Consider the following 72,089-nt stretch of genomic DNA (forward strand, 5'->3'; position numbering starts at 1 on the left):
TCCATGGACCTTACTATTTGTAGAACATCTACCGAGGACCTACTGGCCTTGAGAGTTTCCTTGGAGAAGTTAGGTTCAATTTTAATGGTCTGCCTTTATATGTTAGCTTTCTCTTTTCCTTCACTGCTCTTAATATTCATTCTTTAGGCTGTATGTTAGGTGTTTCGATTATTATGTGGCAAAGGAATTTTGTTTTGGTTCAGTCATTTTGGTTTCCGTATGTTTCTTGTACCTTCAAAGGCATGCCCTTCTTCAGATTGGGAAAGTTCTCTTCCATGATTTTGTTGAATACGTTTTCTGCAACTTTGATCTGGGCTTCCTCGCCTTCTCTTATGCCTATTATTCTTAGGTTTGGTCTTTGCACAGTGTCCCACATTACCTGGATGTTTTGTTTTAGGATTTGTTGGATTTAAGATTATCTTTGGTCAATGAATCTATTTACTCTAGTTTATCTTCAGCTCCTGAGATTCTCTCTTTGAACTCTTGTATTCTCTTGGTTATACTTATACCTGTAGTTTCTGATCCTTTGTCCAGTTTTTCTATTTCCAGCATTGTCTCACTTTGTGGTTTTTTTCCCCCCTCTATTTCAGTTTTCTGATCTTGAAATGTTTGAATTATTTCCTTCATGTGTTTGATTATTTTTTCTTGGCTTTCCTTACTTTCTTTAAGAAATTTATTCATTTCTTGCATATTTTACTTGGTCTTTTCCTCTATTTTTTCCATTTGTTTGTTTGCTTTTTCTTCTATCTGTAAGAGTATGGTTTTTCCGCCTGCTGCCCGGTCTTGTCCTGCTACCACGCCACCAGCCCCAAATAACACACAGAGACTCTGTATTTGATACAATACTGTTGGCCCGGTTACTTGTTACTTATCGGCTAGCTCTGCCTTTAATTATTAACCCATTTCTATGTATCTTCACATGGCCTTCTCTTACCGGGGAGGCGGCTGGCGTCCAGCTCTCTCCAGACTCTCCATCTTGACTCCTCCCTACTACTTCCTATTTCCTCCTTGTCTCCTAGTCCCTCCTATCTTCCTTTCCTATTGGCCAACAGTGCTTTATTATTAACCAGTATGAGAAACATATACAGAATGACATCTCCCATTATCTCCTCTTTTCTGTCTAAATAAAAAGAAGGGTTTTAACCTTAACATAGTAAAATATATTATACAACAGTTATCAAGTAAGAATCACAGTTAACAATATTTAGTCCATTAACATTTAGCAAGATTTGAAGAAAATATTTCATCATCTATTCTATCTTTGTGTGTCTAAAGTCTAAGTAACTTATCTTTAATCCTAACTAATGAAAACTATAACCATAACTATCTGTCTTCAACTCCTTCAAAGACCACAGAAGGATAATATATAAGCTCTAGAAATGACAGAGACAACTCACTGCCTGGTCACCCGAAGTTCTTTTGTAATCTTCCATCTTCAGCCCATAGGCCATAGTGTGTCTAGCAGACTCTTCAGCAACGCAGGAAACTTTAAACTGTCTTCTTGTATTGGCAGTTTATCAGTCACTTTTCTCTGTGTCCTGCATACTGTCTCACAGACTCTTCCATGAAGCAGGATCTCTGTAGCAATGTCCATCTTGAATCAGCAGTCACTTTTCTGTGGGTCCTGCATGTCCAGTTTATACATCACAAGTCAAACAGTCCAGACAAGAGCAGTATCTTGTCCACATGGCTAGTCTTGCCATATTGAAAGCAAACTCCATAACGAGTTTCTTCAATGTTCATCTTCCTTTCTGTTGCAGGTGGTATTGCCAAGAGCAATTATGTCTCACTGTCATGAAAACCCTAAACCATTTTAAATGCCATATTCTGTAGGCCTTTGAAATGTTTGAAGAATGCCTATTCATCTCAAATACATCTCTGTATATCTAGAAAACTTAACTAACTTAACTATATCTGACTATCATAGATACTGTCTATAATCTGTATTGAATTATACATTACATTTCTAAACAATACTTAAACAAGAGGAGAAATATATATATCACAAAATTGACCTTAAATTGTATCAATAAATGAAAATCCATTCCAAAACAAAGTATTCATATCTATACCATAATTCCCTTTTTACCTTTAAAAAGAACTGGCTGTGATCATTAACCATTTATAACCAAGTCCATTTAAATGAAAACAAACATTTATAAACAATATTTGGGAATTTGGGCGTCGTTTTTTTCATTCTGACACCAGATATTGTGGTAAATAAGGGTCAGGATAAACAAATAGGCCGAATAGATGTTTATTCAGGGAGAAATAACTTACAACCTAGACAGATGAACACCAGGAAATTCAACCCGATCCTCTCCTGTCCGAGTCACGCCAGAAAGAGAGCGCCTTCCTCGCCCCCTCCGACCTCCTTCCTCAGGTCACCTCCGCCCATCGCTCCACCCCCCAATGGGCGTGGTCAGTGCTACAGAAGGACTACCTCACTACATCTATCTCTTTAATTTATTTTCTCATATCGTCTTCGAGGGCCTCTATCATTTTTATGAAGTTAGTTTTCAACTCTTTCTCTTCTGTTTCATCTGCTTTGGTGTGCTTTGTTCTAGTTCGTGAAGAGTCTCTAGATTCTGATGGTGTCATGCTTGTCTTTGTATTGTTGGCTGTTTTCTTGTATTGCCTTCTTCCCATTGCTTCTTCCAGTGGGTGCTGCTGGAGTCTCTCTGTCTCTACCCTACTCTTCTAGTGAATGCATGTGGGTCCAGAATCCGATGTATGTAACTTTGGATGATCCAAGCTCTCTTGGGGGGGGGGTCTCTCCTCCAGCAGAGGTCCAGTGATGGGGTCCAAAGATTGGGTGTGTGCAGGCTCAGGGTTATCCTCTGGCAGTGGGACATTGATGGAGTGCACAGATGTGGTGGATGCAGCCTCAGTGTGGTCCTGTGTGGATAGGTGGGTCCAGTGTGCTCAGAGCAGACCTAGGAAGTTCTGCACAGTTGGACGTGTTGTTGGACCTGCAATCTGGCTCAATGCTCACGCAGATCCGAAAATGTGGTACCTTTACACAGTAGAATATTACTCATCTGTTAAAAATAATGGCATCATGAAATTTTCAGGCAAATGGATGGTACTAGAAAAAAATCAACCCGAGTGAGGTAACCAAGACCCAAAAGACAAACACAGTATGTACTCACTCATATGTGGATATTAGATGTGAAGCAAAGGATAACCAGGCTACATTCCATAGTCCCAGAGAAGTACATAACAAGGAGGACCTTAAAATGGATACACATTGATCACCCCAGGGATTGTTATGTTGGAGGAAGGTAGAGAAGGAGATCGAGGAAAGAGATATGTTGATAGAGGGGGCCAATCTGGGGTTAGGGACAAATATGTTGCTAGGTAAATTCCCAGGAATCCACAAGGATGACACCCACTAATGTTCCTAGCACCTGTGAAGAGGGTCCCTGAATTGGCCTTCTCCTGTAACAAGATTTGTGATTACCCTAATTGTCATATGAGAACCTTCATCCAGTAAGTGATGGAGGCAGATTCAGAGACCCACAGCCAAGTGCTGGGCTGAATTCCTGGAATTCAATTGAAGAGAAGATGAGAGATTATATGAGCATGAGGGTTCTAATTCATGAAGGGATACCCACTGATTCATCTAACTTGAGATAGTGGGAGCTCATGGACACTGGATTGACACTGGGGAAGCCTGCCTGGGACCAAACTAGTCCCTCTTCAAGTTAGTGACAGTTGTGTGGCTTGGACTTGCTGTGGGCCCATGGAAGTGTGACTAGGATTTGCCCATGGTTGCATGAACTGGTTTCCATTCTTTCACATGACTTCTAATCAGACGTAATAAAAAACCCAGAGTCAGATATTAGGGTAGGGGAAAGCTAAATGATCAGAGAAGTAGGAGCCAGACACAGGGAAACCTCTTACCTCTAATGAACCCTGAGACCATCAGGGTGATCTTGTTCACAGACTGTATCCTCAGAAAGCATCCTCTGACTGCAATCTCAGACTCACTGCTTCTTCTGACTGCTTTATATTGACTGCCTCAGATGTCACTGCAGCTCAGACTGCACCTATCTTCTGTCTTCTTCTGCTTTATATTCCTTTCTGCCCAGCCATACCACTCCTGTTTCTGCCTCCCCAGAGTTGGGATAAAAGTGTGTGTGATCCCATGTTCTAGGAACACCCTTGTGTGAGCTATTCCTCTTTATGTCTGGATCAATTTCATGTAGCCTACTATAGTGTCCTTGAACTGACAGAATTCTGTTTGTACCTGTCTACGGAGTGCTAGGATTAAAGGTGTATACAACCATTGCTTGGCCACGATGGCTAACTAGTATGGCTTCTATTGTTCTTTAGTTTAGGTACTATTTAGGTACTAACATACTAGCAGATGTATACTTGGTAAAGATCTTTTCTGTAGGCTCCCACTTCACCAATTATGGTGTACTTTCTTATACAGAAGATTTTCTGCTTCATGATGTCCCATTTATTAATTGTTAGTCTTAGTGCCTGTGCTAACTCTTCTGTGTTCATATAGATTCCTTTCCTGTTCCCACAAGTTCAAGTTTATTCCCAACTTTCCCTCACATCAGATTCATGGTACCTTGTCTTATGTTGAGACGTTTTCTCCGTTTTCATTGAGTTGTGTGCATGGTGACAAACATGGATCTCTGTGCACACTTAAACAGGCAGCTCTCCTGTGTGGACACAAATTTGTTCGAACATGTTGTCTCTTATCTAGTGTATATTTTTGGCTTATTGTGAAAATTTAGGTATCTATAGTACTTTGCTCTCCTGTCTGAGTTTTCAATTTGATTTCCTTGATCAATATGCCTATTTTCACAGCAATTCCATGCTGTTTTTTATTATAAAGCTGTATAGTACACCTTCACAGTTCGGATGTTAATTCCTTCAGCATTTATTTTATTATTAGGACATAGCTTTTGTTATAATGATCTTGTGGGTTTCCATTAGAAGCTGAAAATTATTTTTCAATATTTGTTAATTTGTTGAAATTTTGATGGTGATTGTATTGAATTTATAGATTCCCTTTGGTAAGATGAATATTTTCATAATACTAAAACCAACAATGTGTAATTTAAAAAATTACCACCCACTTATAAATCCTTGTATTGATTCTTTCCATTAGTCCTTTTGTGATTAACTGCACCACAGAAAATATAAATCACCTTGTTCAAACTTCCCTTTACTTCAGCTCTGGCTTAAACTTCAGTAGCTGTGTTCTATCTACTATTCTTTTTGCAGTTCAAGGATCATGGGGTGCTGTAGTGGGATAGTCCTTCTGTGGCACTGACCATGCCCATTGGGGGGTGGAACCATGGGTGGGGTGACCTGTGGAAGGAGGTCGGAGGGAGAGCGAGGAAAAGTTCTCTTGCTGGCGTGACCCGGACAGGAGAGGATCGGGTTGAATTTCCTGGTGTTCATCTGCCTAGGTTGTAAGTTATTTCTCCCTGAATAAACATCTATTCGGCCTATTTGTTTATCCTGATCCTTATTTAACCGTGTTAGGGTGCGACCATGTTTGACTCTTAAAATTGTATTATGTTCACTTGCAGCCACTTTAATCTGGCTTTCATTGGTAAGATGGCCTGGGTCATTCTATCTTTGCTTCTTTTTTGGTCCCAGCTAAAGATCAGTTTTTATGTTGCCATGTTACAGTGACGGACTCGATTAAGTTGACATAAGAACAAAGTGCAGCTAGAACATAATAATATCAGGGCCAAGTTGATATTCAAAATCCTTTCACTTACAGGGCATCACTGGTAGACTTGAGAAAAGTCTGTTTAGATGAAATCAGACTCTTAATACCAAACCATTATTTCATATCAATACATCCCTAATTCTGTTGTCTGGAGTTGAAAAAGCATAAATGGTTAGTGAATTACTTTGGTTTATGAGCCACACTGAAAATACAGATAATAATGTCCTAGTTTGCATTTCTGTAGCTGTGATAAACACAATGATCAAAACAGGGGAAGCTCATGGATCCCAGATTGGTGGAAACCAGGATAGGACTGATCCAGGCCCCCCCCCCAATGTGGGTGTCAGTTACATGGACTGGGCAATCTAATGGGGCCTCTGGTAATGGATCAGTATTTATCACTAGTATACGAATTGACATTGGGAGCCCATTACATATAGACCGATACTCCCTCAGCCTAGACACATGGGAGAGGGCCTTGGCCCTGCCCAAATGATATGACAGCCTTTGAAGATCACCCATGGAAGGCCTCACCCTTCCTGGGTAGCAGAAATTTAAAGGGGTGTGGGTGGGTGGGGGCAAAGGAGGAGGGGAAGGTGATGGAACTGGGATTAACATGTAATATAAGCTTGTTTCAAAATTAAATAAAAATCCTAGCATGGGGGTGTCCTGTCCCCATCAAGAGCACCCTTGGAGCTCTGATACACCCCCATCCATCCCCACCTCGAGCTTGCCCCTCCCTAATCTGTGCCCTACCCTGCCCACTGTCCCGCTCTGGTTGAGCACTGGGAAAAGGGTGGAGCCAAGAGTTCACACTACTTTGGGAGACTTCTTGGAGTGACTCTGAAACACAGGAGACCTGCCTATCCATGCGGGACCACCCGTAATTCCCACCTTGTTGGTCTCTGACCCCTATCTCCACTCCTCTGCTGCTTTCCCAGGCCACTCCCAGACATCTGCCTATCTCTGCAGGACCACTCTGAGTTCCCGCCGTTATCTTCTACTGGATCCTCATCCCTGACCCCATCCCATGCCCCCTGTGTGCAGAGAGTCCTCCTAGAGAGCTTGGACCACCCAGAAGTACAGATAATGAACCTCTGACCAACATAAGCCCACCGGGGAAGTACCATAGAGAGAGGGGGAGACCCCACCAACACCTATTGGAAGAAGCTATGGGAAGATGGCAATAGAAGAAAAAAACCTAACAAAGAAAGACAATCATAACAACACCAGAATCCAGGAAAACTACCCCAACTAGAACAGAACACAACAACAAAGCAGAGGAAGCAGAAGGGAACGACTTAAAAATTACCGCCATAAAAATGATAGAGGCTCTCAAAGAAGATGTGAGAAAATCCCTTTTTAAAAAAAATGGAAGAAAAAACAAACAAAAAAAAAAAGGAAGAAAAGAACAAATTCTTTAAGGAATGTAAAGAAAGTGCAGAAAGCCAAGAAAAAACAATTAGGCAGGAAAAGGAAACGCTTCAAGACTTGAAAACTGAAATAGAGAAAAACAAAGGCAACACAAACTGAAGGAATGCTGGAAATAGAAAAACTGGGCAAAAAATCGGCAACTACAGACACAAGCATAACCCAGAGAATTCAAATGATGGAAGAGAGAACCTCAGGCGCAGAAGATGAACTAGAAGAAATAGATTCATCGACCAAAGAAAATCGTAAATCCAACAAATCCTTAACACAAAACAGCCAGGAAATGTGGGACACCATGAAAAGGCCAAACCTAAGAATAATAGGCATAGAGGAAGGTGAGGAAGCCCAGCTCAAAGGTGGCGAAAACATATTCAACAAAATCATCGAGGAAAACTTTCCAAATCTGAAGAAGGACATGCCCATGAAAGTACAAGAAGCATAGCAAACACCATATAGGTTGGACATGGACCAAAGGAAAAAGACAACTCAACATATAATTATCAAAACACCTAGCATACAGAATAAAGAAAGAATATTAAGAGCATTGAAGGAAAAAGGACAGGTAACATATAAAGGCAGACCTATCAAAATTACACCTGACTTCTCCATGGAAACCCTCAAGGGCAGAAGGTCCTGGATAGATGTTCTAAAAGTATTAAGAGAACAAGGATGCCAGCACAGGCTACTATCCCCAGCAAACCTCTCAATCACAATAGATGGAGAAAAAAAGTTATTTAATTACAAAACCATATTTTCCCAATACATATCTACAAATCCATCCCTACAGAGAATATTGGAAGGACAACTGCAATGAAAGGGAGGTAACTACACCCAGAAAAATATAGGCAACAGATAATCCACCTACACCAGAAACCAAGGATAAAGCAGAACAAATATATTCTCAATACCAGTGTCGACAAACCTAAAACAAACAAGCATCAACAATCAATGGTCCTTACTCACCCTCAACTTTAATGATCTTAACTCACCTATAAAAAGACACAGGCTAACAGAATGGATATGAAGACAGAATCCATCCTTCTGCTGCATACAAGAAACACATCTGAGCTTCAAAGATAGACGTTACCTCAGGGTAAAGGGTTGGGAAAAGATCTTCCAATCAAATGGAACCAAGAAGCAAGCTGGTTTGGCTATACTAATATCTAACAAGTTAGAGTTCAAACCAAAATTACTCAAAAGCTTCCATGGAAATGCTATCATAAATGCCCTTCCCGGAGAGTGAGATCAACAACTAACTTCTCCATGGAGCCCTCAACTAATGCCTGTTGAAAATAGGAGCAAACACCCATACATAAACACTGAGTCGAACTAGAACCCAGAAGCAGAAGGAGAGGACAAGACCATGCAGCAGAAACACATAGAGACAGCTTACCTGAACAAGGAGGAGCTAATGGCCACTAGACTGATAGCTGGGAAGCCAGCATGGGACTGACTCAGGCCCCCCTAAATATGGGTCTCAGCCAGAAGGACTGAGCAGTCTAAGAGACCTCAGACAGTGGAGCCAGGATGTATCCCTGGTGCACAAAAGGACTTTGCGAACATATCCCTCATGGAGGGATAACTGCCTTAATCTAGAGACAGGAGAGAAGCCCTAGTCCCTACTTCACAGGACCTGTCAGATCTACATGGCCACAACTGGATGGCATTCCCCTACATATGGAATTGAGGTGGGGGATGGGAGGGGAGGTTGGTTAGAGTGCATGGGAGAGGCAGAGAGAGTAAAAGGGAGGGAAGGAGGGAGGTAGGAATGGGGGGATGGAGGGAGAGCGAACTGGGATGGACATGTAAAATAAGAAATTAAATTAAAAAAAATGCTTTGACTCCAAAATTTAAGTTCAAGGACAAGAAACTGGGGAAAAGGATTTCTATTTTTGTTTCCACAGAAAATGAAAAGATGTGGATTCCTTCCAGACTAATGTGGTTTGATCATGCCAGACCGCCTGAAACAGAGTACAAGCTGATCCTACATTCAAAACAGCTGGACAAAACAGCCTTACAGACTATAGCCAGGATATATGAATCTTCTTCGAATCCCCCATGACAGCGCCCCTTACCAGCAGGAAGCAGTTTGGAAAGAACGACGCCCAATTTCCCAAATATTGTGTATAAATGTTTGTTTTCATTTAATTGGACTTTGTTATATAAAATAAAATAAAATAAAAACAAAATTACTCAAAAGAGTACAGAAACAACCAGGCACAAGGTACTAATTAGAGGCATGTCTGGGTCCATGGACCTGTAGAGGACAGGGTTTGGGGGTGATTTCCGTGGTTTCATTTGTCACCAAGGGCCCTTCAAATGGCTGGGTTCCAGCCAGCCATCTCTGACCATGTTGATTCCTGGGAAACCATACTGCAAATAAATGCATGCTGATATGAGTGGCCTATGCTCTCACTATGGATACCACAGTGTTCAGGACAAAGCCATTTCTACAGACCACATCTGTGTCCATAGTCCTGATCCAGCTGGGATCTCTGGTGACATCCATGGCCTGTGTAAGGATGGGGGTCAATGGACGATGCTGTGCTGAGTCAGTCATGTTCTTCACAAACACAGGGATGACATTCCCTGGATATTGCAGCACACAAGTTGACCCTACCCTTCATGGGAGATCTTGCCACCACACTATGGAAAGATGGTGGAAAGCCTCACAGTACACATGCATCTCACCTGGGAAGCAACTAGAGCTGACACTGTGGTCAGGGACACAGGTGACCTTAGACTACAAGAGAACATGAGAGAAAACATATATACTGCTCTTCCCAAGTCAGCCATGGGGTGGCATGGATGAGTGAAGAGTTCCATCACACCCTCATCTATTATAACCTGTGGCAGGTGAGAGAGCTGGGCCTGAGGTCACAAGATGGGAGAGGTAGCCCTGACCCTCGGGCTTCGGTGAATGATAAAGTAGCCTCTGCTTCCAGTCTGGGCAACACACTAGAGCTCATCCTGTTGTTTGGTCCCAGGTGAACCAGCCCTGAGGGTTTGAAAGCAAAAGAGCTGACATTTGTGAAGAAATGATGTCCCACATCTGTCCTCTTTTACCTGTGACAGTGAAAGAGCTGGCCCCAGAGTCATGAGAGTGAGAGAGCTGGCTACTACTGCTCTATACCAGCTACAGCACTCAGGGAGAGTGGGCACTAGACCAGCTAGTGCGAATGGGAGATGGGGCACTATAACAGATACAGCACACAGGAGAGAGCGGCCCTATGCCAGCTCCACCACACAGGAGAGTGGGTCATGCAACTCACCTGGGAAGCACAGTAGAGCTGACCCTGTTATCAGGGTTTGTGGTGAGTCAGCCCTGAGGGATTAAGAGCAGGAGAGCTCTCCCTCCCTTCTTAGGAGAGAGAGCACTGCTCCCTTCCTGGGAATAACAGTAGAGATGGCCCTAGTGGTAAGAGTGAGGAGGAGCTGGATCTGAGGGCCCGAGAGCAGGAGAACTTGCCCTGCTCCTTGCTGTGGGTTGCATTGGGTGAGATAGCATAAGCAGTGCTGGAGAGCTCACCCAGGTAGTGACGATGAGGGAAAGCTCATGAGCTGAGCAACATACTACCATTAGGACCAGGACCAGGGCTATGAGTTAGTTCACCCCAACATCCACCAAATCTATGAAATGTTGGAGCATGTGAAGGGGACAAACCTACAGAACGAAAACAGCAGAATGTCCATGACACAGACAATAACTGAATACTCACGATGAGTTCCTTTATAGCCCATTATGGGTTCTGTTGTAGACATCAGAGGCCTCAAGAGAGATCATCTAATTGTGGCAATGAACACTTCCGAGGAAAGATGAATAAAGTGTAAACTGTATGTCTCAATGGGCCATGGAACAGATTCCACAAGATTTCTTCTTTCGTATTTCCTTTTCTATGTTTGCCTGTTTGTTTTTGTTATTGTTGTATTTTGTTTCTTCGTTTTGTTTGGTTATTGTTTTTTCTTGTGATTTGGTTTTATATGAGGAGGAGTTTACAAGTGCAGAGGGCATTTTAGAGGTGACAGGGAGATAAATGGGAGTTCAATGTGGAAACTCATTCAAAGAAAGGAGATCTTTAGATAGATAGGAGAGGAAGTAATTTAGATAGGCTCAGAGAATCAAGATGATGCTTTATTTAAAATGAGTTGATAATTACAAGATTTTTTTTTGTATGAGGAGGAAATTTCTACAAAACCTTCTGACAGATGCTGGAAATGAAGGAGTCCTCACTTCAGGCCTCTTGATTGGCCAATATGCAAGCACCCTTGATGTTCACCAGACTCTGTAGTTTCAGTGAGCTTATCTCAAAGAGAAAGAAGGTCACACCAAAGAGTGACGTGGTGGCTGTCAGAACCCCAACTGGGAACATACCAGTATAGTGCTTTTCTATCAAAGCTTCTTTTTTGACTGGAAAGTCAGGTGGAAAGTCGAGAGGCGTTTGGCCATAATGATCTGCAAAGTGGTTCCAGCTCACAGAAACTAATGTGAAGAGGCTGCTAACACACAGAGTGAAGGCAGAGATCTTGTAGCAATATATCTGCAGTTCCACAAATGGGTCTCTCATGCAGCTGATCTTAATAGCGATTACACAAAAAACCAGGACTACGAGCTTCATCAAAATGGCCCACATTATCAGGGTTTGTGCACACTGAAATTCAGGTGAAATGGTCCAGGTGGAATTGATAGGGGTATGCACCAGCATCTTAACTACAGTCCCTGACACATTAAACTCTTGAGGGTAATAAGCTTCCCACAGGCCAAAAAACACAAAGACATCATCGTGGAATTCCCACAGGCACCAGCATTGGCTGTTTGTGATGACTATTTCAAACACCAGTTCTGATATGCTGCTAAGGAGTTCGCTCAGCTTGTAGATGCACTCCATTTTGAGGGTAAATCTGAAGATGAGATTGAATAAAACTATTGTCAAATCAGGAACACAAGGGAAAATGGAACATCAAAATAAGTGTTTTACAGATCATTCAGCTCTCATACATTCTCTTTGCTATAACAGAGTTGTGTTTAGTAGTCTATCTATATATTAGGGTTTACCATACTACAGACAAGAATAGAATAAGACCTGAACTCCAAGAATAAAGGAGAAGTTCTCTCTAAAGAGGTTTTGGATACCAATTTCACTGTATTTTCCAAGAGGTAAAATGTATTTGTTAACTAAGAATGTTATTCTTAATTGGCATATTACTATTTCTTAAGTAATATATTAAACTAAAAATGAGTAAGTCCTCTGACATTTTCCATTCAGACATCTGGTGGACTTTGCTTCTAATTCAATATTTATAACTTCTTTCAACCAAGAATGAAGATTTAACCCAAATAACAAAATTGTTTTCATGTTGTTCATCTTCATATTTTAAGATGGACATGATAAGGTTTCAAAGGTGGCTTGACAGTTAAGAAAACTAGCTGCTCTTTCAGAGGTCCTGGGTTCAATTCCCAACACACCTATGGCTGCTCACAATTGTCTATAACTGTTGTCCCATGAGATCCAATGCTCTCTTCTGATGTGTACATACAGTCAAACTCCATATAAAATCAATCAATAATATCTTTTAAAAGGTCTTTTGAGATAGATGCAGTCAGCACAAGCCTTTAATCCCAGGATTTAGGTCGCAGAGCCAGACATATCTATGTGAACTTTAGTATAGCCTGGGCCACATTGAGTTCCAGAATAGCCAGAGTTACACAGATAAACCTTGTGTCAAAAAAAAAAAAATAAAAAAGTTCTATTTCATTTTTTTTCTTTTCCTTTTGATAGGCAGTTTGCTTATAATGCAGCATGTTAGTGGAAAGAAAATGCATATTATTTGAATTAATATTTTAATACAGTTGACTTAGATAGGCATTAACACAATTTATGATTTTTGAGTAATACTGAATCATATCCTTAAAAACAAATGTGCTCCCATTAGGAACATTTGCTAATGAATATGGATTATATGTGGATTTAGTGGGTATTGAAATATGAAGTCTAAGTTTATAGAAAAATGCAAGTTGTTAGAAGTCAAATGGGTCAGTGGATGAAGTCACCTACACTTCTTTCCGTCTGACAACTTGAGCTATATCCCTAGACCGACATGGTGGATGAAAAGGACCACATTACAAGATAAACTCTGACATCCATTACATGCTGTGGGACATGTACACAGTTATATACACAAAAAAATTTTAAATGTAGCATAATTTAAAAGCACTTTTAATGAGAATTTTCAGGGTGAGATTATTTCATAATCTCTTTGCATTTAGCCTTTCTTTGCTCTGGGGCAAACTGAACATAGATACTGCACTCAAACTGTCCTCTCATCAAAAGATGCCTTTTAATCATACCTGCTGAGAACCACAAAAGTCATCCATTTTACAAAATGCCAAGTAAATCCATATCTATTTTGCTAAGCATCCTCACTAAAGTGTATAAAGGGCCAGGAGAACTACTAAAAACTCATTCCAGAAAACAAAGCCTATGAGAATATGAGTATTTGCATTTTTCTTTAAATCTCTTGGTTAATAATCTGAACTGGATTAAGTATTAAACATTTTTCACTTAAAGCCGTGTAACCCTGTAGCTACCACTACACACATCTCTACCTAATCACAGGTGGAAATAGATTAAATAGATGAAATAGATTAAAGCCTTTTTTCCTTGTGGGAATTTGATACTGAAATCCAAATTAAATAAATTTGTCATTAATTTTGCATCAAGCCTTCAGCCACTAGTTCAAGAAAAATGAGAATCTGTAAGAGATAATAACAGTGAAGAAATAAATAAAGACCTATTTAGTTTCTCTCTTAACAGTCAAAGTTGAAAGATAACTAACAAAAAACTACCCAGGAAAACAATCAACAGTGTTTAGAACATAATCATACTTGAGTTCTGACTTTGATCGAATGAGTGAACTTTAAATGACATCAAGACATTTCCTTATATACTTGCTAAAATCTTCTCATCCATTTAATTACAACTCTTTATGAATTACAATGAAATTTTGAAATCCTTTACTGGTATCATTGCAGAAATTTCATTGTAAACAAGATAATCCAATATTTTAGTTGCAGCCAAAACTAGGAAATGACCTTTCGAATTGCAGAAATTGGATGTTTTGTTTAAATTAGAAGCAATCTTATTTTACATATCAATCCCAGTTCCCTCTCCCTTACATTTTCCCATGCCCCCAAATCGACTTTGGATTTTACAATTAATAATTAAGTATTTACTGTAACAGTTAAGGGAAAATACTCAGAACATTAAAAATAAAAATAAAAATATAACCCAGGTTTGAAGTAAAAGTTTTCTTGTGTCTAATTTTGTCACTAGATGCTATTTCTTCCTGGTGCTTGGGACTAAAGCCCTGTGTATTCTTAGATATTATTTATATTATGCATGCAGTGTTCTGTGTGTATGCCAGGAGAGGGCACCAGATCTCATTATAGATGGTTGTGACCACCATGTTTTTGCTGGGATTTGAAGACAGGACTTCTCAAAGATCAGCTTGTGCTTTCAACCTCTGATCTGTATCTCCAGCCTGCCCTAGAATTCTAAGGAGGAACAGCTTAACATTTGGCTATGCACATGCCCACAGAATCACCAAGGTAAGTAAGAGTCTGCATGCACTTAGCCAAATCATGAACACTAAACCACATTTGATGAATCAGCCTTCTACTGCATATTTAGAAATAGATTAATATTCAAATTGTTTAAATTCCCTACTCAAAATTCCTTCACCAGAAGCATTGGTGAGCAATAACAAAAGTTTGCAGGTATTGGAGAGAGACTTATTCCAGAAAAGAACTGCAAAAATAGTTGCTTACTCTGAACATATTTAAAGATTTTGAATCTTCAGAAGATTTATTTTCGTGTAAAAAGTTAAACTTACGAAGAAACTGCATCAGACTATGAAACAATTCCATCAAATCTTGGAACCATAGAAGAGACAATATTTTTGGAATTATGAGAATTCTTGAAAGAGTGGAAGTTCTTCCAAACTTTGGACATCTTTTGATCTGAACTTCATCAAGGCAGGGTGAAAAACTTTGAGTGTATAAATATTGTAGATGAAAAATAATATTTTGTAGTAACATGATATCTTTTAAAAATGTATGGCTATGGGTATTTCTAACTTTATTTTTATTTTATGTGCATTGGTATTTTGCCTGAATGTTTGTATGAGAATGTTGTATCCTCTGGGACTACAGTTACTAACAATTGTGAGCTACCAGGTGGTTGCTGGGAAATAAATCCAGGTCCTATGGAAGAAGTGTCAGTGCTTTCAACCACTGAGCCATCTCTCCAGCCCACAGTTGTTAGCTAAGAATTTTAATGCTTAGAATTAATAGTACCAAAATTGTTTACATATCATATTCAAAGTGATGCTTATTTCAATATAAGTTTGCAGTGCACAAAAATGATAAATATCTTATATAAGAGTTATAATCAAAGAATACCCACAATGATTTCATTTCTAAATTTTGGAATGAATAATGTAAATAAAGTAAACCAGCCTATATTGTCCATTGAAAGAACCAAGCACATTGGCAAATGTTTCACATGGTACACCCAGTGATATGATGTCAAAACTATATTATAATATATATGTATATATGGGTGTATATTTTTGTGCTTATGCATGAGCATGTATAATTAATGAAGATGTGTGAAAACCTGAGTCCTTTTTCTGTGGCCAAAATTAAATCTAAGTAGAAAACATGAGGACATATAGATATTTCTATCTTTTCTCATAACTTACTCAATTTTCCACTGCAGAAAATGTGCTTCACGTGGTTGAAATACATAAAGGATACTGCCATATAAAAAAGTATATGTTTTTCCCCAAATTAAAAGTCTGTATATACTGAATTACCAAACTTATTTAGATAACTTCTATTTCATATCTTTGGATAGAGACGTATGTTCGTGAACATCTATTTCCTGAGGGATACCATTGGATCCCTGAGCTGAAAAATAGAAGGCTAAGGAATGTCAACAATGACATTGGTACTGATAATGCCACTCCTTTCTAGGAAAACTTCCCTACCAACTACTCATTTCTCCATAGCTTCCTTGGAATGATCGTCCTAACTGGGAGAAGGAAGTAGCTGTTTTACTAGGAAAGTTACATCTGCAAAGTGGGTTTACAAGTGATGGTGGCTTGTAACATGCTACCCACATTCTCTTCCTTTTCAAGGCTGGGACTAGAGGGTCAGGAGAGAATGCTGCTGTGACAAAAAAAATTGAGCTAGCCTGTCAGGATCTGGTTCTGTCCTTGTCTGAATCCCATGGAGGAGACACATGTGTTTCAGAGAGATCCAGTTAAAAACCCTCCCAATAACTCAGTTTTGGTTTTTACCTTCTTATATCATGGTTGGTGAGGAGATCCATTTGACAGATGCCAAGATCATAAATATCTTCTAAATGACAGGAAGCATTGACCGGACAGGGAGTCACGTCAGAGGTGAACCACCTTCAGCAAAAGATGTTCTGTTAGAAAGATATTTCAGTACACAACAGTGTCTCAATGACCATCCCTGGTTCACACCTATACTTTATTGTCTTCTACTTTGTTTCATTGGAGCCTCACGTATACACTTCAGGGATATTATCCCATCTGGTGTTCCTGTACCTCCAATCATATTTACATAATCAATATCCTAATTTTAAGGAGAAGAAATCCACACAGAGAATCTAATTCACATACTCAACTTCAGGAAACTATACAGGTATGACAGTAAGTGCCGGCTCCAGATCCCTCACATACATACAGCAATTACAACACCATGAGGATTGTTTACTCAGATTTAAAATATTTCAAGAAATAGGGTACTCAAATGTCAGGGACCCGTTTGGCTCTTGAAATTGAAAGTGAATAATAAAAGTACAGGGAGATATAAAATACTTGCCTCTTTGTGTCTCTTATGGAGTCCAAATGCTAGTGTCTGCCAACAGTAACATAAATGATTCTAGAAGTTCTCATGTTTCCTTGGATACCAGAGGTCAATGGCACATTCTGAGCAATGAGCCACTGTCAGAACACGGGGTCTTAAAGGACCCTGTCATGTGTGAAAAGTTTTAAAGAAATAATTAATTTACATCAGTTTATAATTTGAAATGTTTCCTCATACATACTAATTTAAAAGAAGCAAATTCACCCCAGAGGAGTAGATGCCAGGAAATAATCAACTTGAGGGCTGAAATCAACAAGATAAAAGCCAGGAAAACAATACAAAAAAATCAATGCAACAAAGAGTTGGTTTTTTGAGAAAATCAACAAGATGATAAACCTTCATCCAAACTAACAAAAAAGCAGAAAGAGAACATGCAAATTAACAAAATCAGAAACGAAAAGGGGAACATAACAACGGACACAGAGGAAATCCAGACAATTTTTACGTCATACTTTGAAAACCTGTATTCCAAAAAAATTGAAAATTCAAAGGAAATGGACAAATTTCTGGATAACTATAACTTACCAAATTTAAATCAAGAACAGACAGAAAAACTTAAATAGACCTATAACCCACAAGGAAATAGAAGCACTCATCGAAAGCCTTCCAACCAAAGAAAGCCCATGGCCAGATGGCTTCAGTGCAGAATTCTACCAGACATTCAGGGAAGAACTAATACAAATACTCCTCTATTTTTCCACACAATAAAACAGAAGGTTCATTTCCAAACTCTTTTTATGAGGCCACAATCACCTTGGTACCCAAGCCGCACAAAGATACAACTAAGAAAGAAATCTAAAGGCCAATTTCCCTGATGAACATCAATACAAAAATACTCAATAAAATACTGGCAAACTGAATTCAAGAATACATCAGAGAAATCATCCACCATGACCAAGGAGGCTTCATTCCTGGATTGCAGAGATGGTTTAACATACGAAAATCTATCAACGTGATTCACCACATAAACAAACTGAAAAAGAAAAACCATATGATCATCTCCCTAGATGCTGAAAAAGCCTTCCACAAAATTCAACACCCGTTCATGATAAAGGTCTTGGAGAGATCAGAGATAAATGGAATATACTTAATATATAATAAGAGCAATAGACAACAAACCAACAGCCAACATCAAACGGAATGGATAGAAGCTTAAGGTGATTCCTCTAAAATTAGGAACAAGACAAGGCTGCTCTCTCTTTCCATGTCTCTTCAATATCATAATTGAAGGTCTAGCTAAAGCTATAAGACAACAAATGTAGATCAAAGGGATCCAAATTGGGAAGGAAGAAGTCAAACTCTCTCGATTTGCAGATGATATGATAGTTTACATAAACGACCTAATAAACTCTACCAGGGAACTCCTATAGCTGACAAACACCTTCAGCAAACTAGCAGGATACATGATCAGCTCAAAAAAATCATAAGCCCTATATTATTCAGACGACAAAGAGGCTGAAAAAGAAATCAGAGAAACATCACCCTTTACAATAGCAACAAACAACATAAAGTACCTTGGGGTAACACTTACCAAACAAGTGAAACACCTATATAAAAAGTATTTTGTGGCTCTAAAGAAAGAAATTAAAGAAGATACCAGAAAATGGAAAGATCTCCCATGTTCTTGGATAGGTAGGCTAAACATAGTAAAAATGGCAATCTTGCCAAAAGCAATCTACAGATTCAATGCAATCCCCATTATAATCCCACCACAATTCTTCACTGACCTTGAAAGGATAATGGTCAACTTTATAGGGAAAAACAAAAGACCTAGGATAGCCAAAATAACCCTGTACAATAAAAAAAAAAAAAAAAAAAAAAAAAAAAAAAAAAAACTTCAGGATGCATCACCATTCCTGACTTTAATCTCTACTACATAGCTATACTGGCACAAATATAGACAGGAAGAGCAATGAAATTGAATTGAATATCCTGATATTAACCCACAAAACTAAGAACACCTGATTTTTAACAAAACAGCTAAAAGAATACACGGGGGCAAGGGCAGCTTCTTCAACAAATTTTGCTGGTACAATTGGGTGAGGGTGTGTGGAAGACTGAACATAAACCCCTGTCTGGTGTTATGCATAAAACTCAAGTCCAAATGGTTCAAAGACCTCAACATCAATCAAGCCACACTCAACCTACTAGAAGAGAAAGTAGGAGGTACCCTTAAACAAACTGTTATAGGAGACCCCTTCCTGAACATAACTCCAGGGGCACAAACACTGAGAGCAATGATTTTTAAATGGGACCTCTTGAAACTTAGAAGCTTCTTTAAGGCAAAGGACACAGTGGACACGACCAAATGGCAGGCCACAGACTGCGAAAAGATTTTCACCAGTCCTATATCTGACAAAGGGATCATCTCCAAAATATACAAAGAACTCAAGAAACTAGTCAACAAAACACCAAATAACCCTATTACAAAATGGGGTACATAACTGAAGAAAGAATTCTCAATACAGGAAATCAAAAAGGCTGAAAGACATTTAAGAAAGTGCTCCACATCCTTAGCTATCAGGGAAATGCAAATCAAAACAACTTAGAGATACCATCTTCCTCCTGCCAGAATGGCTAAAATTAGAAACACCAATGACAACTCATGCTGGAGAGGATGTGGAAAAAGGGTAACATTATTTCTCTCTGCAGAGTAGTATTCCATTGTGTAGATGTTCCACATTTTCATTATCCATTCTTCAATTGAGGGACATCTAGGTTGCTTCTAGGTTCTTGCTAATACAAATAGTGCTGCTAAGAACATAGTTGAACAGATGTCTCTGTTGCATGGATGGGGATCAATTGGGTATATGCCTAAGAGGGGGATTGCAGGGTCCTGTGGTAAACTAATTCCCAATTTCCCGAGGAACCGCCATACTGATATCCAAAATGGCTGTATGAGTTTGCACTCCCACCAGCAGTGGAGGAGTGTTCCACTTTCTCCACATCCTCTCCAACATGAGTCATCACTGGTGTTTCTAATTTTAGCCATTCTGGCAGGGGTAAGATGGTATCTCAAAGTTGTTTTGATTAGCTTTTCCCTCATAGCTAAGGATGTGGAGCATTTTCTTAAGTGTCTTTCAGACTTTTTGATTTCCTCCATTGAGAATTCTTTCCTCAGTTCTGTACCCCATTTTTTAATAGGGTTATTTGGTGTTTTGTTGACTAGTTTCTTGAGTTCTTTGTGTATTTTGGAGATCAGCTCTTTGTCAGATATAGGGTTGGTGAAGATCTTTTCCCAGTCTATGTGCTGCCCTTTGGTATTGTCGACTGTGTCCTTTGCCTTATAGAAGCTTCTAAGTTTGAAAAGGTCCCATTTATTAATTGTTTCTTTCAGTGTCTGAGCCCCTAGAGTTATGTTCAAGAAGCGGTCTCCTATACCAATTTGTTCAAGGGTACCTCCTACTTTCTCTTCTAAGAGCGTCAATGTGGCTGGATTGATGTTAAGGTCTTTGATCCATTTGGACTTGAGTTTTGTGCATGGCGAAAGACATGGGTCTATCTGCAGTCTTCTACACACCCTCATCCAATTGTGTGAGCACAATTTGTTGAAGATGCTGTCCTTGCCCCATTGTATAATTTTAGCTGTTTTGTCAAAAATCAGGTGTTCATAGGTACATGGATTAATATCAGTATTTTCAAATCGATTCCATTGGTCTACCTGTCTATTTTTATGCCAATACCAGGCTGTTTTCAGAACTATAGCTCTGTAGTAGAGCTTAAATCAGGAATGGTGATGCCTCCTGAAGTTCTTTTATTGTATAGGGTGGTATTGGATATCCTGGGTCTTTTGTTTTTCCATATAAAGTTGATTATAATCCTTTCAAATTCGGTGAAGAATTGTGGTTGGATTTTAATGCGGATAGCATTGAATCTGTAGATTGCTTTTGGTAAGATTGCCATTTTTACTATGTTAATCCTACCTAACCAAGAGCATGGGATTTCTTTCCATTTTCTGGTATCTTCTTTAATTTCTTTCTTTAGAGTCACAAATTTCTTATTATATAGGTCTTTTACTTGTTTGGTAAGCTTTACACCAAGATACTTTATGTTGCTTGTGGCTATTGTAAAGGGTGATGTTTCTCTGATTTCTTTCTCTGCCTCTTTGTCGTCTGAAAAAAAGTAGGGCTACTGATTTTTTTGAGTTTATCTTGTATCCTGCTAGTTTGCTGAAGGTGTTTATCAGCTGTATGAGTTCCCTGGTAGAGTTTATTGAGTCGCTCATGTAATCTATCATATCATCTGCAAATAGAGACAGTTTGACTTCTTCCTTTCCAATTTGAATCCCCTTGATCTACTTTTGTTGTCTTATAGTATTAGCTAGAACTTCTGGTACGATATTGAAGAGATATGGAGAAAGAGGACAGCCTTGTCTTGTTCCTGATTTTAGAGGAATTGGCTTAAGTTTCTCTCCATTCAGTTTGATGTTGGCAGTTGGTTTGCTGTATATTGCTCTTATTATGTTTAGGTATGTTCCTGTTATCCCTGACCTCTCCAATACCTTTATCATGAAAGGGGGTTGAATTTTGTTGAAGGCTTTTTCCGCATTTAGGGAGATAATCATATGGATTTTCTTTTTCTGTTTGTTTATATGGTGGATCACGTTGATATATTTTCATATGTTAAACCATCCCTGCATTCCAGGTATGAAGCCTACTTGGTCATGGTGGATGATTTCTCTGATGTATTCTTAAATTCGTTTTGCCAGGATTTTATTGAGTATTTTTGCATCAATGTTCATCAGGGATATTGGTATGTAGTTTTCTTTCTTAGGTGTGTCTTTGTGAGACTTGGGGACCAAGGTTATTGTAGCCTCATAAAAAGAGTTTGGCAATGAACATACTGTTTCTATACCATGGAACAGTTTGAGGAGTAGTGGAGTTAGTTCTTCTTGAATGTCTGGTAGAATTCTGCACTGAATCCATCAGGCCCTGAACTTTTTTTCGTTGGAAGGCTTTCGATGAGTGCTTCTATTTCATTGCGGGTTATAGGTCTATTTAAGTTGTTTGTCTGTTCTTGATTTAATTTTGGTAAGTTATAGTTATCCAGAAACTTGTCCATTTCCTTTGAATTTTCAATTTTTGTGGAATACAGATTTTCAAAGTATGATCTGAAAATTGTCTGGATTTCCTCTGTGTCTGTTGTTATGTTCCCCATTTCGTTTCTGATTTTGTTAATTTGCATGTTCTGTCTCTGCTTTTTCGTTAATTTGGATAAAGGTTTGTCTATCTTGTTGATTTTCTCAAAAAACCAACTCTTTGTTGCATTGATTTTTTTTGTATTGTTTTCCTGGTTTCTATTTTGTTGATTTCAGCCCTCAAGTTGATTATTTCCTGGCGTCTACTCCTGCGGGGTGAATTCGCTTCTCTCTGTTCTAAGGTTTTCAGTTGGGCTGTTAATTCTTTTATGTGACTATCCTCTGTTTTCTTCATATGGGCACTTAGTGCAATGAACTTCCCTCGTAGCACTGCTTTCAAGGTGTCCCATAAGTTCGGGTATGTTGTATCCTCATTCTCATTGAATATTAGAAAGTCTTCAATTTCTTTCTTTATTTCTTCTTTGACCCAGGAGTGGTGCAATTGCACATTGTTCAGTTTCCATGAGTTTACAGGTTTTCTGCTATTTGTGTTGTTGTTGAATTCCAATTTTAAAGCATGGTGGTCCGATGAGATACAGGGGACTATTCCTATTCTCTTGTATCTGTTGAGGTTTGTAATGTCACCTAGTATGTGGTCGATTTTAGAGAAGGTTCCATGTGGAGCAGAGAAGAAGGTATATTCTTTTGTCTTTGGATGGAATATTCTATAGATGTCTGTTAGCCCCAATTGAGACATAACTTCTGTTAATTCTTTTGTTTCTTTGTTGAGTTTCTGATTTGTGGTCCTGTCTAGTGTTGAGAGTGGTGTATTGTAGTCTCCCACTATAAGTGTGTGAGGTTTTATATGAGCTTTGAGTTTTAGTAGTGTTTCTTTTACAAATGTGAGTGCCTTTGTATTAGGGGCATAGATGTTCAGAACTGAGACTTTGTGTTGATGGATTTCTCCTGAGATGAATATGAAATGACCATCTTCATCTCTTTTGACTAATTTTGGTTTGAAGTCTAACTTGTTGGATATTAGGATAGCTACGCCTGCTTGCTCCTTGTTTCCATTTGATTGGAAAATCTTTTCACAACCCTTTACCCTGAGGTAATGTCTATCTTTGAAGCATAGATGTGTTTCTTGTATGCAGCAGAAGTATGGATTCTGTCTTCGTATCCATTCTGTTAGCCTGTGTCTTTTTATAGGTGAGTTAAGACCATTAATGTTGAGGGTGAGTAAGGACCATTGATTGTTGATGCTTGTTTGATTTAGGTTTGTTGTTGGCAGTGGTATTGTGAATATACTTGTTCTGCTTCACCCTTGGTTTCTGGTGTAGTTGGATTATCTGTTGCCTACATTTTTGTGGGCATAGTTACCTTCCTTGGGTTGCAGTTTTCCTTCCAATACTTTCTGTAGGGCTGGATTTGTAGATAAATATTTGGAAAGTCTGGTTTTGTCATTAAATATCTTGTTCTCTCCATCTATATTAATTGAGAGTTTTGCTGGATATAGCAGCCTAGGCTGGCATCCTTGTTCTCTTAATACTTTTAGAACATCTATACAGGACCTTCTGCCCTTGAGGGTTTCCATGGAGAAGTCAGGTGTAATTTTGATAGGTCTGCCTTTATATGTTACCTGTCCTTTTTCCTTCGCTGCTCTTAATATTCTTTCTTTATTCTGTATGCTAGGTGTTTTGATTATTATATGTCGAGGGGTCTTTTTTCTTTGGTCCAGCCTATTGGGGGTTCGGTATGCTTCTTGTACTTTCATGGGCATGTCCTTCTTCAGATTTGGGAAGTTTTCCTCAATGATTTTGTTGAATATGTTTTCGGCACCTTTGAGCTGGGCTTCCTCACCTTCGTCTATGCCTATTATTCTTTGGCCTTTTCATGGTGTCCCACATTTCCTGGATGTTTTGTGTTGGATTTATGATTTTCTTTGGTTGATGAATCTATTTCTTCTAGTTTATCTTCTGCGCCTGAGATTCTCTCTTCCATCTCTTGAATTCTATTGGTTATGCTTGTGTCTGTAGTTGCTGATTTTTTGCCCAGCTTTTCAATTTCCAGCATTCCTTCTGTTTGTGTTGCCTTTATTTTCTCAATTTCAGTTTTCAAGTCTTGAACTGTTTCCTTCACCTGCTTAATTGGTTTTTCTTGGCTTTCTGTACTTTCCTTAAGGAATTTGTTCATTTCTTCCACTTTTTTGTTTGTTTTTTCCTCCATTTCTTTATGGGATTTCCTCACATCTTCTTTGAGGGCCTCTATCATTTTTGTGATGGTAATTTTTAAGTCGTACCCTTCTGCTTCCTCTGCTTTGTTGTTGTGTTCCATTCTAGTTGGTGTAGATTCCCTAGATTCTGTTGGTGTAATGTTTGCTTTCTGTTGTTAGGTGTTCTCTTGTATTGCCTTCTTCCCATAGCTTCTTCCAGTAGGTGTTGGTGGTGTATCCCCCCTCTCCCTATGGTACTTCCCCGATGGACTTATTTGGGTCTGAGATTCAATATCTGTAGCTCTGTGTGGTCCAAGCTCTCTAGGAGGTTTCTCCACAGACAGAGATCCAGTGATTGGGTCAAGGATGAGGGTCCAGAAGATGTAAGCAGGTACTCACAGTGGTCCTCTGGCCAATAGCTATGGCTAATAGCTCTGGCCAATAGCTGGCAGATGAGGGCAGGGGCTTACCTGGGACTTGAGAAGGTTTTGCATGGATAGTGGAATCTCAGTGGAAACTGGCGCTCTCCAGCTGAGACCTGGTTCTTTGGGAAAGGCCAGGATTTGGGGGTCAAGGATCTTGCCTGCAGGAACTCTGAGTGGTCCCACAGAGATAGGCGGATCTCTGGGAGGGGCCTGGGACTCCAGCAGAGGACTGGAGGCAGGGTCAGAGACCAAGCCGGTGGTGAGTGGTCCCTTGAGGATAGATAGTACTCCTTTGTTCAGAGTTGCTCCCAGAAGTCTCCGAAGTAGGGTGGACTGTTGTCTCCACCCTCTGTCCCAGTGCTCAACCAGAGCGGCAGGACTGTGGGTGGGGAAGGGCACAGGGTAGGGGGGGTAGGCTGGCAGCGAGGATGGGTGGGGGTGTATCAGAGCTCCAAGGGTGCTCTAGATGGGGACCGGAGACAGGAGCAGCAGGATCAGGGGCCAACCCAGGGAGTTCGGGTGGGGGAGGGGAGAAAAGAGGTTGTAGGGGACAGGCAGCCCCGATTGGGCCCAGACTCACCTCTGGCTAATAGCTGGCAGAAGAGGACAAGGGCTGAGCTGGAACTTGAGAAGGTTTTGCAAGATAGTGGGATCTCACTGGAAACTGGCCCTCTCCTACTGAGACCTCTTTCTTTGGCAGAGGCCAGGATTTGGGGGTCAAGGATCTTGCCTGCAGGAACTCCGAGTGGACCCGCAGAGATGGGCAGATCTCGGGCTATATGAATGTCTTATAATACACCTTGTATCCTAGTTCCTCTGGTGGTGTGAATTATAGGCTGGTGATCCTTTGTTCTAGGTCTAAAATCCGTATATGAGTGAGTACATACCATGTTCCTCTTTTTGTGACTGGGCTACCTCATTCAAGATGGTTTCTTCAAGTGCCATCCATTTGCCTGCGAATTTCAAGATACCATTATTTTTTTCTGCAGAGTAGTATTCCATTGTGTAGATGTGCCACATCTTCATTAACCATTCGTCAATTGAGGGGCATCTATGTTGCTTCCAGGTTCTTGCTATTACAAATAGTGCTGCTATGAACATAGTTGAACAGATGTTTTGTTGCGTGGATGTGGATCATTTGGGTATAAGCCTAAGAGGGGGCTTGCCAGGTCCTGTGGTAAACTAATTTCCATTTTCTAGAGAAACCACCATACTGATCTCCAAAATGCTGTACGCGTTTGCACTCCCACCAGCAGTGGAGGATTGTTCCCCTTTCTCCACATCCTCTCCAACATGAGTCATCATTGGTGTTTCTAATTTGAGCCATTCTGACAGGACTAAGATGGTATCTCTGAGTTGTTTTGATTTACATTTCCCTGATAGCTAAAAATGTTGAGCACATTCTTAAGTGTATTTCAGCCTTTATGATTTCCTCTATTGATAATTCTTTCTTCAGTTATGTACCCCATTCTTTAATAGGGTTATTTGGTGTTTTGTTGACTAGTTTCTTGAGTTCTTTGTATATTTGGGAGATCAGCCCTTTGTCAGATATAGAATTAGTGAAAATCTTTTCCCAGTCTGTGGGCTGCCGTTTGGTCTTGTCCACAGTGTCCTTTGCCTTACAGAAGCTTCTAAGTTTGAACATGTCTCATTTATTAATTGTTTCTCTCAGTGTCTGCCCCTGGAGTTATGTTCAAGAAGCGGTCTCCTATACCAATTCGTTCAAGGGTACCTCGTACTTTCTCTTCTAAGAGGTTTAGTGTGGCTGGATTGAAGTTGAGGTCTTTGATCCATTTGGACTTGAGTTTTGTGCATGGCGACAGACATGGGTCTATCTACAGTCTTCTACACACACTCATCCAATTGTGCCAGCACCATTGGTTGAAGTTGCTGTCTTCACCCCATTGTATAATTTTAGCTGTTTTGTGGAAAATCAGGTGTTCATACGTGTGTGGGTTAATATCAGGATTTTCAACACGATTCCATTAGTCTACTTGTCTACTTTTTTGTGACTAAACCATGCTGTTTTCAGAACTTTAGCTCTGTAGTAGAGCTTAAAGTCAGGAATGGTGATGCCTCCTGAAGTTCTTTTATTGTATAGGTTTCTTTTGGCTATCCTGGGTCTTTTGTTTTTCCATACAAAGCTGTTTATTGTCCTTTCACGGTCAGTGAAGAATTGTGGTGGGATGTTAATGGGGATTGCATTGAATCTGTAGATTGCCATTTTTTGCTATGTTTATCCTACCTATCCAAGAGCATGGGATTTCTTTCCATTTTCTGGTATCTTCTTCAGTTTCTTTCTTTAGAGCCACAACATTCTTATTATATAGGTCTTTTTCTTGTTTGGTAAGCGTTACACCAAGATACTTAATGTTTCTTGGGGCTATTGTAAAGGGTGATGTTTCTCTGATTTCTTTCTCTGTCTCTTTTTCGGCTGAAAAAAAGTAGGGCTACTGATTTTTTTGAATTTATCTTGTATCCTGCTAGTTTGCTGAAGGTGTATATCAGCTGTAGGAGTTCCCAGGTAGAGTCTATTGGGTCGCTCATGTAAACTATCATATCATCTGTACATAGAGACAGTTTGGCTTCTTCCTTTCTAATTTGGATCCCCTGGATCTCCTTTTGTTTTCTTATAGCTTTATGTAGAACTTCAAGTACAATATTGAAGAGATATGGAGAGAGAGGGCTGCCTTGTCTTGTTACTGATTTTAGAGGAATTGGCTTAAGTTTTTCTCCATTCGGTTTGATGTTGGCAGTTGGTTCGCTGTATATTGCTCTTATTATGTTTAGATGTGTTCCTGTTATCCCTGATCCTTCCAAGACCTTTATCATGAAAGGGTGTTGAATTTTGTCGAAGGCTTTTTCAGCATCTAGGGAGATAATCATATGTTTATTCGTTTTCAGTTTGTTTATATGGTGGAACACGTTGATAGATCTTCATATGTTAAATGATCCCTGCAATCTAGGGATGCAGCCTACTTGGTCATGGTGGATGATTTCTTTGATGTATTTTTGAATTTAGTTTGCCAGTATTTTAGTGAGTATTTTTGCATCTATGTTCATCAGGGATATTGGTCTGTAGTTTTCTTTCTTAGTTGTGTCTTTGCGAGGCTTGGGTGCCAAGGTTATTGTGGCCTCATAAAAAGAGTTTGCCAATGAACATACTGTTTCTGTTTTGTGGAACAGTTTGAGGAGTATTGGTATTAGTTCTTCCTTGAATGTCTGGTAGAATTCTGCACTGAATCCATCTGGCCCTGAACTTTTTTTGGTTGGAAGACTTTCGATGACTGCTTCTATTTCATTGCAGGTTATAGGTCTATTTATGTTGTTTGTCTGTTCATGATTATATTTGGTACGTGATAGCTATCCAGAAATTTGTCCATTTCCTTTGTATTTTAAATTTCTGTGGAATACAGGTTTTCATAGTATGACCTGAAATTTGTCTGGATTTCCTCTGTGTCTGTTGTTATGTTCCTCTTTTCGTTTCTGATTTTGTTAATTTGCAAGTTCTGTCTCTGCTTTTTCGTTAGTTTGGATAAAGGTTTGTCTATCTTGTTGATATTCTCAAAAAAAAAAAAAAAAAAAAAAACTCTTCGTTGCATTGATTTTTTTGTATTGTTTTCCTGGTTTCTATTTTGTTGATTTCAGCCTTCAAGTTGATTATTTCCTGGCGTCTACTCCTATGGGGTGAGTTTGCTTCTCTCTGTTCTAAGGCTTTCATTTGTGGTGTTAATTTTCTTACGTGACTATCCTCTGTTTTCTTCACATGGGCACTAAGTGCATTGACCTTCCCTCTTAGCACTGCTTTCAAGGTGTCCCATAAGTTGAATATTAGAAAGTCATTAATTTCTTTCTTTATTTCTTTTTTGACCCAGGAGTGGTGCAATTGCACATTGTTCAGTTTCCATGAGTGTGCAGGTTTTCTGCGATTTGTGTTGTTGTTGAATTCCAATTTTAAAGCATGGTGGTCTGATACGGTACAGGGGACTATTCCTATTCTCTTGTATCTGTTGAGGTTTGTTATGCCACCTAGTATGTGGTCGATTTTAGAGAAGGTTACAAGTTGAGCAGAGAAGAAGGTATATTCTTTTATCTTTGGATGGAATGTTCTATAGATGTCTGTTAACCCCAGTTGAGACATAACTTCTGTTAGTTCTTTTGTTTCTTTGTTGAGTTTCTGATTGGTGATCCTGTCTAGTGTTGAGAGTGGTTTAATGAATTCTCCCACTATAAGTATGTGAGGTTTTATATGAGCTTTGACTTTCAGTAGCATTTCATTTACAAATGTGGGTGCCTTTGTATTAGGGGCATAGATGTTCAGAGGTGAGACTTGTGTTGATGGATTTCTCCTGTGATGAATACAAAATGACCTTCTTCATCTCTTTTGAGTAATTTTTGGTTTGAACTCTAACTTGTTAGATATTAGCATAGCCAAACCAGCTTGCTTCTTGGTTCTATTTGATTGGAAGATCTTTTCTAAACCCTTTACCCTGAGGTAATGTCTGTCTTTGAAGCTTAGATGTATTTCTCGTATGCAGCAGAAGGATGTATTCTAACTTCGCATTTATTCTGTTAGCCTGCGTCTTTATATAGGTGAGTTAAGACCATTAATGCTGAAGGTGAGTAAGGACCATTGATTGTTAATGCTTGTTGGTTTTAGATTTGGTGTTGGTAGTGTTGTCATGAATATATTTGCCCTATTTTATCCTTTGGGGTCTGCTGAAGTGGGGTCATCTATTGCCTATGTCTTGTTGAGTGTAGTTAACTTTCTTGGGTTGGAGTTTTCTTTTCAGAGCTCTCTGTAGGGCTTGATTTGTAGATAATTATTGTGAAAATATGACATTGGCATTGAATATCTTGTTTTCCCCAACTATAATGATTGAGAGGTTTGCTGGGTATTGTAGCCTGGGCTGGCATCTGCAGACTTTTTGTATTTGTAGAACATGTACCCAGGACCTTGTGGCCTTGAGAGTTTTCATGGGAAGACAGGGGCAATTTTAATAGACCTGTCTTTATATGTTACCTGGACTTTTACCTTTGATACTCTTAATATTGTTTCTTTATTCTGTATGTTAGGAGTTTTGATTATTGTGTGAGAAAGGGACTTTCTTTTGGTTAAGTCTCTTTGATGTTCTATATATTTCTTGTACCTTCAAAGGCATGTCCTTCTTCAGATTGGGAAAGTTTTTTTCTATGCTTTTTTTTTGAGTATGTTTTCTGCGCATTTGAGGTGGGATTCTTTGCTTTCTTCTATGCCTATTTTTCTTAGGTTTGGTCTCTGCATGGTCTCACATTTCCTGGATGTTATTTTAGGGATATGTTGGATTTAAGATTTTCTTTTGTCGATGAATCTATTTCCTCTAGTTTATCTTCAGCCCCTGAGATTTTCTCTTTGATCTCTTGTAGTTTGTTGATTATGCTTACACCTGTAATTGCTGATCATTTCCCCAGTTTTTCCATGTCCAGCATTCCCTCGGTTTGTGTGTTCTTTATTGTCTCTATTTCAGTTTTCAGGTCTTGATGTATTAAATTTTTTCCTTCATCTGTTTGATTGTTTTCTCTTCGCTTTCTTTGCTTTTTTCAAGAGATTTGGTCAATTCTTCGATGTTTTACATGGTCTTTTTATCAATTTATTTTAAATTTTTCCTTTCATTTCTTTAATGTATTTTCTCATATCATCTTTGAGGGTTCTATCATTTTTCTGAAGTTATTTTCCAAGTCGTTCTCGTCTGCTTCATCTACTTTGGTACGCTCAGTACTAGTTGGTGAAGCATCCCTAGATTCTGGTGGTGTCATGCTTGGCTTTCTATTGCTATGCATTTTCTTGTATTGCCTGTTTCCCATCACTTCTTCCAGTGGGTGCAGGTGGAATCTCTCTCAGTCTACTCCTTCAGTGGGACCAGAAGTTCAATGTTTGCAACTCTGGATGATCCAAAGCTCTCTGGGGGTCTCTTCTCTAGCAGAAGACCAGCGATAGTGTCCAACAATTGGGCACATGTTGCCTCAGGGTGATCCTCTGGCAGTGGAGCATCAATGGGTTCCACAGATCTGTTGGGTGCAGCCTCAGTGTGATCATGTGTGGATAGGTGGGCTCAGGGTGCTGAGAGCAGACCCAGGAAATTCTGTAGAATTGGAGTGGTTGTTGGACCCGCACTCTGGCATAATACATATGCAGAGCCGATAATGTGGTACCTTTATACAATGGAATGTTACTCATCTGTTAAAAATAATGACATCACACTGAGATCCTACTATTGGGTGCAGAAACATCCCAAGTATCAACACAGCCTTTGGCCTCTTCCACCAGCCATTGGCTAGAGTTGAGTCTGGGCCCAAATGGGGAGGCCTCCCCCACTACAAACTGCCCCCATCCGGAACACCCTGGGTTGGCCCCGGATCACCCTGCTCCTGTGTCCTGTCCCCATAGAGAGCACGCTTGGAGATCTGACACGTCCCCACCCATCCCCACCGCGAGCCTGCCCCCCCCCACCAGACACTGTGCCCTACCTTGCCCACTGTCCCTCTACTCTGGTTGAGCACTGGGACAGAGGGTGACTCTAACAGTCTACACTACTTCAGAAACATCTCAGAGCAACTCTGAACACAAGAGACCTGCCTATCCACACGTGACCACCCATAATTCTCACCTGCCTGGTCCCTGACCCCCATCTCCAGTCCTCTGCTGCAGTCCCAAACCCCTCCCAGAGATCTGCCTATCTCTGCAGGACCACTCTGAGTTCCCACGGCATCTTCTCCTGGATCCTCATCCATGACCCCATCCCCGGGTCCCTGTCTGCAGAGAGATCTCCTAGAGAGCTTGCACCACCAAGAGCTACAGATACTGAAACTCTGACCTACATAAGCCCACCTGGGAAGTACCATAGAGAGAGGGGGAGACCCCATCAACACCTACTGGAACAAGCTATGGGAAAATGGCAATACAAGAAAAAAAAAAAAAACCTAACAACAGAAAGACAAGCATGACACCACCAGAATATAGGGAATTTACACCAACTAAATGGAACACAATAACAAAGAAGAGGAAGCAGAAGGGAAAGACTTAAATATTAGAGTCATAAAAATGACAGAGGCCCTCAAAAAAGATGTGAGGAAATCCCATAAAGAAATGGAGGAAAAAAAAAAAAACAAAAAGTGGAAGAAAAGTACAAATTACTTTTAAAAAGTAAAGAAAGTACAGAAAGCCAAGAAAAAACAAATAAGCAGGTGTAGGAAACGGTTCAAGACTTGAAAACTGAAATAGAGAAAATAATGGCAACACAAACCGAAGGAATGCTGGAAATATAAAAACTGGGCAAAAAATCTGGAACTACAGACACAAGCATAACCCACAGAATTCAAGAGATGGAAGAGAGAATCTCAGGCGCAGAAGATAAACGAGAAGAAATAGATTCATCAACCAAAGAAAATCGTAAATCCACAAATCCTTAACACAAAACATCCAGGAAATGTGGGACACCGTCAAAAGGCCAAATCTAAGAATAATAGCAATAGAGGAAGTTGAGGAATCCCAGCTCAAAGTGCCGAAAACATATTCAACAAAATCACCTAGGAAAACTTTCCCAGTCTAAAGTAGGACATGCCCATGAAAGTACAAGAAGCATACCAAACCTGAAATAGGCTGAAACAAAGAAAAAAGAACCCTCGACATATAATAATCAAAACACCTACCATACAGAATAAAGAAAGAATATTAAGAGCAGCAAGGGAAAACGGACTGGTAACATATAAAGGCACATCTATCAAAATTTCACCACTTCTCCATGGAAACTCTCAAGGCCAGAAGGTCCTGGATAGATGTTCTACAAGTATTAAGAGAAAATGGATACCAGCCCAGGCTACTATACCCAGTAAAACTCTCAATCACTATAGATGGAGAAAAAAAAAGATATTTAATGACAAAACAAGATATTCCCAAAACGTATCTACAAATCCAGCCGTACAGAAAGTAGTGGAAGGAAACCTCCAACCCAAGGAAGGTAACTATGTCCACAAAAATGTAGACAACAGATAATATAACTACACCAGAGACCAAGGGTAAACAGAACAAGTATATTCACAATACCAATGCCAACAACAAACCTAAAACAAGTGAGCATCAACCAACAATGGTACTTACCCTCAACATTAATGGTCTTAACTCACCTATCAAAAGACACAGGCTAACAGAATGGATACAAAGACAGAATCCATCCTTCTGCTGCATACAAGAAACACATCTAAGCTTCAAAGATAGACATTACCTCAGGGAAAAGGGTTGGTTAAAGATTGTCCAATCAAATGGAACCAAGAAGCAAGCACGTATGTCTATCTAAAATGTTAGACTTCAAACCAAAGTTGATCAAAGAGATGAAGATTGCTATTTCTTATTCATTGCAGGAGATATCCATGAACACAAACTCTCAGTTCTGAATATCTATGCCCATAATACAAAAGAACTAACATTAGTAAAAGAAATACTACTAAAACTCAAAGCTCATATAAAACCTCACATACTTATAGTGGGAGACTTCAATAGACCACTCTCAACACTAGAGAGGACCAAGAATCAGAAACTCAACAAAGAAACAAGATAACTAACAGAAGTCATGTCTCAATTGGGTTTAAAAGACATCTATAGAACATTCCATCAAAACAGAAAAGAATATACCTTCTTCTCTGCTCCACATGGAACCTTCTCTAAAATCGACCACATAGTAGGTGGCATAAAAAAATCCTCAACAGATACAAGAAAATAGTATTAAGTCCTTGTACCTTATCAGACCACCAAGCTTTAAAAATGGAATTCAACAACAACACAAATCTAAGAAAACATGAAAACTCATGGAATCTGAACAATGTGAAACTGCACCACACCTGGGTCAAAGAAGAAATAAAGAAAGAAATTAAGGACTTTCGAATATGCAACGAGAATGAGGACACAACATACCCGAATTTATGGGACACCTTGAAAGCAGTGCTACGAGGGAAGTTCATTGCACTAAGTGCCCATGTGAAGAAAACAGAGGATAGTCACATAAGAGAATTAACAGCACAACTGAAAGCTTTAGAACAGAGAGAAGCAAACTCACCCTGTAGGAGTAGATGCCAGGAAATAATCAACATGAGGGCTGAAATCAACAAAATAGAAACCAGGAAAACAATACAAAAAATCAATGCAACACAGAGTAGTTTTCTTGAGAAAAATCAACATGATAGACATACCTTTATCCAATGTAATGAAAAAGCAGAGAGAGAACTTGCGAATTAACAAAATCAGAAATGAAAAGGGGAACATAACAACGGACACAGGAAATCCAGACAATTTTTAGGTCATACTTTGAAAACCTGTTTTCCACAAAAATTGAAAATTCAAAGGAAATGTACAAACTTCAGGATAACTATCACTTACCAAAATGAAATCAAGAACAGACCAACAAATTACATAGACCTATAACCCGCAATGTAATAGTAGCATCGAAAGACTTCCATTCAAACAAAGCCCATGGCAAGATGGATTCAGTGAAGCATTCTACCAGACATTCAAGGAATAACTAATACCAATACTCCTCAAACTGTTCCATGAAATATAAACAGAAGGTTCATTGCCAAACTCTTTTTATGAGGCCACATTAGCTTTGGTACCCAAGCAACACAAAGACACAACTAAGAAAGAAAACTACTGACCAATATCCCTGTTGAACATCGATGCAAAAATAATCAATAAAATAAAGGCAAACTGAATTCAAGACTACATCAGAAAAATCATCCACCATGACCAAGTAGGCTTTATCCCTCGATTGCAGGGATGCTTTAACATAGGAAAATGTATCAATGTGATCCACCATATAAACAAAAACTACAGACAAATATCCCTGATGAACATCAATGGAAAATACGCAATAAAATGCAAGCAAACCTAATTCAAGACTACATCAGAGAAATCTTCCACCATGACCAAGTAGGCTTCATCCCTGGATTGCAGGGATGGTTAAACATACAAAAAAATCTAACAATGTGACCCACCATATAAACAAACTGAAAAAGAAAATCCATATGATTATGACCCTAGATGCTGAAAAAGCCTTTGACAAAATTCAACACCCTTTCATGATAAAGGTCTTGCAAAGATCAGGGATAACAAGAATATACCTAAACATTATAGGAGCATTATACAGCAAACCAACTGCCAAAATCAAACTGAATGGACAGAAACTAAAGCCTTCTAAAATCAGGAACAAGAAAAGGCTGCCCTCTCTCTCCATATCTCTTCAATATCGTACTGGAAGTTCTAGGTAAAGCTATAATACAACAAAAGGAGATCCAGGGGTTCAAAATTGGAAAGTAAAAAGTCAAAATGTCTTTATTTGCAGATGATATGATAGTTTACATAAGCGACCCAATAAACTCTACCAGGGAACTCCTACACCTGACAAACACCTTCAGCAAACTAGCAGGATACAAGATAAATTCAAAAAAATAAGTAGTCTTACCTTTTTCAGACGAAAAAGAGACAGAGAAAGAAATCAGAGAAACATCACCCTTTACAATAGCACAAGCAACATAAAGTATCTTGGTCTAACCCTTACCAAACAAGTAAAAGACCTATATAATAAAAACTTTGTAGCTTTAAAGAAAGAAATTAAAGAAGATAACAGAAAATGGAAAGAACTCCCATGCTCTTGGATAGATAGGATAAACATAGTAAAAATGACAATCTTGCCAAAAGCAAAGAACAGATTTAATGCAATCCCCATTAAAATCCCACCACAATTCTTCACTGACCTTGAAAGGATAATAATCAACTTTGTATGTAAAAGCAAAAGACCCTGGAGAGCCAAAACATCCCTATACAATAAAAGAACTTCAGGAGGCATCACCATTCCTGAATTTAAGCTCTACTACAAAGCTATAGTCCTGACAACAGCCTGGTATTGGCATAAAAGTAGACAGGTAGACCAATGGAATCGAATTGAAAATCCTATGAACACCTGATTTTCTACAAACCAGCTAAAATTATACAATGGGTACAGGACAGCATCATCAACAACAGGTGCTGGCACAATTGGATGACTGTGTGAAGGAGACATCAGATAGACCCATGTCTTTTGCCATGCACAAAATTAAGTCCAAATTGATCAAAGACCTCAACATCAATCTAGCCACACTGAACCACTTAGAAGACAATGTAGGAGGTACCCTTGAACAAATTGGTATAGGAGACTGCTTCTTCAACATAACTCCAGGGGCACAGACACTGAGAGCAACAATTAATAAATGGAACCTGTTCAAACTTAGAAGCTTCTGTAAGGCAAAGAACATAGTGGACAAGACCAAACGGCAGCCCACAGACTGGGAAAAGATTTTGACCAATCCTTTATCTGACAAAAGGTTGATCTCCAAAATATATAAAGAACTCAAGAAACTAGTCAACAAAACACCAAAAAAACCTATTAAAAATGGGGTACAGAACTGAAGAAAGAATTCTCAAGAGAGGAAATCCAAAAGGCTGAAAGAAAATTAAGAAAGTGCTCAACATCCTTAGGTATCAGGGAAATGCAAATCTAAACAACTTTGAGATACCATCTTACTCCTGCCAGAATGGCTAAAATTAGAAACACCACTGATGACTCATGTTGGAGAGGATGTGGAGAAATGGAAACACTTCTCCACTGCTGGTGGGAGTGCAAACTCATACAGCCATTTTGGTGATCAGTATGGCAGTTCCTCAGGAAAATGGGAATTAGTTTACCACAGGACCCGGCAATCCCACTCTTAGGCATATACCCAATTGATCCCCATCCATGCAACGGAGACATCTGTTCAACTATGTTCTTAGCAGCACTACTTGTATTCGCAAGAACCTAGAACCATCCTAGATGGCCCTCAATTGAGGAATGGATAATGAAAATGTGGAACATCTACACAATTCAATACTACTCTGCAGAAAAAAATAATGGTATCTTGAAATTCTCAGGCAAGAGGATGGCACTTGAAGAAACAATCCTGAATGAGGTAACCCAGTAACAAAAAAGGAGTATAGTATGTACTCACTCATATATGGATTTCAGACCTAGAGCAAAGGATCACCAGCCTATAATTCATACCACCAGAGGAACTAAGATACACGGTGTATTCTAATAGACTGATATAAAGTCCCTCACAGAACCAGGAAGGGACAACTTCCCCATAGCACAGGGGAAGTTGGGGGGCAGTGAATGGAGAGAGAAGTAGGAGAATGTGAGTGCGAGGAGAGGAAAACACATGCAACTAGGAAGATTGAGTCTGGGTAGTAATAGAAGACAGGAGAGAGTGAGACAGAGACAGAGTGAGAACATAAAAGAGGGAGCCAATATTGTTTTGAACAGAAAACTGAACACAAAGAAAGGTCTAGAGAACTACAAGACTGCTGCTAACAAACAATTTGAACTTTCGTCGAAAGGCTACCATAAAAGCCCTTCCCAGGTAGTGAGATCAACAACTAAATTATCCATGGATCCCTCATCTTATACATGTTGGAAACAGTAGAAAAAAACCCATACATAATCACTGAGTCGAACTAGAACCCAGATCAGATGGAGAGGACAAGACCAGGCTGTAGAAACACATAGAGACAGCTGACCTGAACAAGGAGGATCTAATAGGCCCCCAGACTGATAGCTGGGAAGCCAGCATGGGACTGACTCATGTCCCCTGAATATGGTCTCAGCCAGGAGGACTGCACAGTCTAAGGGACCAAAAACAGTGGAGCCAGGATATATCCCTGGTGCACAAAAGGACCTTGCGAACACATCCCCCATGGAAGGATGACTGCCTTAACCTAGAGACAGGAGAGAAGCCATAGTCCCTACTTCACATGTCCTGTCAGATCTACAGTACAGCGACTGGATGACATTCCCCTACATTTGGAATTGGGGTGGGGGATGGGAGGGGAGGGTGGTTAGGGTGCATGCGAGAGAGCATAGAGGGTAAAAGGGAAGGAGGGAGGGAGTGGAGGTAGAGGGAACTGGGATCGACATGTAAACTATTATATTAAATAAAAAATAATAAATAAAATCATAATTACATCATGAAAATTTCAGGCAAATGGATGGTACTAGAAAAAAATCAACCTGGGTGAGGAAACAACACCCAAATATACAAATACAGTATGTACTCACTTATAAGTGGATATTACATGTAAAGCAAAGGATAACCAGGCTACATTCCACAGTCCCAGAGAAACTACATAACAAGGAGAACCTTAAAAGGGATACACGTTGATCACCCCAGGGATTGTTAAGTTGGAGGATGGTAGATAAAGATATCGAGGAAAGAGACATGTTGATACAGGAGGCCAATATGGGGTTAAGGACAAACATGTTGCTAAACAAATTCCCTGGAATCCACAAGGATGACACCCACTAATGTTCCTAGCAACTGTGATGAGGGTGCCTGCATTGCCTTCTCCTGTAACCAGATTCTTGATTACCCTAATTGTCATATGAGAACCTACATCCAGTAATTGATGGAAGCAGAATCAGAAAGCCAAGTGCTGGGTTGAATTCCTTTTACCCTCTCTACCCTCTCCCATGCACTCTAAACACCCTCCCCTCCCAACCCCCCACCACAATACCATATGTAGGGGAATACCATCCAGTTGGGGTCATGTAGATCTGACAGGTCCTGTGAAGTAGGGACTAGGGCTTCTCTCCTATCTCTAGAATAAGGCAGTTATCGCGCCATGGGGGATATGTTTGCAAAGTCCTTTTGTGCACCAGGGATACATCCTGGCTCCACTGTCTGAGGTCTCTTAGACTGCTCAGACCTTCTGGCTGAGACCCATATTCAGGGGGGTCCGAGTCAGTCCCCTGTTGGCTTCCCAGCTATCAGTCTAGTGGCCCTTAGCTCCTCCTTGTTTAGGTAAGCTGTCTCTATGTACTTCTACTGCATGGTCTTGTCCTCTCCATCTGCTTCTGGGTTCTAGTTCGACTCAGTGTTTATGTATGGGTGTTTGCTCCTGTTTTCAACAGGCATTAGTTGAGGAATCCATGGAGAAGTTAGTTGTTGATCTCACTCTCTGGGAAGGGCATTTATGATAGCCTTTCCACGGAAGCTGAGATTGTTAGTTGGGAGCAGTCTTGTAGTTCCCTCGACCTTTCTTTGTGTTCAACTTATCTTCAAACCAATATTGGCTCTCTCTTTTATGTTCTCTCTCTGTGTCTCTGTCTCTCTCTCTCTCTCTTTCCTATTTTCCATTCCTAACCAGGCTCAATCCTCCTGGTCGCACATGCCTTCCTCTCCTCCCTCTCATTTTCTCCTCCTTCTCTCTCCATTAGCTGTCCTCCCCCACTTTACCTGAGGTCTGGGGGACTTGTCCCTTCCCAGTTCTGTGAGGGACTTTATATGAATCTCTTAGAATACAACTTGTATCCTAGTTCCTCTGGTGATGTGAATTATAGGCTGGTGATCCTTTGCTCTAGGTCTAAAATCCATATATGAGCGAGTACATACCATATTCCTATTTGGTGACTGGGTTACCTCACTCAGGATTGTTTCTTCAACTGCCATCCACTTGCCTGCAAATTTCAAGATACCATTATTTTTCTCTGCAGAGTAGTATTCCATTGTGTAGATGTGCCACATCTTCATTAACCATTCTTCAATTGAAGGGCATCTAGGTTGCTTCCAGGTTCTTGCTATTACAAATAGTGCTGCTAAGAACATAGTTGAACAGATGTCTTTGTTGCATTGATGTGAATCCTTTGGGTATATGCCTAAGAGGGGGATTGCAGGGTCCTGTGGCAAACTAATTCCCATTTTCCTGAGGAACCGCCATACTGATCTCCAAAATGGCTGTACGAGTTTGCGCTCCCACCAGAAGTGCAGGAGTGTTACCCTTTTTCCACATCCTCTCCAGCATGAGTTGTCATTGGTGTTTCTAATTTTAGCCATTCTGGCAGGAGGAAGATGGTATCTCTAAGTTGTTTTGATTTGCATTTCCCTGATAGCTAAGGATGTGGAGCACTTTCTTAAATGTCTTTCAGCCTTTTTGATTTCCTGTATTGAGAATTCTTTCTTCAGTTATGTACCCCATTTTGTAATAGGGTTATTTGGTGTTTTGTTGACTAGTTTCTTGAGTTCTTTGTATATTTTGGAGATGATCCCTTTGTCAGATATAGGACTGGTGAAAATCTTTTCGCAGTCTGTGGCCTGCCATTTGGTCGTGTCCACTGTGTCCTTTGCCTTAAAGAAGCTTCTAAGTTTCAAGAGGTCCCATTTAAAAATCATTGCTCTCAGTGTTTGTGCCCCTGGAGTTATGTTCAGGAAGGGGTCTCCTATAACAGTTTGTTTAAGGGTACCTCCTACTTTCTCTTCTAGTAGGTTGAGTGTGGCTTGATTGATGTTGAGGTCTTTGAACCATTTGGACTTGAGTTTTATGCATAACACCAGACAGGGGTTTATGTTCAGTCTTCCACACACCCTCACCCAATTGTACCAGCAAAATTTGTTGAAGAAGCTGCCCTTGCCCCCGTGTATTCTTTTAGCTGTTTTGTTAAAAATCAGGTGTTCTTAGTTTTGTGGGTTAATATCAGGATATTCAATTCAATTTCATTGCTCTTCCTGTCTATATTTGTGCCAGTATAGCTATGTAGTAGAGATTAAAGTCAGGAATGGTGATGCATCCTGAAGTTTTTTTTTTTTTTTTTTTTTTTTTTTTTTTTTTTTTATTGTACAGGGTTATTTTGGCTATCCTAGGTCTTTTGTTTTTCCCTATAAAGTTGACCATTATCCTTTCAAGGTCAGTGAAGAATTGTGGTGGGATTATAATGGGGATTGCATTGAATCTGTAGATTGCTTTTGGCAAGATTGCCATTTTTACTATGTTTAGCCTACCTATCCAAGAACATGGGAGATCTTTCCATTTTCTGGTATCTTCTTTAATTTCTTTCTTTAGAGCCACAAAATACTTTTTATATAGGTGTTTCACTTGTTTGGTAAGTGTTACCCCAAGGTACTTTATGTTGTTTGTTGCTATTGTAAAGGGTGATGTTTCTCTGATTTCTTTTTCAGCCTCTTTGTCGTCTGAATAATATAGGGCTTATGATTTTTTTGAGCTGATCATGTATCCTGCTAGTTTGCTGAAGGTGTTTGTCAGCTATAGGAGTTCCCTGGTAGAGTTTATTAGGTCGTTTATCATATCATCTGCAAATCGAGAGAGTTTGACTTCTTCCTTCCCAATTTGGATCCCTTTGATCTACATTTGTTGTCTTATAGCTTTAGCTAGACCTTCAATTATGATATTGAAGAGACATGGAAAGAGAGAGCAGCCTTGTCTTGTTCCTAATTTTAGAGGAATCACCTTAAGCTTCTATCCATTCCGTTTGATGTTGGCTGTTGGTTTGTTGTCTATTGCTCTTATTATATATTAAGTATATTCCATTTATCTCTGATCTCTCCAAGACCTTTATCATGAACGGGTGTTGAATTTTGTGGAAGGCTTTTTCAGCATCTAGGGAGATGATCATATGGTTTTTCTTTTTCAGTTTGTTTATGTGGTGAATCACGTTGATAGATTTTCGTATGTTAAACCATCTCTGCAATCCAGGAATGAAGCCTCCTTGGTCATGGTGGATGATTTCTCTGATGTATTCTTGAATTCAGTTTGCCAGTATTTTATTGAGTATTTTTGTATTGATGTTCATCAGGGAAATTGGCCTTTAGATTTCTTTCTTAGTTGTATCTTTGTGCGGCTTGGGTACCAAGGTGATTGTGGCCTCATAAAAAGAGTTTGGAAATGAACCTTCTGTTTTTTTTTGTGGAAAAATAGAGGAGTATTTGTATTAGTTCTTCCCTGAATGTCTGGTAGAATTCTGCACTGAAGCCATCTGGCCATGGGCTTTCTTTGGTTGGAAGGCTTTCGATGAGTGCTTCTATTTCCTTGTGGGTTATAGGTCTATTTAAGTTTTTCTGTCTGTTCTTGATTTAAATTTGGTAAGTTATAGTTATCCAGAAATTTGTCCATTTCCTTTGAATTTTCAATTTTTTTGGAATACAGGTTTTCAAAGTATGACGTAAAAATTGTCTGGATTTCCTCTGTGTCCGTTGTTATGTTCCCCTTTTCGTTTCTGATTTTGTTAATTTGCATGTTCTCTTTCTGCTTTTTTGTTAGTTTGGATGAAGGTTTATCATCTTGTTGATTTTCTCAAAAAACCAACTCTTTGTTGCATTGATTTTTTTGTATTGTTTTCCTGGCTTTTATCTTGTTGATTTCAGCCCTCAAGTTGATTATTTCCTGGCATCTACTCCTCTGGGGTGAATTTGCTTCTTTTAAATTAGTATGTATGAGGAAACATTTCAAATTATAAACTGATGTAAATTAATTATTTCTTTAAAACTTTTCACACATGACAGGGTCCTTTAAGACCCCGTGTTCTGACAGTGGCTCATTGCTCAGAATGTGCCATTGACCTCTGGTATCCAAGGAAACATGAGAACTTCTAGAATCATTTATGTTACTGTTGGCAGACACTAGCATTTGGACTCCATAAGAGACACAAAGAGGCAAGTATTTTATATCTCCCTGTACTTTTATTATTCACTTTCAATTTCAAGAGCCAAACGGGTCCCTGACATTTGAGTACCCTATTTCTTGAAATATTTTAAATCTGAGTAAACAATCCTCATGGTGTTGTAATTGCTGTATGTATGTGAGGGATCTGGAGCCGGCACTTACTGTCATACCTGTATAGTTTCCTGAAGTTGAGTATGTGAATTAGATTCTCTGTGTGGATTTCTTCTCCTTAAAATTAGGATATTGATTATGTAAATATGATTGGAGGTACAGGAACACCAGATGGGATAATATCCCTGAAGTGTATACGTGAGGCTCCAATGAAACAAAGTAGAAGACAATAAAGTATAGGTGTGAACCAGGGATGGTCATTGAGACACTGTTGTGTACTGAAATATCTTTCTAACAGAACATCTTTTGCTGAAGGTGGTTCACCTCTGACGTGACTCCCTGTCCGGTCAATGCTTCCTGTCATTTAGAAGATATTTATGATCTTGGCATCTGTCAAATGGATCTCCTCACCAACCATGATATAAGAAGGTAAAAACCAAAACTGAGTTATTGGGAGGGTTTTTAACTGGATCTCTCTGAAACACATGTGTCTCCTCCATGGGATTCAGACAAGGACAGAACCAGATCCTGACAGGCTAGCTCAATTTTTTTTTGTCACAGCAGCATTCTCTCCTGACCCTCTAGTCCCAGCCTTGAAAAGGAAGAGAATGTGGGTAGCATGTTACAAGCCACCATCACTTGTAAACCCACTTTGCAGATGTAACTTTCCTAGTAAAACAGCTACTTCCTTCTCCCAGTTAGGACGATCATTCCAAGGAAGCTATGGAGAAATGAGTAGTTGGTAGGGAAGTTTTCCTAGAAAGGAGTGGCATTATCAGTACCAATGTCATTGTTGACATTCCTTAGCCTTCTATTTTTCAGCTCAGGGATCCAATGGTATCCCTCAGGAAATAGATGTTCACGAACATACGTCTCTATCCAAAGATATGAAATAGAAGTTATCTAAATAAGTTTGGTAATTCAGTATATACAGACTTTTAATTTGGGGAAAAACATATACTTTTTTATATGGCAGTATCCTTTATGTATTTCAACCACGTGAAGCACATTTTCTGCAGTGGAAAATTGAGTAAGTTATGAGAAAAGATAGAAATATCTATATGTCCTCATGTTTTCTACTTAGATTTAATTTTGGCCACAGAAAAAGGACTCAGGTTTTCACACATCTTCATTAATTATACATGCTCATGCATAAGCACAAAAATATACACCCATATATACATATATATTATAATATAGTTTTGACATCATATCACTGGGTGTACCATGTGAAACATTTGCCAATGTGCTTGGTTCTTTCAATGGACAATATAGGCTGGTTTACTTTATTTACATTATTCATTCCAAAATTTAGAAATGAAATCATTGTGGGTATTCTTTGATTATAACTCTTATATAAGATATTTATCATTTTTGTGCACTGCAAACTTATATTGAAATAAGCATCACTTTGAATATGATATGTAAACAATTTTGGTACTATTAATTCTAAGCATTAAAATTCTTAGCTAACAACTGTGGGCTGGAGAGATGGCTCAGTGGTTGAAAGCACTGACACTTCTTCCATAGGACCTGGATTTATTTCCCAGCAACCACCTGGTAGCTCACAATTGTTAGTAACTGTAGTCCCAGAGGATACAACATTCTCATACAAACATTCAGGCAAAATACCAATGCACATAAAATAAAAATAAAGTTAGAAATACCCATAGCCATACATTTTTAAAAGATATCATGTTACTACAAAATATTATTTTTCATCTACAATATTTATACACTCAAAGTTTTTCACCCTGCCTTGATGAAGTTCAGATCAAAAGATGTCCAAAGTTTGGAAGAACTTCCACTCTTTCAAGAATTCTCATAATTCCAAAAATATTGTCTCTTCTATGGTTCCAAGATTTGATGGAATTGTTTCATAGTCTGATGCAGTTTCTTCGTAAGTTTAACTTTTTACACGAAAATAAATCTTCTGAAGATTCAAAATCTTTAAATATGTTCAGAGTAAGCAACTATTTTTGCAGTTCTTTTCTGGAATAAGTCTCTCTCCAATACCTGCAAACTTTTGTTATTGCTCACCAATGCTTCTGGTGAAGGAATTTTGAGTAGGGAATTTAAACAATTTGAATATTAATCTATTTCTAAATATGCAGTAGAAGGCTGATTCATCAAATGTGGTTTAGTGTTCATGATTTGGCTAAGTGCATGCAGACTCTTACTTACCTTGGTGATTCTGTGGGCATGTGCATAGCCAAATGTTAAGCTGTTCCTCCTTAGAATTCTAGGGCAGGCTGGAGATACAGATCAGAGGTTGAAAGCACAAGCTGATCTTTGAGAAGTCCTGTCTTCAAATCCCAGCAAAAACATGGTGGTCACAACCATCTATAATGAGATCTGGTGCCCTCTCCTGGCATACACACAGAACACTGCATGCATAATATAAATAATATCTAAGAATACACAGGGCTTTAGTCCCAAGCACCAGGAAGAAATAGCATCTAGTGACAAAATTAGACACAAGAAAACTTTTACTTCAAACCTGGGTTATATTTTTATTTTTATTTTTAATGTTCTGAGTATTTTCCCTTAACTGTTACAGTAAATACTTAATTATTAATTGTAAAATCCAAAGTCGATTTGGGGGCATGGGAAAATGTAAGGGAGAGGGAACTGGGATTGATATGTAAAATAAGATTGCTTCTAATTTAAACAAAACATCCAATTTCTGCAATTCGAAAGGTCATTTCCTAGTTTTGGCTGCAACTAAAATATTGGATTATCTTGTTTACAATGAAATTTCTGCAATGATACCAGTAAAGGATTTCAAAATTTCATTGTAATTCATAAAGAGTTGTAATTAAATGGATGAGAAGATTTTAGCAAGTATATAAGGAAATGTCTTGATGTCATTTAAAGTTCACTCATTCGATCAAAGTCAGAACTCAAGTATGATTATGTTCTAAACACTGTTGATTGTTTTCCTGGGTAGTTTTTTGTTAGTTATCTTTCAACTTTGACTGTTAAGAGAGAAACTAAATAGGTCTTTATTTATTTCTTCACTGTTATTATCTCTTACAGATTCTCATTTTTCTTGAACTAGTGGCTGAAGGCTTGATGCAAAATTAATGACAAATTTATTTAATTTGGATTTCAGTATCAAATTCCCACAAGGAAAAAAGGCTTTAATCTATTTCATCTATTTAATCTATTTCCACCTGTGATTAGGTAGAGATGTGTGTAGTGGTAGCTACAGGGTTACACGGCTTTAAGTGAAAAATGTTTAATACTTAATCCAGTTCAGATTATTAACCAAGAGATTTAAAGAAAAATGCAAATACTCATATTCTCATAGGCTTTGTTTTCTGGAATGAGTTTTTAGTAGTTCTCCTGGCCCTTTATACACTTTAGTGAGGATGCTTAGCAAAATAGATATGGATTTACTTGGCATTTTGTAAAATGGATGACTTTTGTGGTTCTCAGCAGGTATGATTAAAAGGCATCTTTTGATGAGAGGACAGTTTGAGTGCAGTATCTATGTTCAGTTTGCCCCAGAGCAAAGAAAGGCTAAAATGCAAAGAGATTATGAAATAATCTCACCCTGAAAATTCTCATTAAAAGTGCTTTTAAATTATGCTACATTTAAAATTTTTTTGTGTATATAACTGTGTACATGTCCCACAGCATGTAATGGATGTCAGAGTTTATCTTGTAATGTGGTCCTTTTCATCCACCATGTCGGTCTAGGGATATAGCTCAAGTTGTCAGACGGAAAGAAGTGTAGGTGACTTCATCCACTGACCCATTTGACTTCTAACAACTTGCATTTTTCTATAAACTTAGACTTCATATTTCAATACCCACTAAATCCACATATAATCCATATTCATTAGCAAATGTTCCTAATGGGAGCACATTTGTTTTTAAGGATATGATTCAGTATTACTCAAAAATCATAAATTGTGTTAATGCCTATCTAAGTCAACTGTATTAAAATATTAATTCAAATAATATGCATTTTCTTTCCACTAACATGCTGCATTATAAGCAAACTGCCTATCAAAAAGGAAAAGAAAAAAAATGAAATAGAACTTTTTTCATTTTTTTTTTTTGACACAAGGTTTATCTGTGTAACTCTGGCTATTCTGGAACTCAATGTGGCCCAGGCTATACTAAAGTTCACATAGATATGTCTGGCTCTGCGACCTAAATCCTGGGATTAAAGGCTTGTGCTGACTGCATCTATCTCAAAAGACCTTTTAAAAGATATTATTGATTGATTTTATATGGAGTTTGACTGTATGTACACATCAGAAGAGAGCATTGGATCTCATGGGACAACAGTTATAGACAATTGTGAGCAGCCATAGGTGTGTTGGGAATTGAACCCAGGACCTCTGAAAGAGCAGCTAGTTTTCTTAACTGTCAAGCCACCTTTGAAACCTTATCATGTCCATCTTAAAATATGAAGATGAACAACATGAAAACAATTTTGTTATTTGGGTTAAATCTTCATTCTTGGTTGAAAGAAGTTATAAATATTGAATTAGAAGCAAAGTCCACCAGATGTCTGAATGGAAAATGTCAGAGGACTTACTCATTTTTAGTTTAATATATTACTTAAGAAATAGTAATATGCCAATTAAGAATAACATTCTTAGTTAACAAATACATTTTACCTCTTGGAAAATACAGTGAAATTGGTATCCAAAACCTCTTTAGAGAGAACTTCTCCTTTATTCTTGGAGTTCAGGTCTTATTCTATTCTTGTCTGTAGTATGGTAAACCCTAATATATAGATAGACTACTAAACACAACTCTGTTATAGCAAAGAGAATGTATGAGAGCTGAATGATCTGTAAAACACTTATTTTGATGTTCCATTTTCCCTTGTGTTCCTGATTTGACAATAGTTTTATTCAATCTCATCTTCAGATTTACCCTCAAAATGGAGTGCATCTACAAGCTGAGCGAACTCCTTAGCAGCATATCAGAACTGGTGTTTGAAATAGTCATCACAAACAGCCAATGCTGGTGCCTGTGGGAATTCCACGATGATGTCTTTGTGTTTTTTGGCCTGTGGGAAGCTTATTACCCTCAAGAGTTTAATGTGTCAGGGACTGTAGTTAAGATGCTGGTGCATACCCCTATCAATTCCACCTGGACCATTTCACCTGAATTTCAGTGTGCACAAACCCTGATAATGTGGGCCATTTTGATGAAGCTCGTAGTCCTGGTTTTTTGTGTAATCGCTATTAAGATCAGCTGCATGAGAGACCCATTTGTGGAACTGCAGATATATTGCTACAAGATCTCTGCCTTCACTCTGTGTGTTAGCAGCCTCTTCACATTAGTTTCTGTGAGCTGGAACCACTTTGCAGATCATTATGGCCAAACGCCTCTCGACTTTCCACCTGACTTTCCAGTCAAAAAAGAAGCTTTGATAGAAAAGCACTATACTGGTATGTTCCCAGTTGGGGTTCTGACAGCCACCACGTCACTCTTTGGTGTGACCTTCTTTCTCTTTGAGATAAGCTCACTGAAACTACAGAGTCTGGTGAACATCAAGGGTGCTTGCATATTGGCCAATCAAGAGGCCTGAAGTGAGGACTCCTTCATTTCCAGCATCTGTCAGAAGGTTTTGTAGAAATTTCCTCCTCATACAAAAAAAAATCTTGTAATTATCAACTCATTTTAAATAAAGCATCATCTTGATTCTCTGAGCCTATCTAAATTACTTCCTCTCCTATCTATCTAAAGATCTCCTTTCTTTGAATGAGTTTCCACATTGAACTCCCATTTATCTCCCTGTCACCTCTAAAATGCCCTCTGCACTTGTAAACTCCTCCTCATATAAAACCAAATCACAAGAAAAAACAATAACCAAACAAAACGAAGAAACAAAATACAACAATAACAAAAACAAACAGGCAAACATAGAAAAGGAAATACGAAAGAAGAAATCTTGTGGAATCTGTTCCATGGCCCATTGAGACATACAGTTTACACTTTATTCATCTTTCCTCGGAAGTGTTCATTGCCACAATTAGATGATCTCTCTTGAGGCCTCTGATGTCTACAACAGAACCCATAATGGGCTATAAAGGAACTCATCGTGAGTATTCAGTTATTGTCTGTGTCATGGACATTCTGCTGTTTTCGTTCTGTAGGTTTGTCCCCTTCACATGCTCCAACATTTCATAGATTTGGTGGATGTTGGGGTGAACTAACTCATAGCCCTGGTCCTGGTCCTAATGGTAGTATGTTGCTCAGCTCATGAGCTTTCCCTCATCGTCACTACCTGGGTGAGCTCTCCAGCACTGCTTATGCTATCTCACCCAATGCAACCCACAGCAAGGAGCAGGGCAAGTTCTCCTGCTCTCGGGCCCTCAGATCCAGCTCCTCCTCACTCTTACCACTAGGGCCATCTCTACTGTTATTCCCAGGAAGGGAGCAGTGCTCTCTCTCCTAAGAAGGGAGGGAGAGCTCTCCTGCTCTTAATCCCTCAGGGCTGACTCACCACAAACCCTGATAACAGGGTCAGCTCTACTGTGCTTCCCAGGTGAGTTGCATGACCCACTCTCCTGTGTGGTGGAGCTGGCATAGGGCCGCTCTCTCCTGTGTGCTGTATCTGTTATAGTGCCCCATCTCCCATTCGCACTAGCTGGTCTAGTGCCCACTCTCCTGAGTGCTGTAGCTGGTATAGAGCAGTAGTAGCCAGCTCTCTCACTCTCATGACTCTGGGGCCAGCTCTTTCACTGTCACAGGTAAAAGAGGACAGATGTGGGACATCATTTCTTCACAAATGTCAGCTCTTTTGCTTTCAAACCCTCAGGGCTGGTTCACCTGGGACCAAACAACAGGATGAGCTCTAGTGTGTTGCCCAGACTGGAAGCAGAGGCTACTTTATCATTCACCGAAGCCCGAGGGTCAGGGCTACCTCTCCCATCTTGTGACCTCAGGCCCAGCTCTCTCACCTGCCACAGGTTATAATAGATGAGGGTGTGATGGAACTCTTCACTCATCCATGCCACCCCATGGCTGACTTGGGAAGAGCAGTATATATGTTTTCTCTCATGTTCTCTTGTAGTCTAAGGTCACCTGTGTCCCTGACCACAGTGTCAGCTCTAGTTGCTTCCCAGGTGAGATGCATGTGTACTGTGAGGCTTTCCACCATCTTTCCATAGTGTGGTGGCAAGATCTCCCATGAAGGGTAGGGTCAACTTGTGTGCTGCAATATCCAGGGAATGTCATCCCTGTGTTTGTGAAGAACATGACTGACTCAGCACAGCATCGTCCATTGACCCCCATCCTTACACAGGCCATGGATGTCACCAGAGATCCCAGCTGGATCAGGACTATGGACACAGATGTGGTCTGTAGAAATGGCTTTGTCCTGAACACTGTGGTATCCATAGTGAGAGCATAGGCCACTCATATCAGCATGCATTTATTTGCAGTATGGTTTCCCAGGAATCAACATGGTCAGAGATGGCTGGCTGGAACCCAGCCATTTGAAGGGCCCTTGGTGACAAATGAAACCACGGAAATCACCCCCAAACCCTGTCCTCTACAGGTCCATGGACCCAGACATGCCTCTAATTAGTACCTTGTGCCTGGTTGTTTCTGTACTCTTTTGAGTAATTTTGTTTTTATTTTATTTTATTTTATATAACAAAGTCCAATTAAATGAAAACAAACATTTATACACAATATTTGGGAAATTGGGCGTCGTTCTTTCCAAACTGCTTCCTGCTGGTAAGGGGCGCTGTCATGGGGGATTCGAAGAAGATTCATATATCCTGGCTATAGTCTGTAAGGCTGTTTTGTCCAGCTGTTTTGAATGTAGGATCAGCTTGTACTCTGTTTCAGGCGGTCTGGCATGATCAAACCACATTAGTCTGGAAGGAATCCACATCTTTTCATTTTCTGTGGAAACAAAAATAGAAATCCTTTTCCCCAGTTTCTTGTCCTTGAACTTAAATTTTGGAGTCAAAGCATTTTTTTTAATTTAATTTCTTATTTTACATGTCCATCCCAGTTCGCTCTCCCTCCATCCCCCCATTCCTACCTCCCTCCTTCCCTCCCTTTTACTCTCTCTGCCTCTCCCATGCACTCTAACCAACCTCCCCTCCCATCCCCCACCTCAATTCCATATGTAGGGGAATGCCATCCAGTTGTGGCCATGTAGATCTGACAGGTCCTGTGAAGTAGGGACTAGGGCTTCTCTCCTGTCTCTAGATTAAGGCAGTTATCCCTCCATGAGGGATATGTTCGCAAAGTCCTTTTGTGCACCAGGGATACATCCTGGCTCCACTGTCTGAGGTCTCTTAGACTGCTCAGTCCTTCTGGCTGAGACCCATATTTAGGGGGGCCTGAGTCAGTCCCATGCTGGCTTCCCAGCTATCAGTCTAGTGGCCATTAGCTCCTCCTTGTTCAGGTAAGCTGTCTCTATGTGTTTCTGCTGCATGGTCTTGTCCTCTCCTTCTGCTTCTGGGTTCTAGTTCGACTCAGTGTTTATGTATGGGTGTTTGCTCCTATTTTCAACAGGCATTAGTTGAGGGCTCCATGGAGAAGTTAGTTGTTGATCTCACTCTCCGGGAAGGGCATTTATGATAGCATTTCCATGGAAGCTTTTGAGTAATTTTGGTTTGAACTCTAACTTGTTAGATATTAGTATAGCCAAACCAGCTTGCTTCTTGGTTCCATTTGATTGGAAGATCTTTTCCCAACCCTTTACCCTGAGGTAACGTCTATCTTTGAAGCTCAGATGTGTTTCTTGTATGCAGCAGAAGGATGGATTCTGTCTTCATATCCATTCTGTTAGCCTGTGTCTTTTTATAGGTGAGTTAAGATCATTAAAGTTGAGGGTGAGTAAGGACCATTGATTGTTGATGCTTGTTTGTTTTAGGTTTGTCGACACTGGTATTGAGAATATATTTGTTCTGCTTTATCCTTGGTTTCTGGTGTAGGTGGATTATCTGTTGCCTATATTTTTCTGGGTGTAGTTACCTCCCTTTCATTGCAGTTGTCCTTCCAATATTCTCTGTAGGGATGGATTTGTAGATATGTATTGGGAAAATATGGTTTTGTAATTAAATAACTTTTTTTCTCCATCTATTGTGATTGAGAGGTTTGCTGGGGATAGTAGCCTGTGCTGGCATCCTTGTTCTCTTAATACTTTTAGAACATCTATCCAGGACCTTCTGCCCTTGAGGGTTTCCATGGAGAAGTCAGGTGTAATTTTGATAGGTCTGCCTTTATATGTTACCTGTCCTTTTTCCTTCAATGCTCTTAATATTCTTTCTTTATTCTGTATGCTAGGTGTTTTGATAATTATATGTTGAGTTGTCTTTTTCCTTTGGTCCATGTCCAACCTATATGGTGTTTGCTATGCTTCTTGTACTTTCATGGGCATGTCCTTCTTCAGATTTGGAAAGTTTTCCTCGATGATTTTGTTGAATATGTTTTCGCCACCTTTGAGCTGGGCTTCCTCACCTTCCTCTATGCCTATTATTCTTAGGTTTGGCCTTTTCATGGTGTCCCACATTTCCTGGCTGTTTTGTGTTAAGGATTTGTTGGATTTACGATTTTCTTTGGTCGATGAATCTATTTCTTCTAGTTCATCTTCTGCGCCTGAGGTTCTCTCTTCCATCATTTGAATTCTCTGGGTTATGCTTGTGTCTGTAGTTGCCGATTTTTTGCCCAGTTTTTCTATTTCCAGCATTCCTTCAGTTTGTGTTGCCTTTGTTTTTCTCTATTTCAGTTTTCAAGTCTTGAAGCGTTTCCTTTTCCTGCCTAATTGTTTTTTCTTGGCTTTCTGCACTTTCTTTACATTCCTTAAAGAATTTGTTCTTTTCTTCCTTTTTTTTTTTTGTTTGTTTTTTCTTCCATTTTTTTTAAAAAGGGATTTTCTCACATCTTCTTTGAGAGCCTCTATCATTTTTATGGCGGTAATTTTTAAGTCGTTCCCTTCTGCTTCCTCTGCTTTGTTGTTGTGTTCTGTTCTAGTTGGGGTAGTTTTCCTGGATTCTGGTGTTGTTATGATTGTCTTTCTTTGTTAGGTTTTTTTCTTCTATTGCCATCTTCCCATAGCTTCTTCCAATAGGTGTTGGTGGGGTCTCCCCCTCTCTCTATGGTACTTCCCCGGTGGGCTTATGTTGGTCAGAGGTTCATTATCTGTACTTCTGGGTGGTCCAAGCTCTCTAGGAGGACTCTCTGCACACAGGGGGCATGGGATGGGGTCAGGGATGAGGATCCAGTAGAAGATAACGGCGGGAACTCAGAGTGGTCCTGCAGAGATAGGCAGATGTCTGGGAGTGGCCTGGGAAAGCAGCAGAGGAGTGGAGATAGGGGTCAGAGACCAACAAGGTGGGAATTACGGGTGGTCCCGCATGGATAGGCAGGTCTCCTGTGTTTCAGAGTCACTCCAAGAAGTCTCCCAAAGTAGTGTGAACTCTTGGCTCCACCCTTTTCCCAGTGCTCAACCAGAGCGGGACAGTGGGCAGGGTAGGGCACAGATTAGGGAGGGGCAAGCTCGAGGTGGGGATGGATGGGGGTGTATCAGAGCTCCAAGGGTGCTCTTGATGGGGACAGGACACCCCCATGCTAGGATTTTTATTTAATTTTGAAACAAGCTTATATTACATGTTAATCCCAGTTCCATCACCTTCCCCTCCTCCTTTGCCCCCACCCACCCACACCCCTTTAAATTTCTGCTACCCAGGAAGGGTGAGGCCTTCCATGGGTGATCTTCAAAGGCTGTCATATCATTTGGGCAGGGCCAAGGCCCTCTCCCATGTGTCTAGGCTGAGGGAGTATCGGTCTATATGTAATGGGCTCCCAATGTCAATTCGTATACTAGTGATAAATACTGATCCATTACCAGAGGCCCCATTAGATTGCCCAGTCCATGTAACTGACACCCACATTGGGGGGGGGCCTGGATCAGTCCTATCCTGGTTTCCACCAATCTGGGATCCATGAGCTTCCCCTGTTTTGATCATTGTGTTTATCACAGCTACAGAAATGCAAACTAGGACATTATTATCTGTATTTTCAGTGTGGCTCATAAACCAAAGTAATTCACTAACCATTTATGCTTTTTCAACTCCAGACAACAGAATTAGGGATGTATTGATATGAAATAATGGTTTGGTATTAAGAGTCTGATTTCATCTAAACAGACTTTTCTCAAGTCTACCAGTGATGCCCTGTAAGTGAAAGGATTTTGAATATCAACTTGGCCCTGATATTATTATGTTCTAGCTGCACTTTGTTCTTATGTCAACTTAATCGAGTCCGTCACTGTAACATGGCAACATAAAAACTGATCTTTAGCTGGGACCAAAAAAGAAGCAAAGATAGAATGACCCAGGCCATCTTACCAATGAAAGCCAGATTAAAGTGGCTGCAAGTGAACATAATACAATTTTAAGAGTCAAACATGGTCGCACCCTAACACGGTTAAATAAGGATCAGGATAAACAAATAGGCCGAATAGATGTTTATTCAGGGAGAAATAACTTACAACCTAGGCAGATGAACACCAGGAAATTCAACCCGATCCTCTCCTGTCCGGGTCACGCCAGCAAGAGAACTTTTCCTCGCTCTCCCTCCGACCTCCTTCCACAGGTCACCCCACCCATGGTTCCACCCCCCAATGGGCATGGTCAGTGCCACAGAAGGACTATCCCACTACAGCACCCCATGATCCTTGAACTGCAAAAAGAATAGTAGATAGAACACAGCTACTGAAGTTTAAGCCAGAGCTGAAGTAAAGGGAAGTTTGAACAAGGTGATTTATATTTTCTGTGGTGCAGTTAATCACAAAAGGACTAATGGAAAGAATCAATACAAGGATTTATAAGTGGGTGGTAATTTTTTAAATTACACATTGTTGGTTTTAGTATTATGAAAATATTCATCTTACCAAAGGGAATCTATAAATTCAATACAATCACCATCAAAATTTCAACAAATTAACAAATATTGAAAAATAATTTTCAGCTTCTAATGGAAACCCACAAGATCATTATAACAAAAGCTATGTCCTAATAATAAAATAAATGCTGAAGGAATTAACATCCGAACTGTGAAGGTGTACTATACAGCTTTATAATAAAAAACAGCATGGAATTGCTGTGAAAATAGGCATATTGATCAAGGAAATCAAATTGAAAACTCAGACAGGAGAGCAAAGTACTATAGATACCTAAATTTTCACAATAAGCCAAAAATATACACTAGATAAGAGACAACATGTTCGAACAAATTTGTGTCCACACAGGAGAGCTGCCTGTTTAAGTGTGCACAGAGATCCATGTTTGTCACCATGCACACAACTCAATGAAAACGGAGAAAACGTCTCAACATAAGACAAGGTACCATGAATCTGATGTGAGGGAAAGTTGGGAATAAACTTGAACTTGTGGGAACAGGAAAGGAATCTATATGAACACAGAAGAGTTAGCACAGGCACTAAGACTAACAATTAATAAATGGGACATCATGAAGCAGAAAATCTTCTGTATAAGAAAGTACACCATAATTGGTGAAGTGGGAGCCTACAGAAAAGATCTTTACCAAGTATACATCTGCTAGTATGTTAGTACCTAAATAGTACCTAAACTAAAGAACAATAGAAGCCATACTAGTTAGCCATCGTGGCCAAGCAATGGTTGTATACACCTTTAATCCTAGCACTCCGTAGACAGGTACAAACAGAATTCTGTCAGTTCAAGGACACTATAGTAGGCTACATGAAATTGATCCAGACATAAAGAGGAATAGCTCACACAAGGGTGTTCCTAGAACATGGGATCACACACACTTTTATCCCAACTCTGGGGAGGCAGAAACAGGAGTGGTATGGCTGGGCAGAAAGGAATATAAAGCAGAAGAAGACAGAAGATAGGTGCAGTCTGAGCTGCAGTGACATCTGAGGCAGTCAATATAAAGCAGTCAGAAGAAGCAGTGAGTCTGAGATTGCAGTCAGAGGATGCTTTCTGAGGATACAGTCTGTGAACAAGATCACCCTGATGGTCTCAAGGTTCATTAGAGGTAAGAGGTTTCCCTGTGTCTGGCTCCTACTTCTCTGATCATTTAGCTTTCCCCTACCCTAATATCTGACTCTGGGTTTTTTATTACGTCTGATTAGAAGTCATGTGAAAGAATGGAAACCAGTTCATGCAACCATGGGCAAATCCTAGTCACACTTCCATGGGCCCACAGCAAGTCCAAGCCACACAACTGTCACTAACTTGAAGAGGGACTAGTTTGGTCCCAGGCAGGCTTCCCCAGTGTCAATCCAGTGTCCATGAGCTCCCACTATCTCAAGTTAGATGAATCAGTGGGTATCCCTTCATGAATTAGAACCCTCATGCTCATATAATCTCTCATCTTCTCTTCAATTGAATTCCAGGAATTCAGCCCAGCACTTGGCTGTGGGTCTCTGAATCTGCCTCCATCACTTACTGGATGAAGGTTCTCATATGACAATTAGGGTAATCACAAATCTTGTTACAGGAGAAGGCCAATTCAGGGACCCTCTTCACAGGTGCTAGGAACATTAGTGGGTGTCATCCTTGTGGATTCCTGGGAATTTACCTAGCAACATATTTGTCCCTAACCCCAGATTGGCCCCCTCTATCAACATATCTCTTTCCTCGATCTCCTTCTCTACCTTCCTCCAACATAACAATCCCTGGGGTGATCAATGTGTATCCATTTTAAGGTCCTCCTTGTTATGTACTTCTCTGGGACTATGGAATGTAGCCTGGTTATCCTTTGCTTCACATCTAATATCCACATATGAGTGAGTACATACTGTGTTTGTCTTTTGGGTCTTGGTTACCTCACTCGGGTTGATTTTTTTCTAGTACCATCCATTTGCCTGAAAATTTCATGATGCCATTATTTTTAACAGATGAGTAATATTCTACTGTGTAAAGGTACCACATTTTCGGATCTGCGTGAGCATTGAGCCAGATTGCAGGTCCAACAACACGTCCAACTGTGCAGAACTTCCTAGGTCTGCTCTGAGCACACTGGACCCACCTATCCACACAGGACCACACTGAGGCTGCATCCACCACATCTGTGCACTCCATCAATGTCCCACTGCCAGAGGATAACCCTGAGCCTGCACACACCCAATCTTTGGACCCCATCACTGGACCTCTGCTGGAGGAGAGACCCCCCCCATGAGAACTTGGATCATCCAAAGTTACATACATCGGATTCTGGACTCACATGCATTCACTAGAAGAGTAGGGTAGAGACAGAGAGACTCCAGCAGCACCCACTGGAAGAAGCAATGGGAAGAAGGCAATACAAGAAAACAGCCAACAATACAAAGACAAGCATGACACCATCAGAATCTAGAGACTCTTCACGAACTAGAACTAAGCACACCAAAGCAGATGAAACAGAAGAGAAAGAGTTGAAAACTAACTTCATAAAAATGATAGAGGCCCTCGAAGACGATATGAGAAAATAAATTAAAGAGATAGAAGAAAAAGCAAACAAACAAATGGAAAAAATAGAGGAAAAGACCAAGTAAAATATGCAAGAAATGAATAAATTTCTTAAAGAAAGTAAGGAAAGCCAAGAAAAAATAATCAAACACATGAAGGAAATAATTCAAACACTTCAAGATCAGAAAACTGAAATAGAGGGGGGAAAAAAAAACCACAAAGTGAGACAATGCTGGAAATAGAAAAACTGGACAAAGGATCAGAAACTACAGGTATAAGTATAACCAAGAGAATACAAGAGTTCAAAGAGAGAATCTCAGGAGCTGAAGATAAACTAGAGTAAATAGATTCATTGACCAAAGATAATCTTAAATCCAACAAATCCTAAAACAAAACATCCAGGAAATGTGGGACACTGTGCAAAGACCAAACCTAAGAATAATAGGCATAAGAGAAGGCGAGGAAGCCCAGATCAAAGTTGCAGAAAACGTATTCAACAAAATCATGGAAGAGAACTTTCCCAATCTGAAGAAGGGCATGCCTTTGAAGGTACAAGAAACATACGGAAACCAAAATGTCTGAACCAAAACAAAATCCCTTTGCCACATAATAATCGAAACACCTAACATACAGCCTAAAGAATGAATATTAAGAGCAGTGAAGGAAAAGAGAAAGCTAACATATAAAGGCAGACCATTAAAATTGAACCTAACTTCTCCAAGGAAACTCTCAAGGCCAGTAGGTCCTCGGTAGATGTTCTACAAATAGTAAGGTCCATGGGTGCCAGCCCAGCCTACTATATCCAGAAAAGCTCTCAATCACTATAGATGTGAAAAACAAGATATTCAATGACAAAGCCAAATTTTCAAAATACTTACCTACAAATCCAACTCTAAGGAGAGCACTGGAGGAATACTCCAACTTAAGGAAGTTAACTACTCTCACCAAGACATAGGCAATAGAAAATCCCACTTCATAAGAACCCAAGTGTAAAGCAGGGCAAATATATTCAAAATACCACAGCCAACAGCAAATCTAAAACAAACAAGCATTAACAATCAATGGTCCTTTTTTCCCTCAACATTAATGGTCTTATCTCACCTATGAAAAGACACAGGCTAACAGAATGGATATGAAGACAAAATCCATCCTTCTGTTGCATACAAGAAAACATCTAAGCTTCAAAGACAGACATTACCTCAGGGTAAAGTGTTAGGAAAAAAAATCTTCCAATCAAATGGACCCAGGAAGCAAGTAGGTGTAATTATCCTAATATCTAACAAGTTAGACTTCAAACCAATATCAATCAAAAGAGATAAGGAAGGTAATTTCGTATTCATTAGAGCAGAGATCCATCAATGCAAACTCTCAATTCTGAACATCTATGCCACAAATACAAGGGCACCCCCCATTCTTAAAGAATCACTACTAAAACTCAAAGCTCACATAAAACCTCACACACTCAGAGTGGGAAACTTCAACACCCCACTCTCTCTCCTAGACAGGACTAACAGACAGAAACTTAACAAGGAAACAAAAGAGCTAATAGAACTTATGTCCCAATTTGGTTTAACAGACATCTATAGAACATTCCATCCGAACCTAAAAGAATATACCTTCTTCTCGGGTCCACATGAAACCTTCTCTAAAAGTGAACTCATACTAGGCAATATAACAAACCTCAACTGGTACAAAATAGAAAGGAATAGTCTCACGTACCTTATCATACCATTGTGCTTTTAAGTTGACATTCAAGAACACAATTTGTAGATAACCTCAAAATCATGGAAATTTAATTATTTGCAATTGCAACACACCTGGGTCAAAGAAGACATTAAGGAAGAAATTAAAGAATCCCTTGAATTAAATGAGAATGAAGACACAACATACCTGAACTTATGGGACACTTTGAAAGCAGCGCTATGATGAAAGTTCATTGTACTAATTGCCCACATGAAGAAAACAGAGGATAGTCATGTTAGAGAATTAACTGCACAACTGAAAGCCTTAGAACAAAAAGAAGCAAACTCACTCCAGACCAACAGATGCCAGAATATAAGCAATTTGAAGGCTGAAATCAATAAAGTAGAAACCAGTAGAACAATACAAAAAAAAATGTAACAAAGAGTTGTTTTTTGAGAAAATCAACAAGATAGACAAGCCTTTATCCAAACTAGCCAAAACTCAAAGAGAGAACATGCCAATTAACAAAATAAGACAGGAAAAGGGGGACACAAGAAAGAACACAGAGGAAATCCAGATAATTTTCAGGTCATACTTTGAAAACCTATACCCCACAAAATTTGAAGTTTAAAAGGAAATGAACAAATTTCTGGATAACTATCACTTACCAAAATTAAATCAAGAACAGATAAGCAACTTAAATAGAGCTGTCATCCCAAGTGAAATAGAAAAGTTCATCAAAATCCTCCCAACCAATAAAATAAAATAAACCAGGGCTGCATGGCTTCAGTGCAGAATCCTTCCAGGAATTCAAAGAAGATAATAAAAATACCCCTCCACTTTTTGTTTGTTTTTTTTTTTCTTCCATTTCTTTAAGGGAGTACAAATTGGAAAGGAAGAAGTCAAATTGTCTCTATTTGCAGATATGATAGTTTACATAAGCAACCTGATAAACTCTACCAGGGAACTCTTATAACCACCTTAAGCAAACTAGCAGTATACAAATAAACTAAAAAAAAGAAAAATCAGCAACCCTACTATATACAGATGAAAAAAGGCTGAGAAAGAAATCAGAGAAGCATCACCCTTTAAAATAGTCACAAACAACATAAAGTATATTGGGGTAACACCAAACAAGTGAAAGACCTATATAGCAGAACCTTGGTGTCTTTAAAGTACAAAATTAAAGATACCACAGATTGGAAATATCTCTCATGCTCTATGACAGGTAACATAAACATAGTAAAAATGTCAGTCTTGCCAAAAGCAATCAACAGATTTAATGTCGTCCCAATCAAAATCCCAGCACAACAACCCTGTACTAAAAGGAACTTCAGGAGGTATCACCATCCCTGACTTCAAGCTCTGCTCTGGAGATATAGTCCTGAAAAAAGCTTGGTACTGACACAAAAATAGACAGGTAGACCAATGGAATCAAAAATCTTGACATTAACCCACACACCTATGAACACCTGATTTTTGACAAAACAGTTAAATGTGTACAATGGAAGGAGGAAAGCATCTTCAACAATTGGTGCTGGAACAACTGGATGATCATGTATAGAAGACAGCAGAGAGACCCATGTTTATCGCCATGCCCAATAATCAAGCCCAAATGGATCAAAGATCTTCACATAAATCCAGCCACACTGAACCTCTTAGAGGAGAAAGAGGGAGGTACCCTTGAACAAATTGGTACAGGAGACCACTTCCTGAACATGATACCAGTAGCACAGACACTGAGATTGTCAATTAATAAATGGGACCTCCTCAAAATGAGAAGCTTCTGTAAGGCACAAGACACAGTTGACAGATCCAACAGCAACCCACAGACTGGGAAAAGATCTACTTCAACCATAATCTGACAGAGGGATGATCTCCAAAATACAAAGAACTCAAGAAATGAGTTACCAAAATACCAAATAACTCTATTAAAATGGGTACAGAACTGAAGAAAGAAATCTCAGTAGAGGAGATCAAAAAGGCTGAAAGACACTTTAGAATGTGTTCAATATCCTTAGCTATCAGGGAAATACAAATCAAGGCAACTCTGAGATACCATCTTACTCCTGTCAGATTTGCTAAAATTTGAAACACCAATGACAACTTATGCTGGAGAAGATGTGGAAAAGGGAAGCACTCTTCCACTGCTGGTGGGAGTGCAAACATGTACAGCCATTTTGGAGATCAATGTGGCAGTTCCTCAGGAAAATAGCAATCAGTCTACCTCAAGACCCAGTAATTCTGCTCTGTTCAACTATGTTCCTAGCAGCATCATTTGTAATAGCAAGAAACTGGAAGCAATCTAGATGTCACCCAACTGAAGAATGGATAAAGAAGATGTGGCACATTTACACAACGGAATACTAGTATGTGGGGAAAAAACAATGGAATCTTGAAATTCACAGGCAAATTGATGGAACTTGAATAAACCACATGAATGAGGTGTCCAGTCACAAAAAGAAGAACATGGTATGTACTCACTCACATATGGATTTTAGACATAGAGCAAATGATCACCAGCCTATAATTCATACTCCCAAAGATATTAGGATACAAGGTCCCTCACAGGAGGGGAAAGGAACAAGATATCTGGAGCATATTGGGAGGGGGGCAGTGAGTGGAGAGGGAGCTAGGAGAAAGATAAGGGGAAGAGAGGAAAGCTAGTGGGACTAGGAAGATTGAGTCAGGGGAGGAATAGAGGAATTATAGGTTTGAAGAGAAAATTGGCTCTTGAAAAATATCCAGAGACCTACAAGGATGACCCCCAACTAACAATCTGAGCAACATTGGAAAGGTGACCATGAATGCCCTTCCATGATAATGAGATTGATGACTAATTTATCTACCATCATAGAGCCCTCATATAGTATCTGATGGAAACAGAAGCAGACACCCACAGCTATACACTGAGTCAAATTGCAATCCAGATGTAGAGAGTGAGGAGTGATAAGAAAAATGGGATACCACCAGGCTATAGAAACCCACAGAGGCAGCTAACCTGAACAAGAGGGAGCTAATGGACCCCCAAACTGATAGCTGGGAAACCACCATTGAACTGACTAAGACATCCTGAACATGGGTCTCAGTTAGAAGTTTGGACACTTGATTGCTGCAACTGTTTCTCAGCTTTTGAACACACCAGCGCCCGACCACAAGCTCTTCTTTCCAGGATGGTGATCCATGTTTATATTGCATCTTATTCTGGCTCTACAGTGATTAAGAAATAGCAGCAGGAGGTACTTGGTTTCATGGTAGCCAACAAAATAGGATTTGAAGAAAAAATAAATATTGCAGTTAATGAAGAGAATCGGAAGTGGATGAGAGAAAAGGTACCTGAAGACAGTCGACCAGGCACAGGGTACCCCCGCCACCTCAGATTTTCAATGAATCCCAGTACCATGGGGACTATGATGCCTTCTTTGAAGCCCAAGAAAATAATGCAGTTCATGCCTTCTTGGGCTTGACAGCACCACCTGGTTCAAAGGAAGTAGAAGTCCAGGAAAAACAGCAAGCTTGAATGTTATGCGTTCTTGTATCAGCATCTTGAAAAAGAGTGAATCTCCATTGCTTTTCTAAAAACCTTGGCTTCAAAAGAAATAGGCTATACTGTTGAAATAATAGATTAGTTGATGTTCTCACATGCAAACATGCATGATTAAAATGTGAACATGGTAGTGAGAAAATGAGAGATGAAGTTAAAACTTTATGTAGATATCATAGAATAGTATTGTTATCTGATGGAAGATGTCATTCTGTAAATATGTTTCTCTTATTTGTTAATGAATAAAGCACTGTTGGCCAATAGGAAAGCAAGATAGGCAGGGCTAGGAGACAAGGAAGATTTGAGGAAGTAATAAGGAGGAGTCAGCATGTAGAGACCAAAGAGAACAGAGTTCTCCGGTACGATAAGACCAAGTGGAAGTAATTAGATTAATAGAAATGGGTTAATACTTAAGACAGAGCTAGCCAGTAAGAAACAAGTACCTGGCCAACAGTATTATATCTAATACAGTGTTTCTGTGCCTTATTTGGGGCTGGTGCGGCAGCAGGACAAGACCAGCGGAGGGCAGAAAAACCTACTCCTAACAGTTATCTGCCAAGATATTTTATGTTCTGTAAGGATTTTACAAAAAAAAAAATCTTCTTTTTTGATATTACTGTGTAGCTTAATGATATCTTCATTTCAACATCGAGGAATTAAAAGAGGAGAAAGAAAGAAACTAATTCCAAAATTGCCTCATTAATACTCACGAATATTTTCATGTGATGTTGCTGAAATGTATTTTCAAGTTATGTTTATGATGTGTTAGACATTGTAATTTCCTAAGATGAGTGGAACATTCTCATTCTCCCGTTGAAACAATGTGTATGTCCTGAACCACAAGTTTTTCTGGTTTCAAATGTAACCTTTTATTGCACATTCAGTGATCAAAATAGTTGACTTCCCACAAGAGAATCATTGAATGCATTCCACTGGCAAATTCCTTGTTTACTGATACAGTTATAACACAATTATGCTTCTAAGTTGTTTGCATCAGTAAAACTATGAAATTTTAAGTCAGGGAAAAAAGATAGCAATTAATTTTAAATTGGCCCTTCTTGCAAAGAGCTCAGGCTTTTAACTATCCATTATATAAGATCTTGATTGTCCTTGCTCAACATTTGCTTTCCTTGGGCATTTGCTAAAAGAAATCTTAGTGGCTGTCTTCTCCTGCTTTAATATAGCTGGTGATCATAAATGCCACTCTCTCTTGATAGTTTCAGTGTAGGCAGATTTTGTCAATGCATCAGTCCAAGCAGAAAGAATCATTGCCATACTTTTATTTTGCCAGAAAGTACAAGTGTCAAAGGAAAGGAACATTTGAAATATTTTGAAGATAAACATGACCCAATTCAGTTAACTAGAAGGTATTGATAATGTATCTTTCTACTATGTTACTTTATTTTTCTGAGTGCAATCACCCTTTACTTCAAATTACTGTGTAATATCTGCTGTTGTAAGACTGCACTCCTCAAAAGTTCATTATATAATGAAGCCATAGTTTTGGTTTGTTTTTGTTTTGTTTTGCTTTTTTTAATTTTATATAACCAAGTCCATTTAAATGAGAAGACATAGTTTTGTTTACTTAAAATCAAGCTTGATTTGATGCTTTAAAATAAATGTTTTTGGAAATTAACAAAAAAAGAAGTTTGGGCACTCTAAGGGACCTCAGACAGTGAAGCAAAGATGTATATGAAAGGACATTGGGAGCACATTCCCCCATGGAGGGACACTCCCTTAACCTAGAGACAGGAGGAAGGGCCTAGTCCCTACTCTAAATGACTTGACATATTTTGTTCATCCCTCTTGAGAGGCATCACCCTTTCTGTGGAGTGGGGAGGAATGGGATGGGAGGGTAGTCGGGGGGTGGGGGTGGGGAAGGGAATAGGAGGGAGGGAGGAAGAGAAGATGGGAGGGAGGGAGGGAGGGAGGGAAGATGGGAGGGAGAGAGGAAAGGAAATAGAGGGAACTGGTATCGATATGTAAAATAAGAAAAATAAATAAGTTTTAAAAAATAAATATATCAAAATGAAGACACAAAATGGAAAAAGAAGAGAGAAAATGATTGGGGTAGGATTTCACCTGGGCTGGTACCAGACTCACTTAAACGGGGGGGGGGGAGGGGGGGTGAAGGGACCCAAGGGTCAGGTGAGGGCAAGCTCTGGATGGTCCCATTTGGAGGAGGAGCAGGTCCAGTATGTGCAGATCTGACTCAGAAAGTTCCAAGGAGAGGGTGGTGCGTTGGACCCTAGCTGGCCAAACACTCACTGAAGCCAAGTGGCTTAGCAAGTCCAAGGATTAGGGGAAGGTAGCCTCAGGATCCAATTTGTCTTTTCTATATTGTTTCTATTTCAGTTTTCAAGTCTTGAACTGTTTGAATTTTTCCTTCACCTGCTTGATTGTTTTTATTCTTGGCTTTCATTGCTTTCTATAATATATTTGTTGATTTCTTACTTTCAGGGGGTTTCTTTTCCTCCTTTTCTTCCTTTTGTGTCTTCCATTTCTTTAAGTGATGTTCTCATTACATCTTTAGGACTTATATCTTCGTCTAAAAGTTAATTTAAAGGTTGTTTTCTTCTGCTTCATCTGTGTTTGGATATTCAGGACTTCCTAGTATAGAAGCCCTAGACTCTGGTGGTGTTATTTTACTCTTTATGATGTTGAATGTGTTCTTTTACTTTTGTCTACTCATCTCTTCCTCCAGTTGATTCAGATGGGACCTTTGATTCGGAAGAAATCTTTTCCTCCAATCTGTGTAGTGGGGAATGTGGCTGAAGTGGATGATCTTTTTCTCCCAGTTGGAGCAGGGCCAAACTCCAAAGGCAGGAGATGCAGTGCTGGACTGTTTGTGGTGTGAGATGACTGCCTCCAGGTCTCTGGGCTATCTATCCCATTGGGGATGGGGTCAAGGCTCCAATGGTAGCAATGCATTGACAGATGGTTTGGGGCTGTCCCCAGATCTCTGGAGATGTGGTGGGCAGGACAGGGTGCTGTGCCTAAGTCAAGGGACTCCAACAGGGGAGTGAGGGGCAGGAGAAGGCCCAGCATTCACCTCTCCTACTAGGGGATGGTTCAAGGCTCACATGGCAGCAGATGTGGCCCTGAATGGTTTGGTGCTCTCCTGAGGTCTCTCAGGGAATTGATTTTAACCAAGATAACTACATGTGTCTATCTGTAATGAGAATCATGAGTTACACATTGGGTTGTGGATTGGACATAAGCAGGCTCTGTTCTTGGAATATTTATATGGTATGACCACTGAGGGAACTTGCATTAGTAGGGCTAGCTCTGCATTGTGAAAAAGCTGTATGCAGGAAATTATTTTGGCTCTCACAGAGCAAATATTTTAAGCAGTCTGCAAACCCAGAGCTAGAGCATTAGACAAAAGAGTTTGACAGCCTTTGGGTAGTTCCATCAGGCGCAGCCATATGCTTTCTGTGCATTTAGAGGTAGGCATTGGATATAGTGGAGATGTAGTAGGAATTCATCCTGGAGAACTGATCAGGGAAATCAATTGTAGGATCTTCATCTCCACAGGTAGGCCTGAGCATGTGGTGAAGGCACTGGAACACTGGGCTGTGAGGGAACACCAGGCCAATCATGAGTTAGATAGATCTCAGTAAACACAGTGTGGAATTGAAGTGAGGAGATGGATCAAATAGGCTAGAATTTGGTGAAACTCAAGAATAATGTGTTATGAGAGTTGAATGACTAGACATAGGATTGGAATTGCAGTTTTGAGGCTAACACATGATATTCTTGGGGAATCCCCAAGACGATGTTATAGTATAGTTTGTCTATCCTGTCGTATCTACCTCGGCCAGCAAGGAAACACAACCACAACTCTCCTTCAAGCAGTTTATTCAGGAACCTTGTACATCAGCTCCTGCTTCCCCGAGTCCCAGCTAGCCTTTAAATGTGCGCTCACTGCCCAATCAGCTCATGCCACCTGGCGATCCTGGATAGGCCACAGAAGGAGGAAGCGCACCAGATCCATCAAGAACTTCCAAATAAGGCTTGTTTACAGCTAAGCTCGGACTACCTGGCATCCAGTCAGGTACCATCTTGGGGCTGTGGCTTCCTACATATCCAAATGTGGTAGGGGTCAGTTGACTATCATAAGGAAATCTGTTGTCTGATTATGCACCCAGGTCTAGGAAATGGTCTGTGGAGATCATGCAGATGTATGAGGTTCAGGGACACTCACCAGGCAAAGCAGCTATATAAGTCTGTGACCATGAGTAGGCCTGGAAACATGGAGATGGTTATGAAAACTGAGGTTCTTTGTAGCAGAAAATTTGGTGAAGCAATATGTCCAGCCAGGGGTTGGTATCAACATATGAAAGGCATTGGGCTGAACCAGTTCACATGTTACATACAGACAACATCAGTGAAGGAAATTTTGTCACCAGAGTAAAGACAGTATTGGAAGGGCACTGGGAAGAAGAGAATCTGGGTCACATCAAACAATGATTGCCTGATAGGTGTGCCTACAGAATGCACTAGGGAGTATGGGTACAGCACAAACATGCTTATTTATTATGGAGCAAGCTGGCAAAGCTTGTAAAGGAACTGTATGACCAGAGCTACTGTTGGGAGAGTTAGGATTGGAAAGGTCGGTAAGATGTACTCAAGATCACATTGGAAGTCTGATATATGATCAGATGTACGATCAGAACTCAGCACTTGCCATGTGCAGATTTTTCTGGTAGACCTGAAGAATGTCCATGAAGGATAAAAATTCTGTGTACCTAAACAGGAAAATCAAAAAGAAGCATGGTTATGCTCACAAGTATATGCATTAATATGGAGAGAGTTCATGTAGGATGTAGTCCATGAGAAGTCATTAAGGAATTCTTGTGTTGAGGTAAATAATGAAAGGCAAACCAGAGAACACAGAGAAGGAAACACAGATTGATTGGGGGTGGGTTGGTGTTCTGCAGGAACTGTGTGACAAGAGCTAAGTCTGGGGGTGAGATGATGAATACAGGATTGGTTCTGGGGTATTTAATGGACAACAATGATATACAATTTAAGCATCCAGAGCTAGGATGAGTTTATTTCTATGGCTCAGTTATGCACACTGCCTGCACTAATTAAAAAGTAAGGTGGTACTCAATTTCACTACCAAAGCAAGGCAGGTGTAGCAACACTGCTAGAAGTTGGTGTTCAACAGGCAAACTTGATTGAAATTGGGTGTGTGATAGCAAAGGCCAGTTTGGTTCTGGGGAAACTGACCAAGAATAGTAAAGGGGGACTTAGTGACCAAAACTAGGCCTGGCACAAAAAGAGATCTCTCCAGCAGAAGAGGTTCTGGGTAGATCACCTAGACAATATTTTTGCTTGAGCAATATATTTCAGGCTAAGCCATTTAACAAGGAGATAGAACAGTTGTAATTGATTTTGGCCACGGGTGTGCCCACTAGAAAAACTCTAAATATGAGTTTAACTGTCAGGCACTAAGGAAATTTAGAACAGGAGTCAATGGAGAATCCTGAGGCAAGACCAAATGCGGATATGATGGAGGAACTCTTGTTACCGGCTTGCTCACTGAGGTACTTCAATTCTTTTATAACACAGAACCATATTCTCATGTGTGGCACAACCCACTGAGCTGTGGGCACTCACTGATCAATTATTAATCAAGAGACTGTTCTATATAGATTCCTACAGGCCAAATTCCTTAAGGCATTTCTCAACTAAGATTTCCATTGTCAAGGGTAACTCTAGATTTGTCAAGTTGGCAGAAGTTAATTATACCCAGAGTCCATAGCATCCTGAAGAAAGAACTTGGTCCATGTACCATGATCCACTTTGTGTTGAATTTGAGGACAATGAAAATGAAATACTACGGAGCAAGGAAATGTATGTCAGAGATAAAGTTTCTGAAAATGGGTCCAGAAAGTCCTGCATGAAGATGTAAAGGAGAAGCCCAAGCTGCATTTGGTACCCGGGATGGAGAAGAAGCAAAAAATGTGATGTGGATCTCAAGGAAAGCTGCATGTGTGTAGCATAGAAAGCTCAAAAAAGAGACAGTATGCCCCAAATAACCAGAGATGAAGGACATTAGGCCCTTTGAATGCAAAATGACTTCCTCATGTCCTTATGTGGTAGGGAGATATGGAGCTGCTGGATTTGGGGATTATCCTCATGAGTTAAGAGTTTTGTTTATTCAGCTCTTGCCTTGATATGTCCACATTCATCCTTTCTAAAACTATAATATTTACTCTGTATCATTTTATGTTGGAAGTATGTAAATAGATTTACTACTATCCAAGTTCTCACCAGTGAAAAACTGGCCTGAGTCTCAAAAAAGACTTGGACATCTGTAAAATTTTGTGACTGTTAAAGATTATGGATAATTTTAGAGATGGCATAAATTTCTTTTTCTCTTTGAAATGGCTTTCATACTATGGACACCAAGAATTGTAAGATTATAGCCTTGTCTCAAAGATAGTATGATGGAGGTTAATGTGATTGCCCAGTGGTATGTATGTTTTCTATCTAACATAAAGGGAAGTGGAACCCAGTGATACAGAATGGAAAATTTTAAAAAAATGGCCCTGAATGGCTATGGACACAGATTGTCACTCCTGAGACTTTTTGTTCTGTAGAGGCTACAATCAACTAGGACCCCATTCAGTTCCAGAGTTACAAACTTACCAAGTACTCCTGTAAGTCTTTAGGCATAGACATGGGAGAAATGAAAAGAAAAGTTCAAATTCATCTCTTCTGCTGGGGTGGGATAGTATTCAACCAAATAACATCTGTGACTCTAACCAGCACCCTGGCTTTTGGTGATTAGGAACTATTGTGGGGAGAAGGTACAGGGTAGTGAGCTGGGAAGAGAGGGAGAGAGAGACAGACTGGTTTGTAAGCTGCAGATACAGAGGTGGATCTGGAGAGATAAGGGTGGTGAGGAACAGGGTAATGTGAACGTCCAACAGGCCACCTGAGTCAAGGCAGAGGTCTGGCCTGAGCTATGGCCGAGTGTTCCATCTTGATCTAGGACATAGAACTGCCATTGAGGCCTCTGTTGATGACTTTGGCTCCTGTCATCACTGCGGGCTGTGCAGGGGCCTATGGTCTGAACTTACATCTGGATCCATGTTTCATCGAAGGGCCATGCAGACACACCAATATGTGTATCCTGCACAGCATCCTGGGGACATGGTGACAACTTAGCAAGGCTGCTGTCTAGGAGCATCTGTTTCCATGGTACTGCTTCTGCCAGAATTGTGTTGCTCTCCCTGGCCTATGTTACCACCAGGGTCTACGTTCATGCCACATCATGAAACCATGCTAGTGTCCAAGGGTTGTGGCACTGGTTTTGCCATGCCAATTTGAGTAAGCCAGGGCTGTCAACCAAGACAGTGATATTGTCTGAACTAGGGCTATGATCATTAGCTATGTATGCATCCATGGTCCTACTATAGCCAGGGCTAGTTGACACCCTTGGCAAATGATGCCCCCAAGAGTAAGTTCAAGACCCATGGTGCTACTGTGGACCTTGTAATCTGAGTGTACTCTGTTGTAATGTTGGCCCATGGTGTCATCCAGGCCAGTGCTGCTGCAGAGCCCAATTTTTTGGTCTGTGGCCTTACAGCACCAGGGGCTCAGTTCCTGTCTGGGGCTCTGGTTTTCATAGAGGACTATGAGGATGACCAGTCTGATCTGCTACTTCAGACTATGTCAGTGTCCTAGTACTGTGCCACACCCTAAATCATGCTGATTTGGAAGGCCTGAGCTGCCAGCTAGAGCCACGGAAACAACAAAGCACAAGCTGGTATATAGAGCCATTTCTGGGTCGATGAACCTGTAGAGGCCAGGGACAGGGGGTGATGTCCAGGTTTTCAGTTGTCACCAAGGGCCCTGAAGCTAGCAGAGGTCTAGCCAGCTAGATGTGGCCCACGTCTGGGTCCATGGTCTTACTGCAGCTGAGGTCTGGGGTGACATCCATTGCCTGTGTTAGCATGGGAGTCATAGGAACCATGATGTTTAAAGACAGCCATGCCATTCAAAAACATTTGGATGGCTTCTTCTACCATTCACTGGATAATGCAAGAGGCAAGTTGACCCTACCCTTCAGGGCAGAGCTTGCCACCACACTCAAGAAAGATGGCAGCATGCCTCACAATACATTTGCACCTCAACTGGAAAACATATTAGAGCTGAAATGTTGTTGTGGGATACAGGTGTTCTTGAGAGCAGGAGAGCAAACATATACACTCCCCCTCCCAAGTCAGCCATGGCATGGATGAGGGAAAAATACCATCACACACTCATCTATTCCTAAGTGTGGCAGGAGAGAGAGTTGGGCATGAGGTCATAAGGTGGGAGAGGTAGCCCTGAACCTCACGGGCTACAGTGAATGATAAAGTATACTCTGCTTCTTGTCTGGGCAACACACTAGAGCTCATCCTGTTGTTGGGTCTCAGGTTAGCCAGCACTGAGGGTGTGAAAGCAGAAGAGCTGACATTTGAGAGGAAAATATGTTCCCCATCTGTCCTGTGCTACCTTTGACAGTGAAAGAGCTGGCCCCAGAGTCATGAGAGTGAGAGAACTGGCTACTACTGCCCTACACCAGCTACAGCACTCAGGAGAGTGGGCACTAGACCAGCTAGAACAGATGGGAGTTGGGGCACTAAAACAGATACAGCACACAGGAGAGAGCGCCCTATGCCAGCTACAGCACACAGGAGAGTGGGCCATGCAACTCACCTGGGAAGTACACTAGAGATGACCCTGTTATCAGGGTTTGTGGTGAGTCAGCTCTGAGGGATTAAGAGCAGGAGAGCTATCCCTCCCTCCTTAGGAGAGAGAGCACTGCTCCCTTCCTGGGAAAAACAGTAGAGATGGCCCTAGTGGTAAGAGTGAGGAGGAGCTGGATCTGAGGGCCTGAGAGCAGGAGAACTTGCCCTGCTCCTTGCTGTGGGCTGCATTGGGTGAGATAGCATAAGCAGTGCTGGAGAGCTCACCCAGGTAGTGACGATGAGGGAAAGCTCATGAGCTGAGCAACACAACTACCATTAGGACCAGAACCAGGGCTATGAGTTAGCTCACCCCAACATCTACCAAATCTATGAAATTTGGAGCATGTGAAGGGGACAGTCCTACAGATCCATGACAGCAGGATCTCCATGACACAGACAACAAGAGAAAACTCAAGAGGAGTCCCCGATAGCACATTATGGGAGCTGTTATAGACACCAAAGGCCTCAAGACAGATCATCTAGTTGTGACAATGAACACTTGGAAGGGAAGATGAATAAAGGGCAAACTGTGTGCCTCAACAGGCCATGCTACAGATTCCACAAGATTTCTTCTTTCTTTTGTGTTTCCTTTTTTATGTTTGCCTGTTTTTGTTGTTATCGTGTTTTGTTTCTTTGTTTTGTTTGGTTATTGTTTTCTCTTTTAAATTTGGTTATCCTATGAGGAGGAGTTTGCAAGTGCAGAGGGCATTTTAGAAGCTACAGGGAGATAAATGGGAGCTCAACCGGTGACACCATTTAAAGAAAGGATCTCTTTAGATAGATAGAGGAGGAATTAATTTAGATAGACTCAGAGAATCAAGTTGATGCTTTATTTAGAATGAGTTGATAACTACAGGAATTTTTGTGCAAGAGTAAAGTTTCTTCAAGAACCTTCTCAAAGATTCTGCATATTTATGAGTCCTTACTTCAGGCCTATTGACTGGCCACTATGCAAGCACCCTTGGTCTTCACCAGACTCTGTAGTTTCAGTGACCTTATTTCAGAGAGATAGAAGATCACACCAATGAGTGACATGATGGCTATCAGAACCCCAACTGGGAACACACGAGTATAGTGCTTTTGTATCAAGTCTTCTTTTTTGACTGGAAAGTCAGGTGGAAAGTCAAGAGTGGTTTGGCCATAATGATCTACAAAGTGGTTCCAGCTCACAGAAACTAATGTGAAGAGGCTGCTAACACACAGAGTGA

At 40.0% G+C, this 72,089-nt stretch overlaps 3 protein-coding genes across 3 annotated transcripts in view; 1 reads left to right on the forward strand and 2 right to left on the reverse strand.

The window, feature by feature from the left end:
- Positions 1-11,367: 11,367 nt before the first annotated feature.
- Positions 11,368-16,527, reverse strand: LOC127214506 (uncharacterized). The gene is made up of 2 exons (XM_051174904.1): positions 16,496-16,527; positions 11,368-12,034 (listed from the first exon to the last, which is right to left on the reverse strand). Exons 1-2 carry the CDS (start codon positions 16,525-16,527, stop codon positions 11,368-11,370), a joined length of 699 nt encoding a protein of 232 aa, XP_051030861.1.
- Positions 16,528-42,863: 26,336 nt separating this feature from the next.
- LOC127214507 (uncharacterized) lies at positions 42,864-48,026 on the forward strand. The gene is made up of 2 exons (XM_051174905.1): positions 42,864-42,895; positions 47,360-48,026. The coding sequence occupies exons 1-2, from the start codon at positions 42,864-42,866 to the stop codon at positions 48,024-48,026; spliced, it is 699 nt and encodes a 232-aa protein (XP_051030862.1).
- Positions 48,027-71,814: 23,788 nt separating this feature from the next.
- LOC127214508 (uncharacterized) overlaps positions 71,815-72,089 on the reverse strand; it is a 5,212-nt gene continuing 4,937 nt past the window's right edge. The window contains exon 2 of the mRNA XM_051174906.1: positions 71,815-72,089. This exon is cut by the window's right edge and continues 386 nt beyond it. Within this exon, the coding sequence (XP_051030863.1) occupies positions 71,815-72,089 (275 nt within the window).

Source organism: Phodopus roborovskii, unplaced genomic scaffold, assembly GCF_943737965.1.
Source record: "Phodopus roborovskii unplaced genomic scaffold, PHOROB, whole genome shotgun sequence".
NCBI classification, from domain to species: domain Eukaryota; kingdom Metazoa; phylum Chordata; class Mammalia; order Rodentia; family Cricetidae; genus Phodopus; species Phodopus roborovskii.

What these genes read in the sequence shown, in the direction of transcription:
- LOC127214506 (XM_051174904.1), bottom strand. Translation starts at nt 16,527, where the DNA reads ATGGATCTCCTCACCAACCATGATATAAGAAG. An exon ending in ACCAACCATGATATAAGAAG is followed by an intron (nt 12,035 to 16,495) that starts GTAAAAACCAAA and finishes TCTCATCTTCAG; the next exon opens with ATTTACCCTCAAAATGGAGT.
- LOC127214507 (XM_051174905.1), top strand. Translation starts at nt 42,864, where the DNA reads ATGGATCTCCTCACCAACCATGATATAAGAAG. An exon ending in ACCAACCATGATATAAGAAG is followed by an intron (nt 42,896 to 47,359) that starts GTAAAAACCAAA and finishes TCTCATCTTCAG; the next exon opens with ATTTACCCTCAAAATGGAGT.